Below are 72089 nucleotides of genomic sequence, written 5' to 3'. Positions count from 1 at the left end.
TTGCCTCAATAGACATCAATGATGCTTATCTCCACGTGCCAATTGCTACAGAACATCAACGTTTTCTACGTTTTGTGATAGGAGACGACCATTTTCAGTTCGTAGCTCTGCCATTTGGTCTGGCAACAGCCCCACGGGTCTTCACCAAGGTCATGGCGGCGGTGGTAGCAGTCTTGCACTCTCAGGGACACTCGGTGATCCCTTACCTAGACGATTTATTGGTCAAAGCTCCCTCTCAAGAGGCATGTCAGCACAGCCTGAATGCTACGCTGGAGACCCTACAGTCTTTCGGATGGATCATCAACTTTCCAAAGTCGATCCTATCACCGACTCAATCACTAACGTATCTTGGCATGGAGTTTCATACTCTAGCAGCGATAGTGAAGCTTCCGCTGAACAAGCAGCGGTCACTACAGACAGGGGTGCAATCTCTTCTGCAGGGCCAGTTGCATCCCTTGCGGCGCCTCATGCATTTCCTAGGGAAGATGGTGGCGGCCATGGAAGCAGTTCCCTTTGCGCAGTTTCATCTGCGCCCACTTCAATGGGACATTCTCCGCCAATGGGACGGGAAGTCAACGTCCCTGGACAGGAAAGTCTCGCTTTCCCAGACGGCCAAGGACTCCCTACAATGGTGGCTCCTTCCCACCTCATTGTCTCAGGGAAGATCCTTCCTGCCCCCATCCTGGGCAGTAGTCACGACAGATGCGAGTCTGTCAGGGTGGGGAGCAGTATTTCTCCACCACAGGGCTCAGGGGACGTGGACTCCGCAGGAGTCCACCCTTCAGATCAATGTTCTGGAGATCAGAGCAGTGTATCTTGCTCTACTGGCCTTCCAACAGTGGCTGGAAGGAAAGCAGATCCGAATCCAATCGGACAACTCCACAGCGGTGGCATACATCAACCACCAAGGAGGGACGCGCAGTCGGCAAGCCTTCCAAGAAGTCCGGCGCATTCTAATGTGGGTGGAGGACAGAGCATCCACCATATCCGCGGTTCACATCCCAGGCGTAGAAAACTGGGAAGCAGACTTCCTCAGTCGCCAGGGCATGGACGCAGGGGAATGGTCCCTTCACCCGGACGTGTTTCAGGAAATCTGTCGCCGCTGGGGAGTGCCGGACGTCGACCTAATGGCATCCCGGCACAACAACAAGGTCCCGGCATTCATGGCGAGGTCGCGCGATCAAAGAGCTCTGGCGGCAGACGCCTTGGTTCAAGATTGGTCGCAGTTTCAGCTCCCATACGTGTTTCCGCCTCTGGCGCTCTTGCCCAGAGTGCTACGCAAGATCAGATCCGAGTGCAGCCGCATCATACTCGTCGCTCCAGACTGGCCGAGGAGGTCGTGGTATCCGGATCTGTGGCATCTCACGATCGGTCGACCGTGGTCACTGCCAGACCGACCAGACTTACTGTCCCAAGGGCCGTTTTTCCATCAGAATTCTGCGGCCCTGAACCTGACTGTGTGGCCATTGAGTCCTGGATCCTAGCATCTGCAGGATTATCTCAAGGAGTCGTTGCCACAATGAGACAAGCTAGAAAGTCGAATTCGGCTAAGATCTACCACAGAACGTGGAAGATTTTCTTAGCCTGGTGCTCTGCTCAGGGAGTGTCTCCCTGGCCATTTGCATTGCCCAAGTTTCTTTCCTTCCTGCAATCGGGGTTAGAAAAGGGCTTGTCGCTCAGCTCCCTTAAAGGGCAAGTTTCGGCACTATCCGTGTTTTTTCAGAAGCGTCTAGCACGTCTTTCTAAGGTGCGCACGTTCCTGCAGGGGGTCTGTCATATTGTGCCCCCGTACAAGCGGCCGTTAGATCCATGGGATCTGAACAGGGTACTAGTTGCTCTCCAGAAGCCGCCCTTCGAGCCTCTGAAGGAAGTTTCCTTTTCTCGGCTGTCACAGAAAGTGGCGTTTCTTGTTGCGATCACATCGCTTCGGCGAGTGTCTGAGCTGGCAGCTCTGTCATCCAAGGCTCCCTTCCTGGTGTTCCACCAGGACAAGGTAGTGCTGCGCCCTATTCCGGAGTTTCTCCCTAAGGTCGTATCCTCTTTTCATCTTAATCAGGATATATCCTTGCCTTCGTTTTGTCCTCATCCGGTTCACCGGTATGAAAAGGACTTACGTTTGCTAGATCTGGTGAGAGCACTCAGAATCTACATTTCCCGCACGGCGCCCATGCGCCGTGCCGATGCGCTTTTTGTCCTTGTCGCTGGTCCGCGCAAGGGGTTGCAGGCTTCTAAAGCCACCCTGGCTCGATGGATCAAAGAACCAATTCTAGAGGCCTACCGTTCTGCGGGGCTTCCGGTTCCTTCAGGGCTAAAAGCCCACTCAACCAGAGCCGTGGGTGCGTCCTGGGCATTACGTCACCAGGCTTCGGCTCAACAGGTGTGCCAGGCAGCTACCTGGTCCAGTCTGCACACTTTCACCAAGCATTATCAGGTGCATACCTATGCTTCGGCGGATGCCAGCTTAGGTAGAAGAGTCCTGCAGGCGGCAGTGACACCCCCGTAGGGGAGGGCTGTTTTGCAGCTCTAACATGAGGTTTTTCTTTACCCACCCAGGGACAGCTTTTGGACGTCCCAATCGTCTGGGTCTCCCAATAGAGCGCTGAAGAAGAAGGGAATTTTGTTACTTACCGTAAATTCCTTTTCTTCTAGCTCTTATTGGGAGACCCAGCACCCGCCCTGTTGTCCTTCGGGATGTTTTTTTGTTGTTTGCGGGTACACATGTTGTTCATGTTGAACGGTTTTTCAGTTCTCCGATGTTATTCGGAGTTAATTTGTTTAAACCAGTTATTGGCTTCCTCCTTCTTGCTTTGGCACTAAAACTGGAGAACCCGTGATGCCACGGGGGGGGTATAGCCAGAGGGGGAGGGGCCTTGCACTTTTAATGTAGTGCTTTGTGTGGCCTCCAGAGGGCAGTAGCTATACCCCAATCGTCTGGGTCTCCCAATAAGAGCTAGAAGAAAAGGAATTTACGGTAAGTAACAAAATTCCCTTCTTTTCTTAGATAGATAGATAGATATATATATATATATATATATCTATCTCCATATCATTACATTACAGGTTGAGAGTATTCCAACGGTTTTTTAAGTAGTGTACATCTTTATATAATACAACTCGGGGCGCACCGCTTACCTTCATCATCTGATTCTGTTCCCGAATCGGACTCTTCTTTCTCTTCTACATCCTTGAGGAATGGAGCTGGAAACCAGGCCACTCGCTTATCTTTGTTTTCCACCAGCCACCATCCTAAAATGTAATAAGTCGTTAATGCAACTTCCATGACGCCTTTCCCATAACCTCTTACATGTATAATCGGCTGGTGACCTCTCACCTGAGTTTTCCTTGATCAGTACCCCCAGTTGCTCGTTGCGTTGGACTTTAAAGGGCCGGTTCTTGGTGTCCTTGGTTTCGTAGTCTTCGATACACACGTACATCTGGGATATGATGGGTTCGGAGGCTGGGGGTTGTGGTAGTGGTTTCAGCTGCTCCCTTTTTTGAGTTTCTCTCACTTCTGATGGCAATATCACGACGCTGTAACCAGATACACAAGGTATATTTTATTTTCAATTCTTGGACCAGCCACATTTGTACTTTTAAATCCCTAATTAAAGTGGACCTGGCACCAAGCTACAAAGGACCTTCTCTGGTACGGTATGGCGAATAAATACTCAATACCGGAAATAAAATTGTGCAAACTGCACCCCCACAAAGTTGGCATCTTTGGGCAGCCCAAAGGGGGATGCATTTAAATATCCGATTAGCCCCTGAAATTTTAATGCATAGTCATCAGACTCCTGGCTTTTTGCAATGGCTGCGCACACACCTGTTTTCGGGTAAGGTGGCGTTGAGGTCGCTGTCGGTGGGTGTGAAGAAGGACATCACCACGCTGCATTGTGAGATTTTGTTGTCGGTTTTCAGCAGCTCCTGAGAAAATCTTTCCAGTAATCGGAGCCTTTCTATGTAGCGGCTGCTGCTCCTGTTTTTCCTGAAGATCGGCACATCTATAGGGAGGAGGAAATTAGCATGTGAATCATTGAGACGGCTGTTAAAAGGAATGTCCCTAATGGTGATTGTACTTTTAGAGAGTTGCTCGGTCACCTCTTGGAGAAACACATTGCTAAGCCTAATATTTATTACAGATAATTATCTGCCCATGGGGCTATCCCTTCAAAAGAAGATTTTGGGTACTCACCAGAAAATCTCTTTCTTGGAGCCTTCATTGGGGGACACAGCTCCCATGGTTTCCTGTGTCCCCCAAAGAAGCGATAGAGAAAAGAAGATTTTGGGTACTCACCGTAAAATCCCTTTCTCGATGCCTTCATTGGGAGGACACAACTCACATGGTTTCCTGTGTTCCCCATTGAAACGAAAGAGAATAGAAGATTTTGGGTAAAATCCCTTTCTCGGAGCCCCCAATGAAGCGATAGAGAGCAAAAAATTTGGGGAAGGGGTTTTAAACTTTTGGGTACAATTGTTATTATTTAAATGATGGGTTACCCCTTCACAACCTCTGACGCACTGGTAAGTCATCGGTTGTGTCTTTCACTTTGATGCGGGCTCACACACTGAGCCCACATCTTTCCCTGATCTGATCAGCCAACGTACCTCTAAGGGGTACTTTGCACGCTGCAACATCGCTAGCCGATGCTTGCGATGCCGAGCGCGATAGTACCCGCCCCGTCACACATGCGATATCTTGTGATAGCTGCCGTAGCGAACATTATCGCTACGGAAGCTTCACACGCACTTATATGCCCTGCGACGTCGCTCTGGCCGGCGACCCGCCTCCTTCCTAAGGGGGTGGGTCGTGCGGCGTCACAGTGACGTCACACGGCAGGCGGCCAATAGAAGCGGAGGGGCGGAGATGAGCGTAACATCCCGCCCACCTCCTTCCTTCCGCATTGCCGTCGGGACACAGGTAAGGAGATGTTCCTCGCTCCTGCGGCTTCATACACAGCGATGTGCGCTGCCGCAGGAACGAGGAACTACATCGTATCTCCTATTGGTGCGACATTATGAAAATGTCCGGCGCTACACAGATCGCCGATATTAGACGCTTTTGCGATCGTTTATCGGCGCATCTAGGCTTTACACGTTGCGACGTCGTTACCGGCGCCGGATGTGCGTCACTTTCGATTTGACCCCGACGATATCACAGTAGCGATGTCGCAGCGTGCAAAGTATCCCTAAAAGCGGCGGGCAGATCGGAGATCCTCCCGCCACTGTTAACTAGTTAATTGCTGCTGTCAATCTCTGGCATTGAGATTCAATAAACTCCACAGCAATTCCCTGCTCACAATAGCGTCCCCGTGATGTGATCTCCTCCCCTTTTGCCCCATTGAAAATAAAATTAAAAAAATAATATATTTGGTATCGCCACGTTTGGAAATGTCCGATCTATCAAAATATAAATGAATCTGATCGGTAAGTTGTGTAATGAAAAAAAAAAATGAAAAACTCCAGTATTATGGTTGTTTTTGGCCGCCGCAACATTGCAATAAAATCCAATAAAAGGGGATCAAAACATCGTATCTACACAAAAATGGTATTTGTAATAACGTTATTACAAAGAAGAATCCATCTCTGTGCCCCAGATCTCGAAAAATGAAAATGTTACGGTTTTCAGAAAATGGTGAGAAAATCGCCTTTTTTTTTTTTTTTTTTTTTTTTTTTTTACAAATTTCTGAATTTTTTTTCACAAATAAAACTATACATGCTTGGTATCTATGAACTCGTACTGACCTGGGGAATCATATTCCCAGATAAGTTTTACCATATAGTGAACATGATAGTTTAGTTTTGGGTTTGGTTTTTTTTTTATTTATCTTGGAAGTGTACTATTTTTGCAATTTCACCGCACTTCAAATTTTTTTCTCCAGTACATTATATGTTAAAATTAATGGTCTCTTTGAAAAGTACAACTCGTTCCGCAAAAAACAAGCCCTCATATGGCTACATTGACGGAAAAATAAAAAAAGTTATTGCTCTTGGAAGAAAGGGAGGAAAAAAACGAAAACAGAAAATAACTAAAGGGTTAAAGGGGCTTCACCTGGTTGTGCCTGTGTTAGACTTTACAAAAGCAAGCATTGGGGTGGGAGATTGTCCCAAGGGTCTGGGAGAGAGCAAATCAAACACTGGGCCCTAAATTATGACGAACCCCCTTAGTTTCATTGTTGCTGTCCCTCGCCCCCCTTAGACATGAATGAGATCTGTCCAGGGGTCTCGGATATTGATGACCTGGATCATTACCTCTCAGTTTGGGGATCATATTCTCCGATTTTCTAAGCAGCCCGGATTCCAAGGGGAATTTTTTTCTTAATTCTCTCTATGAGCAAAAAATTGAAAATAAATTTATTTCATTTTTTTTTTTTTTTAAATTCTCATAAATCAAGTTTATAAAAATGGCGCAAAATTTTCTACAACTCATGATTGCATGTTAAAGAGTTTTCCTCATGACTTGCTCCAACATAGGGCACATTTTATTCCAAGTGTTGCGCCATTTGTTAAATTCGGCAGATTTTATCACCCCCTACCCACACCCCATTGTAAAGAGCATCTCTATAAAATGTCAAAGTGGGTCTAAATACTTTTTTAATGCAGTATCCAAAACATTTTGCCCCATCAATACATGGACTAAAACCAATTCTTGATCGCAGATAGAAATTAATGAGGCACTAGCACAATGTATTACTAAAAGAGAAAAGTATAGCAGTTTGCTATAGCGACCAATCACGTTGCCGCTTTTATTTTTTAAAGGCCCTGTGAAAAATAAAAGCTGAAAGCTGATTGGTTGCTATGGGCAATTCTGGTTGATGTGGGCAACTGCTGCACTTGTCCCTTGCACGAATTTTGAAGTCTTATTAATTATTTTTGGCATTGTTGCCTATAGCAACCAAAGAGTTCAGCCTTAATTATCAAAGCTAAGCTCTGGTTGCTATGGCCGGCCTCGCAAACAATCCTATAAAGAAAGAGGATGACACAAATAAAAAAAGGTACTAATATGACGCTCAGGTCACATGATATAACTTGGATACTGAAATATGACAACTGTAGTGCAATCTTGTGGCCTCACCTATGACCAGGCCTTGCCTAAGTGGTCTCCCCTATGACCGGGCCTTGCCTAAGTGGCCTCCCCTATGACCGAGCCTTGCCTAAGTGGCCTCCCCTATGATCGGGCCTTGCCTAAGTGGCCTCTCCTATGACCGGGCCTTGCCTAAGTGGTCTCCCCTATGACCGTGCCTTGCCTAGGTGGCCTTGCTCCCCTATGACTGGCCCCTGCCTAGGTGGTCTTGCTCTCCTATGACCCGGCCTTGCCTAGGTGGCCTTGCTCCCCTATGACGCGGCCTTGCCTAGGTGGCCTTGCTCCCCTATGACACGGCCTTGCCTAGGTGGCCTTGCTCCCCTATGACACGGCCTTGCCTAGGTGGCCTCGCTCCTCTATGACCCGGCCTAGCTTAATCAGAGTTCAGCTTTTATTATGAAAGCTGAGCTCTAGTTGCTGCGGCAGCCCCGCAAACAACCCTATAAAAAAAATGATGCAAATTAAAAAAATTGACTAAAATGGTGCATAAATCATATGATATAACTTGGATACTGAGATGTGGTGCAATCTTGTGGCCTCCTCTATGACCCGGCCTTGCCTAAGTGCTATCAGATACTGTGATATGCATTTCTATGTAAACAATGGTCTAAAGATGACAGCTGCGGGCGATGCACACACCTCATTAATTGACTTTATGGTGTACAAATCGACAATTAACATACATTTTTGTAAAAATTTACTTACGTGCATCTTTTTGAAGTCTTCAAACGTCCGGTAGATGACTATATCGTTGTGGTCAGACCACAGAATTGAAAAAATATTACTCTGCCAAAATAAAATGAAAAAATTACCTAAAATTCACTGATTTTTGTTTTATAGGTGAACTATAAGTCCCATCATGGACTAAAACAGAAAGCTAAATCCATACATAGCAGGCCATGCGTATGTGCCTAGGTGTGAGATGGGAAAATAATCAAAGAATTAACACTGTTAGTAGCAGTGTAACTTTAGGGGGTGCTCCGCACGTGGGTCACAACATGGCGTGCGAGGCCTTGTTACATTTTTTGCATTGAGGCCCAGAAACCGCAAAACCCTGAGAGTATTCCAACCCTTTAATAAAATCCATTTTATTCCTCGGTGAATTGGCCAAGAATTGATGTGTCTTTGAATGGCCAGAGGGGAGAAAACTGCTACCAGATTTGTCCCCTAAAACCTCACAGTTACATAGGTTGAAAAAAGATCTAGGTCCATCTAGTTCAACCTTCCTCCACCAATTATATATTTTGTCACTAAATCGTTTATAAACTTCATGATCCTTATCTCCCCTAAAACCTCCAAGATTTTCATCTCCCCAAAAACCTCCATGATCCTCATCTCCCCAAAAACCTCTATGATCCTCATCTCCCCTAAAACCTTCATGATCCTCATCTCCCCTAAAACCTTCATGATCCTCATCTCCTCTAAAACCTTCATGATCCTCATCTCCCCTAAAACCTTCATGATTGTGTGGAGGTCACCTGAGCTGTAGTATGTTTGTTTAAACGTAATAAGAATATCTGTGTATATAACTAATCCAAATGTAGTTGCATAATTATCTGTCTGTCTATGTAGCAATTGCACAGATCTATAGTATAATTCAAAGTTATATAGTCATGAAGGGGTTAACCAAAGATAATGAAGCCAAAATGTGAAGCTACAAACTCTTATCAGTAGTGTCCACACAGAAAGAATGTTTTAATGAACAGATGTATTGTACAATATGCTGGGAGAAATAAGGGAGTGACACTCCCATAAACTCTATGTATCATTTTCAAGGCCGAAGGTGCCTTCTGTAATAATTAAGTTTCTTTCAATACAGTTAGTTGATGACGCTGACTCAAGCAGAAAGGGTGTCTGTGTATTCATTGTCTGATACATACATTAATATATCGGCACTGGTATACAGCATTAATGGGGCACCGTCTCTGGATCCTAAACGAAGACTCCATTAGCAGTCTTCACCCAAAATTCCTTCCTTGACAATTGTTACCGTATATCCCCTAACACCTCCACGATCCTCATCTCTCCTAACACCTCCACGATCCTCATCTCTCCTAGGGGGTGCTTCACACATAGCGAGATCGCTACCGAAATCGCTGCTACGGCACGGTTTTGGTGACGCAACAGTGACCTCATTAGCGATCTCGCTGTGTGTGACACTGAGCAGCGATCTGGCCCCTGCTACGAGATCGCTGCTCGTTACACACAGCACTGGTTCGTTTTCTTCAAAGGCACTCTCCCGCTGTGACACACAGATCGCTGTGTGTGACAGCGAGAGAGCGACGAAATGAAGCGAGCAGAGAGCAGGAGCCGGCATCTGGCAGCTGCGGTAAGCTGTAACCAGGGTAAACATCGGGTAACCAAGGTGGTTACCCGATATTTACCTTAGTTACCAGCCTCCGCAGCTCTCACGCTGCCTGTGCTGCCGGCTCCGGCTCTCTGCACATGTAGCTGCAGTACACATCGGGTTAATTAACCCGATGTGTACTGTAGCTAGGAGAGCAAGGAGCCAGCGCTAAGCAATGTGCGCGGCTCCCTGCTCTCTGCACATGTAGCGACGTTATGATCGCTGCTGCGTCGCTGTGTTTGACAGCTAAGCAGCGATCATAACAGCGACTTACAAGGTCGCTGTTACATCACAGAAAATGGTGATGTAACAACGACCTCGTTGTCGCTGTCGCTTAGTGTGAACCAGCCCTAACACCTCCACGATCCTTATCTCCCCTAAAACCTTCATGATCCTCATCTCCCCTTATCTGTTGGAGAAGAGTCAGAAGGACCCCCCATGAACATCAAATAGTCAGGCGGTCCCTAGAAATGAGTGGGTTCAACCAAGTTTTATCCAACATGCTTGAGGTCCTATACTCAGGGTCATATAGGTCACTTCAAAGATCTAGGAGGCAACGGTCATGGCTCATTTTCATGCACCCTATTAGTGAGTCAATAGATTGGGGTCCATTGTTCATGGTCCTCATAGATGAGAGTAGTCTAAAAAGTGTCTCATGCTCTGGAGGACCTGTCCTGTCTTACCTTACACAGACAACCCTAGATTTGAGTAGATACTGTCTAATGGTTAATTTCCATGCGGTAGCACTGTTGCAAAATATTGAGATCTTTCCACCAAGTATTTCACATGGATGTGAAAACCTCAATGCTGGAGGTTGCGGTAGGGGCTTGTCAAAAGACCCTTCTAACAAACAGAGTTCTCACTTAAATAGAAGCCTTAGTGACTTTCCGAGACATAACAACCAAATGAATGAGGCTAAAAATCCCCAAAAATCAATATAAACCAAGAAACAAAATCAAGCATAATATATTCTTCCTGAAGAAGGTAATGGAACCCTATGAGGTAGTTTCCCAATGAGGACCATAGCTGAAAAAAGTCCAGAAATCAAGTGGCGTAACTTGTAGTCTCCAACAGAAGATGCCCAACAATCATGGTTCGTCTCATCGGAGCCCAAGTACGACTGCAACCCCTGCACCCACTATAGTTATACCTTCACTGGCACCAAATACCCTAATTAGAATAATTGTATCACTACAAATAGGGGTATCAACAATAATATCCAACCCCATTTTTCTTTTAAATATGTATCCCCCGATTCTTCTGCCATTCTTGGGCTTCCAGATGTTGGATTTCCAAGAGAGAAATTACAACCAGTACTTACAGGGAGGCACATGGCTAGCATGGACTAGTGCCATGAGGCCTAAGGGGTGCAGACAAGCTCATTATATTAAAAGCATGGCTGTGTTCTTCCAAAATCAGCACCCTAGCAGATAACGTGTGATAGTGCAGCTTTAAGGCTATGTTCACACGTTGCATTTTTGCTCATTTTTATGAGAAAACGCTGCAAAAAAATCTGCAGCATGTGAACATAGCCTAATAGAGCTAAGCTGCAATACCAGACATTACCTGTGGACAAGTGTGGCGCTGTTTCTGATGTTGGAATTGGTATAAACTATAAGGAACATATGGAAGCAATACCTTCCGTTTTCCATTCTGGAGAACTCCAACAGCTTTGACTTCCAATGGATGGCGCCCGGCCATGGTCTGCTGCTGCGGCATCTTGCAAACAAGCCTTTATGACTATGGACAGTGGTAGCCTCTCTTTATAATATTTTGCAATGCCGGGTTATAATTAAGCCACCAATCAGAAGTGAATGACTCAAAAAAGAAACATCTCGCCTCGGAGGAAGTCAGGTCGTTGGGTAATTCCTTGTTTTCCTCATCATGTGATTTCTTAAAGAGCAGACAAGACAATGTGATGTACCTAGTACCTACCCTATGTAAAAAATGCCTGGACTGACGTAATGACAGGAGGAGGCATTGTAAATCAGCCTAAATCAACCCTGAGGTCATATTGTATCAATCTGGTTTGGAAAAGCTTTGATCATATAGTGTACTAAAGGATTTCTGAAGAAGTGTCCTCATTATGATCTCCATCGTCAAAGTGGTACTTAAAAAAGAGCCCCCAGCTCTGGAGGACCCCACATATCCAAGCATTGCACAGATAGTCCATTGACTTCTATGAGGATTAGCACTGTCTTATACTTCTTTTCCCCTGCATGAGAGGAAAGAAGTCCATGATGGGGGGCATAAATACCTGGAAGGGGCCCATGATGGGGACATATATGTGTGACCCATTCTTCCTTATTAGGTTGTCACAGGGTATTGTGCAATCTGCCCTTCTGTACAATATCCACCTCCTCCTTGGTTACGGGTCCCTGACCTTTGATGTTGCCAAGAACAAGCTAATCAAAATCTTAGGAACACTCTGCACCACATCCACCAGACACACCAGTGGACGGCCTGAGTGGAATGGGGTCGCCCACTTGGGTTGGTTAAGGGAAGGTCAGGGGTGTTAGGAGACAGTCAGTTTAGCCGTGACTCTCAAGAGGAGAGGTCACAAGTCAGTTGAGTGGTGACTCTCAAGAGGAGAGGTTAGGAGCTGGGCTCCGTGAACTACTAGGTGGCAGACATTGGTCTGGGCCTGGTAGGAGCTGGACCCCGGTCGCAGAGGATCGTGACAAGGGGCACGGACTGTCGAGGAGGACAGCCGGCAGCCTTGTGCCATCACTGTGCAGGGGCCAGGGCATGACAGGGTACGTGGACCCTAGGTCAGGAAGGAGCTTCAGGCGTCCTGACAATTTACCCGACGAGGACGGAGCCTTCAAGATCCATTCTCCACCCGCTCCAAAATTGGGGTACTAGCGCAACGAGGGAGATAGGACTTTCCCACTACACGGTCCAGAAAATCCCAAGCGTGAACCCTGAGAGCAAGCTCACCCAGTTAGCCATACTGGTGAGCGGGACCCGATCAGTTTTATACTTAAGGGACCAATCAGAAAACTAGGTGCCAAGGCAAAGGTCACAGAATAACAGGCAACACCAACGGGCATGGGATCCAGGCGTGCTCCCTCTCAGCGGCAGCGGTGTTCAGAACTTTGGTTTACCATAGTTGTCGGTGTCAGCAATATTGAACTGAGTGAGTACACAAGTTACCCTTACCGTCCCAACGGGACACCTCCCCATTGCCCTCATTGAGTCCCGGGGCATTCCCCCTACCCGTGGAGGGATTAAACACCTGGCTGCCACTCCATCGCCACCGGGTACTACCAACTGCAGTGGTGGTACTCCACCTTACCACACACCACGGGAGGCGTCACGAACTTTCCACATCATTCCCTGTAAATACTCCCCCTTTTTTATCCGAGTGTCCGTGCAACCCTGACCCCCGGGTCCGGAGATCCCTCGAGCCACCGCAGATCCGGATCCGAGCAGCCCGGCTGCTGACGCGGGGGCGGCACATATGCCTGGAAGGGGCCCAGAATGGAAGGACATATATACCTGGAAGGGGCCCAGAATGGGGGGACATATATACCTGGAAGGGGCCCAGAAATGGGGGACATATATACCTTGAATGGGTCCATGATGGGGGGGGACATATATACCTAAAAGTGGCCCAGGATGTGGGGACATATATACCTGGAAGGGGCCCAAAAAGAGGGACATATATTACTGGAAGGGGCTCATGATGGGGAACATATGTACCTGGAAGGGGCTCATGATGGGGCACATATATACCTGCAAGGGGCCCATGATTGGAAACATATATACCTGGAAAAGGCCCAGGATGGGGGACATATATACTTGAAAGGGGTCCATGATGAGGGGATATATATAACTGGAAGGGGCCCATGATAAGGGATATATACCTTGAAGGAGCCCAGTACGGGGAACATATATACCTGGAAGGGGGCCCATGATGGCGGGCATATATACTTGGAAGGGGTCCAAAATGTGGGACAAATATACCTGGAATGGGCCCAGAATGGGGGACATATATACCTGGAAGGGGCCCATGATGGGGGAGATATATACTCGGAAGGGTCCCATGATGGGGGACATCTATACTTGGAAGGGGCCCAAATTGGGGGACAAATATACCTGGAATGGGCCCAGAATGGGGGACATATATACCTGGAAGGGGCCCAGGATGGGGGATGTTAGTACATTATTTGAGACACTACTACATAATGGGGGAGGGGGAGCAACACATATGTCCTTATAGGATTTAGAACAGAACAAGGGCCCATACATCTGACCAACATCCAGGGGGGGCAGATCCAAATCTTGCACCGGGGTCCATAGGACTTTAGTTATGTCACTGAGTGTCATCCTGTCATCCAATTATTTTTTTCCAGGTTCCATACAGGTGACCGTATGGATTTTTGGTCACCAATTAGTGTTTTTGGCACAGAAGAAGACAGCAATGTGTGTTATTGTGTTAATTTCAGTGGTTGGTTAATGGATAAAGCTGAAGTATATGGTTGTTTTATGCGATACTTTGATAAAACGATCATTTATTCCACATTTTTTGACTGATAGAGCCTTGGGTGGGTCTCATGATCGTGCCAGGAGACCTCCAGAGACCACAACAATAGTGACAGGAGAAAACTAGGAGGATCACAGCTAGGAGTCTAAAGTTCAATGGGTTGTATTAGATTACAAAAAAAAGTATTTATTTACAAATTGATCCACCCATGTATTTCCGGATACTGACGACTCCGCTGGAGCAGTAAGAATAACACGGGTTACATGCGGTGCCTTGTAATAGTCACGTCATGTGCACACACTTCTATATTTAGTACATGAATCATACAGGTAAAATATTCATGCAATATATAAATCCGACTTCCTCAATCCCTGAACATTAAACATCTCGCTGCTGCCAGAATATTGGCCATTATAGATTGTATATGATAAATAACAAGGAAATAATACACTCTCCAAATTCCCTGTTTAGGAGGAAATTGCAAAGTAATTACAATAGTATTTAATGGTTCATCGGAATTAAAATTTTGAAAGCGAGCGTGTTAAGCTGCAGTTTGTGCTCCAGAGCTGCTCATCATGCTGCAAATTAGCATAAGAAGTTCAAAACATATTCAGCTACTTCCAGTAAATTCCAGAAAATAAGCAAGAAATCTTGTTTTTTTCAGAAAGTCAAAAAGTTGCAGTCTCTAGAATAGTTATGATCAGGGATTGTCATCTGCACTCGCAACGGCATCGGACCCTGTTCACATTGCAGAACATGCAACCTGTTTTTTCTTAAATTGCTCAGCTTTGCTGGGCGTCGGCTGAGTTGTTTCCACTGCTCCCAGCCGTGCAGGGGTTAATCCTTTTGCTCTTCTTAGGCTATGTGCCCATGGGACAACGTACCTGCGGATTTTGCCACAGGTTTGTCCACAGATTTACCGCAGCAACTCCCCGGAATCCGCAGCTATCCATTGCTGCGGTATATCTGCGGAGTTGTTGCGGTAAACCTGCGGAAACAGTGACGATTTTGTGCAGAATTCCTGCGGAAGTCCCTGCCTCTATCTCCATAGGGGAGGAATGGGAATTCTGCAGATATTTCCACATGGATAATTAACACGCAGTTTCGTGTGGCTGCGGGAAATCCGCAGCATTTTCCGCAGCCACAGCACTCCCCAAATCCCATAGGGTAACATGGGGTGTGTCTGTACTTGCTAGAACCTGCGGATTTATCTAGAAAATCCAGATAAATCTGCGGGTTTTCCGTGGCAAAATTCGCAGGTATATTGTCCCGTGGGCACATAGCCTTAAGCGGGCTTTACACGCTGCAACATCGCTAATGCGGAGTCGTTGGGGTCACGGAATTTGTGACGCACATCCGGCCGCATTAGCGATGTTGCTGCGTGTGACACCGATAAGCGATTTTGCATCGTTGCAAAAACGTGCAAAATCGCTAATCGGCGACATGGGGGTCCATTCTTAAAAATCGTTACTGCAGCAATAACGAAGTTGTTCCTCGTTCCTGCGGCAGCACACATCGCTGCGTGTGACGTCGCAGGAACGAGGAAGCTCCCCTTACCTGCCTCCCGGCCGCTATGCGGAAGGAAGGAGGTGGCGGGATGTTACGTCCCGCTCAGCTCCGCCCCTCCGCTGCTATTGGGCGGCGGTTCAGTGACGCTTCAGTGACGTCGCTGTGACGCCGCACGGACCGCCCCCTTAGAAAGGAGGCGGTTCGCCCGTCACAGCGACGTCGCCGGACAGGTAAGTATGTGTGACGGCTGTTGTGCGACACAGGCAGCGATTTGCCCGTGTCGCGCAACAGATGGGGGCGGGTACCCACACTAGCGATATCGGGACCGATATCGCAGTGTGTAAAGTAGCCTTTAGGCTATGTGCCCACGGGACTCTGTATCCGCGGATTTTTCTGCAGCTAAATCCGCAGCATTCCCCCGGAAACCGCACCTTTGCATAGGTTCGGATTTGACGCGGATTTCGTTGCGGATTTTGCTTTTTTTTGACATTCACTTGCATGGGCAAAATCCGCAGGTAAATCCGCAGGAATAATTGACATGCTGCTGATTTTTCCGCAGGGAAATCCGCATTATTTCCGCTGCGGAAAAAAAACGCAGCGTGGGCATAGCAGTTCCCAAATGCCATAGAAATGGCTGGGGAGTAGCTGTGCTGCAGATTGTTGAAAAATCTGGGGAATCTCCGCGAAAAATCCGTGGCAAATTCCGCGCATTTTCCGCAGCGTGGGCACATAGCCGAAGAGTCAGGTTGCTGATTACCATATACAGCTGGTCTCTCCCTAAGGAGATCGCCGAAGATAGCATCTGCTCATGCAAAACTCTGGTGTCTTTGTCGATCCTCTTTTGGTGACCTGCAATCTGCTGCTTGTGTGGCGTGGAAGTGTTCCTTGGTGTGTCTTACTTCCTCCCTTTTATTTTATATCCTTTTGTGCCTTTATTGTCTTGCTTTATGGTTGTTTGCAGAATGAGTGAGATTCTGTTCTTCCCCCTGTCTAAGTATTGTGAGAGGGTGGTTATTTTGGGGCGTCCTGCCCTCCCCGGGTTGAAGGGTACAGCGGAGTATATTCAGAGTTTGGTGAGGAGACAGGGACATGCCGGGGGCCCAGACCTCACTACCCTTAAGTGTACCTCTGGGATAAGGGTCAGGGACGGGATCCCAATCTGAGGGTCAGTTCAGGTCCCCTCTGCAATGTAGCCTATCCATGACAGGGATGTCACATTGTAAACACCAATGCTGAGACTTTTTCTCTGACTCTGAAGATACCACAATCAGTTCTACTCTCGTTCTGGACGCTGTGGTTCGTTTTACAAATCCACAGCATGTCAATTTCTCAGTTTTCTGTGAGGATTTTCCCCATAGACTTGCATTGGGTTGTCTTTGAAAAAACAACTCCACCAGTTCATGGGAAAATCACATATGAGGAGATATAATCGCCCAGCTCTATTAGTGGATACAATTATTATTATTTCCTCATTCTATAACATGAATGCGAAAGTTGTAATAGCTCATTAGAATAACAAGGAGACAAGTTACCTTGTTCTAATCCATGGACGCAGGATAAAGAAGACAAGGAGCTTCACGAGATATACAGAGAAACCTCAGTAACTGATACATGTCTGGAATCAAGGTCTCTGTCCCTACATCATGCAGCTCTCAGATGTTAATATATTTGTAAAAGTGCTATTGACATGAATTTCTCACCAGATGTCGGTAACAGCCTATCCAATCCACACATGCAAAGAAATCAAACCATAAAAGCTGATAAACTTACTTGTGTGAAATAATGAGAAAGGACAAAGGGAAAAAATGTATTAAACACATGAAGAAAGAGCGGTGCGAAAAGCCATGGAAAGTCATGATACCAGCTGAAATCTATCAGTGATTAGAAAGCAATCCTGCCAGTTAGAAAAAAATTATATCAGCTGGCTCTACTATAAAAAGGTGTGTCATTACCGAGGTGCCACACAAAAAACATGTAATGATGGGTAAAACCAGTGAGCTGTCTCAAGACTTTTGCAACCTTATTGTTGCAAAACATACATATAGCATTGGTTACAAAAGAATTTCTAAACTACTGAAAGCTTCAGTGAGCACTGTTGGGGCTATAAACCAAAAGTAGAAAGAATATAATTTTACCATACACTGGCTCCCCGCAAGATTTCAGACAGAGGAGTGAAAATTATTATCAGAAGAGTTGTCCAAGAGCCAAGAACCACCTGTGGAAGCTACAGAAAGACCTGGAGTGATCAGGGTCAATTGTTTCAGATATAACAATAAGTAACGCACTCACCTGCACGCCCTGTTTGCACGCTCCTATATGCATGCTCCTGTATGCACGCTCACCACGCAAGACTGCATTTCTGAACAAAAAGGAGGTTCAAGAGCATTTAAAGTTTGCTCAACAACCTTTAGAGAAGTCTGTGAAACTTTGGGAGATTATAGTCTGGTCAGATGAGACCAAAAGTGAACGCTTTGGAGGCCATAATACACACCATGTTTGGAGGCCAAAAGGCAAATCATTCCCAAAACACCAACATCAGTGAAGTGTGGAGGTGGGGACATCATGGGGTGAGGCTGTTTTTGAGCAGACGGCAAAAGGATGAATGCACAAATGTACCGAGACATTCCTGCTAAAAATCTGCTGCCGTCTACCAGGAGGATGATGATGAAACGAGGGAGGACATTTCAGTAAGACAATAATCCCAAACACACGGCCAAGGAGAGAGAAGATAAATCTGCTATAATGGCCGAGCCGATCACCGGAGGCGAATCTAATAGAAAATGTCTGGAAGGAACTACAGCTCAGAGTTCATAGAAGGAGCCGAGACCTGCAGGATGTGAGGAGTGTGTGCGGAAGAATGGGCCAAAATCCCACCTGAGCAATGCAGGCAACTAGTGTCTCATTACAGGAGGCATCTTGAAGCTTCATCACTAATCAGTAACATGTTCAATACTTTTTCCCACTGTCATTTCTCATTATTACACATACTTTATGGACATTTATGGTTTGATGTCTTTGCCTGTGTGGATTGGATGGGTTGTTACCGACATCTGGTGAGAAATTCATATCAATACCACCTTTAAAAATATACTTAGTTAGAAAATACTTATTTCTCCTGCTGTACCTAATATATCAATTGTGTTTAATGTAAAATACAGCTCCAAGGGAAAAATCCACCAGCAGGTGGAGCAGCGGAGTTGAGGAAACCCTTCCCTGGCCTCATGCGCCTAAATCCTCTGCCAGGAAATCATCCTTGTGTCAGATAATTGGAAACTAATCTTCAAGGATATGGAGGCACAAACCAGACTGTCACCTGTTTCTCGGAAATGCTCCTGTCAACAAAGGTCTCTTAAGGTGGCTTTACACACTGCAACATCGCAAACGACATCGCTGTAACGTCACCGGTTTTGTGACGTTATAGGGACCTCCCCAGCGACATTGCAGTGTGTGAAACACATCAGCGACCCGGCCCCTGCTGTGAAGTTGTGATCGCTACAAATCGTTCAGGACCATTCTTTGGTCCTTTGTTTCCCGCTGTGCAGCATGATCGCTAGAAAGTCTCAGTGTGTAAAGGGGACTTAAAACACTGGAAACGAGTGATGTGTCACAATATCTGTCAATCACTATTCTCTGTCAGTCGGTGTCTCCCTCTCGGTCTCTATTCTCTCTCTGTCGGTCCGTCACTATCTCTGTCCCTCTCTCACAGTCTGTCGGTCATTTCCCCCCCCTCTCTCATACTCACCGATCTCCGATCCCCGATCCCCGGCTCTGCACGGCATTCACACTGCTGCGGCGGCTTTTACTATTTTGAAAAAGCCGGCCGCTCATTAAACAATCTCGTATTCCCTACTTTCCCCGCCCACAGGCGCCTATGATTGGTTGCAGTGAGACACGCCCCCACGCTGAGTGACAGGTGTCTCATTGCACCCAATCACAGCAGCCGGTGGGCGTGTCTATACTGTGCAGTGAAATAAATAATTAAATAATTAAAAAAAACGGCGTGCGGTCCCCCCCAATTTTAATACCAGCCAGATAAAGCCATACGGCTGAAGGCTGGTATTCTCAGGATGGGGAGCTCCACGTTATGGGGAGCCCCCCAGCCTAACAATATCAGTCAGCAGCCGCACAGAATTGCCGCATCCATTAGATGCGGCTGTTCTGGGACTGTACCCGGCTCTTCCCGATTTGCCCTGGTGCGTTGGCAAATCGGGGTAATAAGGAGTTATTGCCAGCCCATAGCTGCCAATAAATCCTAGATTAATCATGTCAGGCGTCTCCCGGAGAAACCTTCCATGATTAATCTGTAAATTACAGTAAATAAACACACACAACTGAAAAAATCATTTATTAGAAATAAAAAACACAAACACATTCCCTCATCACCAATTTAATCAGCCCCAAAAAGCCCTCCTTGTCCGGCGTAATCCACGGACCTCCAGCGTCGCTTCCAGCTGTGCTGCATGCAAGTGACAGGAGCAAGAGAATACACCGCCGCTCCGGTCACCTCCACGCAGCTAATGAAGACAGCCCGCGCGATCAGCTGAGCTGTCCCTGAGGTTACCCGCTGTCACTGGATCCAGCGGTGGATGCAGCGGTGGCCGCGGGTAACCTCAGTGACAGCTCAGCTGATCGCGCTACTCACCTCAGTTGCTGCCTGGAGCTGACCGGAGCGGCGGTGAGTAGCGCGATCAGCTGAGCTGTCACTGAGGTTACCTGCGGCCACCGCTGCATCCACCGCTGGATCCAGTGACAGCGGGTAACCTCAGGGACAGCTCAGCTGATCGCGCGGGCTGTCTTCATTAGCTGCGTGGAGGTGACCGGAGCGGCGGTGTATTCTCCTGCTCCTGTCACCTGCATGCAGCACAGCTGGAAGCGACGCTGGAGGTCCGTGGATTACGCCGGACAAGGAGGGCTTTTTGGGGCTGATTAAATTGGTAATGAGGGAATGTGTTTGTGTTTTTTATTTCTAATAAATGATTTTTTCAGTTGTGTGTGTTTATTTACTGTAATTTACAGATTAATCATGGAAGGTTTCTCCGGGAGACGCCTGACATGATTAATCTAGGACTTATTGGCAGCTATGGGCTGGCAATAACTTCTTATTACCCCGATTTACCAACGCACCAGGGCAAATCGGGAAGAGCCGGGTACTGTCCCAGAACAGCCGCATCTAATGGATGCGGCCATTCTGGGCGGCTGCTGACTGATATTGTTAGGCTGGGGGGCTCCCCATAACGTGGAGCTCCCCATCCTGAGAATACCAGCCTTCAGCCGTATGGCTTTATCTGGCTGGTATTAAAATTGGGGGGGACCGCACGCCGTTTTTTTAAATTATTTAATTATTTATTTCACTGCACAGTATAGACACGCCCACCGGCTGCTGTGATTGGGTGCAATGAGACACCTGTCACTCAGCGTGGGGGCGGGTCTCACTGCAACCAATCACATTTGCCGGTGGGCGGGGAAAGCAGGGAATACGAGATTGTTTAATGAGCGGCCGGCTTTTTCAAAAAAGGAAAAGCCGCCGGAGCAGTGTGAACGCCATGCAGCGCCGGTGATCGGGGATCGGTGAGTATGAGAGAGGGAGGGAAATCACCAGCAAATGAGGTGAGTAACGCGATCAGCTGCTGTCACTGAGGTTACCCGGTGGCCGCCACTGGATCCAGCGGTGGCCGCGATTAACCTCAGTGACAGCTCAGCTGATCGCGCTACTCACCTCATTGTGGAGCTGACAGGAGCGGCGGTGAGTAGCGCGATCAGCTGAACTGTCACTGAGGTTACCCGCGGCCAGCCGCTGCATCCACCGCTGGATCCAGGTAACCTCAGTGACAGCTCAGCCGATCACAAGGCTGTCTTCATTAGCTGCGTGGAGGTGACCGGAGCGGCGGTGTCTTCTGCTGCTCCTGTCACCTGCATGCAGCAGAGCTGGATGCCACGCTGGAGGACCGTGGATTACGCCGGACATGGAGGGCTTTGTTGTGGGTAATAAATTGGTAATGAGGGAATTTGTTAGTGTTTTTTATTTCTAATAAAGGATTTTTCGGGTGTGTGTGTTTATTTATTGTAATTTACAGATTAATCATGGAAGGAATCTCGGGGAGACGCCTGACATGATTAATCTAGGACTTATTGGCAGCTATGGGCTGCCAATAACTCCTTATTACCCCGATTTGCCAACGCACCAGGGCAAATCGGGAAGAGCCGGGTACAGTCCCAGAACTGTCGCATATAATGAATGCGGCAATTCTGGGCGGCTGCTGACTGATATTGTTAGGCTGGGGGCTCCGAATAACGTGGGGATCCCCATCCTGAGAATACCAGCCTGCAGCCGTATGGCTTTATCTGGCTGGTATTAAAATAGGGGGGGGACCGCACGCCGGATTTTTTAATTATTTATTTATTTACACGGCACACAGACAGAGCCGCGCGGCATTAAATGAAGTCGGGTGAAGTTCACCTGCTTTTTTGACACGTCCCCAACGACCAGCTAGTCGCTCTGCAGGTCCGGATCGCTGTTAGGTCGTTGGCCAGGTCTGCCTGTTTGACCGCTCACCAGAGACTTTGTAGCGATCCCGGCTAGGTTGAGATCGCAGGTTGGATCGCTAGAAAGTCTCAGTGTGTAAACCCAGCTTTAGGTCTGAGGGTAGGAGGTATCTGTGATGACATGGACTCTCATGGGATAAAGTTTCTTAAAATTCAGCCAGACGTATTGTTCTACTGTGTGGTAACTCATGTTTGCTTAACTATTGTTTGGGACCAGACCCTTTGGAGCATTCATTGTATTGTAGTTGTGAATTGATAATGTAATTACCTTAGTAGCCATTGTCTAGTCGGTGACTTGCCGACTCCATGTAGATATACTGAGTCTTTCTATGCACATCATTTAAATGAACATTATCCATGCAGCTTGAAATTCATCCAATGGGAGAAGCAATCTTGTCCAACCAATCGATGAGGACGCAGTGTATCCTAAGGGAAGGTTATGGCTATAAAAGGGACTTCTTTAAGCCACCAGGGGTGATGAAGGTTGATGGATGCTGATGGATCCAGTCTAAGCTCTTTGGAGCTGGCTAGAGGATCAGGATATCTTATGGCTTCAATCTAGGGACTCCGGTTCCGGTTGGAGACCATATCCACAGCCTAGGGATTTCGACTCCGGCTGCCAGGATTGTAACGTCATACCAGGACTACCTAAGGAGGACACTCAGGTTGGGACAGTTCAGTCTCCTGTTACAGACTTTGCAGACCTCACACAGCTTCCTAAATCTGGCATTATTCCTTTCTCGGTGGGTGCCCGCCAAAAGCGGGGTGCTGCTGGACTGGAGTAAGCGGCCCTGGAACCTCTGAGGCATGGACATTCTAAATCCCTGGTGAGCCAGCGGAAGGGTGAGACTCTGTTGCCTGTTACATTTGTGTGTTTTGCTGGTTATGTGTTATGTGCCGTTAATTGTTTGGGGATCCAATAAAGTCTAATTATTGTGGTTCCCTCACCCTGTGTTGCCTGAGTAGTGTTCCGCTACCGGTTAAGGAGGCCGGCGTTCAGTTGGGATGAGCCCTGAGCCACGCTGTCTTTCTAAAGGCGGCGGGTTTTAGTGGACGAGAGCACCCACTGAGCCCTGTGTCTCCACAGTATCTACCAGACGTTACTTCTCACACGTGGTGCAATACTTTGGTGAAGATGTATAGTACTGCGCAAATGTCTTGGACAGAAAATGATTAGTTTTCACACATAGAAGTTTTAATAGTTTATTTTAGTCAATTAACAAAATGAAAAGTGAATGAACAAAAGAGAAATCTAAATCCCATCAAAATTTGGTGACCACCCTTTGATTTCGAAACAGCAGTAATTCCTTTGTGTACAAAGGGATTTTGTAGGATTATAGTCAAGTGTATAAGTGACCAATTACACGTACACGTGATAACGATCATCATTTTCATATATAGGTGGATATAGCCGTGTAGGAGGCTTAAAATTGGGTGAGGAACAGCCAAACTGGGCTACAAAGGGCAAAACTGAGCACTGCAACTACACACAAGGTAGTTATACTGCATCAGCAAGGAGTCTCCCAGGCAAAAATTTCACAGCAGACTGGGATTTGAAGATATGATGTTCAGACTCTTTTGAAGAAGCACTAAAGGGTGCATTACACGAGATGATCTATCATGCGATAGATCGTCGGGGTCACAGTTTTTGTGATGCACATCCAGCATCGCTTGCGACGTCGGGCTGTGTGACACCTCCGAGCGACACAGTATCGCTCACAAATCGTGAGTCGTGTACTCGTCGCTCGGGTTCATAATCTCGTTTAATTAAAATGGCACCGGTTGCTCATCGTTCCCGGGGTAGCACACGCCGCTCCGTGTGACACCCCGGGAACGATGAACAGCAGCTTACCTGCGTCCCGCGGCACCCGCTGGCTATGCAGAAGGAAGGAGGTGGGCGGAATGTTTACGTCCCGCTCATCTCCGCCCCTCCGCTTCTATTGGCCGGCGGCTGTGTGACGTCGCAGTGACGCCGAACGTCCCTCCCACTTCAGGAAGTGGACGTTTGTCGCCTACAGCGAGGTCGTCCAGAAGGTAAGTGCGTGTGACGGGGGTTAAACGAGTTTGTGCGCTACGGGCAGCGATTTGCCCGTGACGCAAAAACGACGGGGGCGGGTACGATTGATTGTGAAATCGCACAATCGGTCGTCCCGTGTAAAGCAGGCTTAAGAAATGGGCAACATTGATGCAGTCAGGGGCATAACGATCACGACTGCGACCGGGACCCGATGGTGCAGGGGGCCTGCCTGCAAAAGCCCCTACTTCAGATGGATGTGTGTCCCAGAGCGCACATCCAGCTGAAGTACATTACAGCACACAGACCCGTCGGGTCCCTGCGCTGCGACGTGCTGGCCGCCAATGAAGGCCATGAATATTCATTGCTCCCCATGCACTTAGTCCTGGGCATGGGGAGCAGAGAATATGCTGATAGTTGTCGATGCTGTAAGTGGCTGCGCATGACACTGATGCAGTGGGGGGCTATTTACCAGGATGTGGGGCTATATACCAGGATGAAGGGCTATGTACCAGGATGAGGGGGCTATATACCAGGCAAGCTATATACCAGGGGGGCTATATACCAGGATGGAGGACTATATACCATGATGGAGAGCTATATATCAGTATGAGGGGCTATATACCAGGATGGGGGCTTTATACTAGGAAGGGGGCTATACACCAGAATGGAGGGCTATATACCAGGATGGGGGGCTATATACCAGGATGGGGATATATACCAGGATGAGGGGGCTATATACCAGGGGGGCTATATACCAGGATGGGGGGCTACATACCAGGATGGGGGGCTTTGTACTGTGATGGAGGGCTATATACCAGTATGGGGGGGGCTATATACCGGGATTGGGGCTATATACCATGATGGAGGGCTATATACCAGTATGAGAGGGCTACATACCAGAATGGAGGGGGTCATACACCAGGTTGGGGCCATATATACCAGGATGTAGGCATGATGGGAACATATACCATAATGGGGTCAAGATGGTGATAAATATACCAGGATGGGGCCATGATAGTGGACATATATACCAGGATGGGACCATATTTACCAGGATATAGCCATGATATGGACATATACCAGGATGGGGGACATATTTACCAAGGTGGGGGACATATTTACTAGGAAATAGTCCTGAATGGGGGACATTAGTACAGGATGGCGGACATTACTATAAAATGAAGTGAGAGAGGGTGGCAACTTGTATGTTTTTATAGTATTTAGAATGCTACAATGGCCCATACATCTGACGAACATATGGTGGGGTCCAGGCTTAAACTCTGCACCAAGGCACATCAGACTCTAGTTAGGCCACTGGATGCAGTGGTTGGTAAAGGAGATGACAGACACATCATACTTATGTCCTTTCTAAATCAAAAGATGTCCAGCAGTGCCATCAACTCAGAACTGGCAGCACCAAATGGAATCCAGCTGCACCCAGAGTCTGGCCAGAATTGGTCTTCATGGAAGAGTTGCTGCCAAAACCCCCTAACGGTCTACATGCAGACAAGGCCAGGTTACTCAACTATGTATGAAAACATTGGAACTGGGCTGCAAAAAAATGTCAGCACGTGCTCTGGACTGAAAAGTAAAATGTGTTGTATTTGGCTGTCATAAAAGGCAGTTTGTTCTCTGGAGGGCTGTAGAGCAGTACAATAATGAGGATCTTCAGGCAATAGTGAAGAATGATGGAGGGTCCTTCAAGTTTTTTTTATTTTCTAGTCCTTAGCATGGGTTCATCCACTCCCCTGCAGAGCAGCCTTCTTGGTTATGCTGGTACATGTAGACTGGATCTCCTGCATCGTAGGTCTTTCCGGCACAGCTGGGGTTTTGGGTACAGCATCGTCTGAAGAAACTGAAGTCTTTGGAGACAGATGCTCTACAAATCCAGAATCTTTTCTTTGTTTTTCCTCTACATGATCAACCATCTCCATATTATCCTTCCAGTCATGGATGGAGGCCACTGTTTGGGTGGATCTTGGCTTCCCAGTCATGGATGAAGATGCACTTTCAATGGAGTCTTGCACCTCCCATTCCACATATACATTTTTTCTTCTGCTTGACTTGACAAATACTTGGTCAGTTGGGTCTGATAAGTCTTCGAGGTCATTCAGTGATATTGATTGCATCCTTTCTAGTTTACCCTTATGGCCTCCAACCTCATTATTTCTATGTTGGGGGTTGGAGCCGGTATCTAGATTTCTTACGACCTCAGAGAGATTGGGAGAAGACTCTGACAGGTTACTGTGTAGGTTTACTTGCAGTTTCTGGTGAGGGTTTTGATAAGGCTTGAGGAACATGGACGGGGCATACCCAAATCTTCCATTGTAGCTACAAGAGGAAGAAACCAAGAAAGAAGGAGACTATTATGAATGTATAGTATATGATATAAATTCAGACTGCCAGACATTCTGACTTCTCCATTTACTTGGTTCGACACAGCTTCATCTTCTCTATGCTTTTTGAATGCCAACTGCCCTGACCAATGCTTTTCTTCCAATATTTTTGATTCTCCGCCAGCCCTGACCACAGAATTTTAAAGGAATAGCAACCTTGGGTTTCCTTAGCTGCCACCATGAGGATCTTTCTGGCTGAAGAATGGATACTCCCTTAGATTCTAGTCCCTTACTTAGCCCGATGCCAAATGCTTTAGCATCTACCTGTCTGACAGCTCATCTGGTATCGCAACTCAACTTTTAAGTGTACTCTCCTCTTCTAATTAATTATTGGCTGCAAAAAGAAAAATAATAACTCTCTTACCAAATAAGCCACCATCCAATTTCAGATTTCTCTATCACCTCTATCACAACGCCAACCGGAAGTGACATTTCATCTGTTTTCTGAGCCTTGTAGCCCTTCTCTGCATAGTAATATGTTCCTGGAGAAAGGAAATGCGATCAGCTGCATTACTAAATCATCTGGATTATACTTTGTATAAAAATATAGATATAACAGAAAAATGTCTTGTAAGGGACCCAAAAGCTTGAAAACAAACCTGTCCTGTCCTAGATGACCCAAGACAGTCATTGACTCCTTCACTGTTCTGAACTACTAGGATACTGAGGTGAAACTCTTCGTTGCCTTAGACCACCAGGAATACTTACACTAGACCCTATGTATTCTAGACCACCAGGAATAATTACCCTACCCCTACATATTCCTAGACCACAAGGCACTGCCCTAGACCACCAGTGATGTTTCATCCTATCATTGTTCCAACAGTCATCTTAGCTGACTCGCCTACACAAAAGAGGGCTCGTTCGGCCAAGTGCTCCTGTGTTTCCAATGTGAAGGCCGCCGTTTGACATGTTGGCCACCAGCTTATCTCCAGGAGAACGCGATCAGCAGTCCGAAATCAGACATGCACGATCAACTTCAGTCGGCCGGCACCTCCATATACATTAGTCAACCGAACTCATCGATATTGGCGGCTTCAGCCGACATTAGTCTAATGTGTATGGCGGCCTTAATCCTAGTCACAAATACGCAAGCCACCCATGCATAAAAGATGACTGTTGGCCAAACGATGGTCGGACTAATTGTAACCTTGAGAGAAGGTGTCAGACATCTCAGATCCTTCTCTCCACCAATTCTGTCAGTGAGATATCGGTGGGTTGGGAGGACGTTAGACTAATATATATGTGGACCTGTAGAAGGAGCAATAGTCATAAGCTCCGACTAGTGTTACCCTCTTACATCTCTATATGATTTTCCTGAAGTATTTATATGGAATTGTAGCTATTAAGATAAGAGGTTACACTTAGCTCTTGACCAACCTTTCCGGAATGATTTCCTCTTTGAGTTACTATCATCTAAAGACTCTGACTTTTTCAGATAAGGAGCCGGGAACCAGGACACTTGTTTTTCTTCATTCTCTACCAACCACCAGCCTAGAAGACAAGATCAGATGCTGTATTGTTTAGATTTATTGGGTGTTGACTCTTTATTTATCACAAGTGAAATCTAAAACCTACCAGAAGGATCTCTTATCAGGACATCAATGCATTGATTCTTCTGGACCTTGAATGGCCTGTTCTTGGTATCTTTGGTCTCAAAATTATCAAGGCAGATGTAGGATTCTGAAATAATGGGCTGTGTGGTGGTGAGTTTTGTTGACCTAGGTGGACAGGTTACTTCTTTTTGATTTTGGTCATTGTCTGATGGCATTATCACGACACTGTAATTAGGAGATAATCATGATAAAGGTACTTTTCATGCACAGGGAAATTAAAGATGAAATTTCAAGGACTAGTCAATGTCTTCATGATAGGTGGTGCTGACAGTAATATACAGTATCTGTCCATTCATGATCTCTAGATAGGATGTACAGACCTGTTTTCAGGGAAGGATGGAGTGAGGTCCTGCTTGTTAGGAGTGAAAAATTCAATAACGTCTTCACACTGGGAGATCTTGGAGTCAGTTTGAAGAAGTTCCTTGGAATAAATTTCTAAAAGTCGGAGTCTTTCCAGGTATCGATTAGAAAATTTACTGCGGAACAACAATGGGGCATCTGTAAGAGTAAAAAAAAAAGACTTAGTAGGCAATACAGTGACTGCCCGTGTGACTGACATGGATCAGGTGGGTAACCGGAGTCAGAACGGCTGTAAGTCGCACCAGCGGTGCAATATGTGCATCATTATGTCATAGATACAACTTTCAAATGACTTTTGAAGAAAAAGAACTTTAGAGGCCAAAGACCTTATCTAACTAAGGCTTTACAAACAAGTGTAAAGTATAGAAGCACGGTCTGATAGAGCGCTAAGGAGGCCACAGTATTAGATTAATTTTTTTAGAATTTATTGTTTTCTATCAGCCACAACGCGTTTCGATATACACAATATCTTCATCAGGTGGATATCCACAGCGGCCGGCCAATAGAAGCGGAGGGGAGGAGATGAGCGGAACGTAAACATCCCGCCCACCTCCTTCCTTCCGCATAGCCGGACACAGGTAAGCTGTGTTCATCGTTGTGATGTGTGCTGCCCCAGGTACGATGAACAATCTGCGCAAACAAGATTAAACAATTTTTTAAAAATGAGCGACGTGTACGACGATACACGATTTACAACCGATTAAGAGTCGCTCTTAGGTGTCACACAAGACGACGTCGTGAACGATGCCGGATGTGCGTCCCGAAAACCGTGACCCCGACGACATATCACACGATAGATCGTCTCGTGTGACGCCCGCATTAGTGTGCCAGTGTTGACCAAACTAAAGTATTGGACTGACAATGTTGACCAATCTCAAGCTTACAAAAACAATTGTTGATCAACCTCAAATATTACTGTGCCAGTGTTGACCACCCAAGTATTGGATCTCCAAGTTTGACCAGGTCCAAGTACTAGCAAGCTAATGTGGCACCCTGGACTAGCCAGGTAGGCACTGACAAAACCGCTCACACCGTGAGGATACACAGCCACCGCCACCGGCGGGCCAGCGCCTGCGGGCAAAACGGGCTCTTCCGGTATCTATACACCGGGAAGCGGACTACCATTGGGAAGCTATTGGAGTCAACACAGTACACAAAAAGGTGCAGGGAGAGACAGCCACCATCACCTGTCCGGGGAGAGACACTGCAGCCGGCTGCGGGACCCGTCCATCCAGCCGTTTGGTTTACCGGAGACTTTGTGCATCTATTGCTGAGTGAGTACACCAATGCCATCCGGCACCGTGCCGTGCCGTCCCTGCAACCCTGCACCTCACCGACCCTGCCTCCCCGTCACACCACCGGGCCCCGGGACCACCAACCTCTACCCACGGAGGGGAAAAACAACATCCCAGCTGCTCCCTACCATCGCTCCCGGGATCCCCGTCACCAGCAGCGGTGGTGCCCATCTTCACCACAACCCGTGGGTGGCATCACGGACTAAATCCCCAAACTAACCACCCCCCTTTTCACTCACGGGCGAGGAGCGCCGTTCGAGTCTCCGGATCCGGCCCACCGCTCGAGCCACTGAGCAGCAGCAGCAGCGCCGGACCCGAGCGTTAGCGAGCGCAGCGCCCCGCCGCAGGCGACACTAATGTTGACCAATACCAAGTATTTAAGTAGTAATATTTACCAACCTGAAATATTAGAGCACCAAAAGTGACCAGTTACACCTATTTGTGTGCCAATGCAGTATTGGGCCATTGTTGACCAATTGTGACAAACACTATGTACTTGTATGTGAGTTCTCACCAAATATTAGCGTTCCATTGTTGTACAAGTCTTGGTTATAGTGTGTATTGTACCCATGATCCACCAAAAAGTATAGTACAAAAAATATTTCAATGACCATTGATTGTGTAGCACCCGTTCCTGGTCCAAGCGCAGCACCTCCACATGCCTCCGCTCCCAGGCCTCAGTAGGGTCTCCGCTCTCCTCACCTGCCAAACAGTCCCATGATCTCCTCTCCTGTCTCAGGCTCTGCTGTGACCTCCTCCTGCTTCCAGGCCACCCACAGCCAATCTGTAAGTGCCCATAGGGTGCGCGACATCACGCCCCCCTTTCTTAGAGGGCTGGCGTCCCATTACCCGGAAGGGATCCCAGAAGGTGACCTATTACTTTAAGGTATTTGAAACTGCCTCCGCTTACAGGAGGCGCCTGTGCTACTAGCATTGCTAGTTCTCAGGTCCCTTTATTCTACTGTGTCTAGTACTGCTTACCTTGTCCTAGTTCTAGTTTGGTGTTGCTAACCTGTGTCTCGTCCTAGAGCCTGCTGTCTACCACCATCTCCATGCCCCCATGTCTGAGTCTCTACCTCTGTGCTGCCGTGTCTGAGGCATCATCTCCATGCAGCCACGTCTGAGCCACCATCCCCGTGGCTCCACATCTGAGTCTCCACCTCTGTGCTGCCCATGTCTGAGCCACCATCTCCGTGCTGCCAAGTCCGAGTTACCATCTCCATACTGCCACATCCGAGCACACCAGCATCGGACGCTAAGAGACTTTACCAGTCCATAAGAGCAGACCTCCCCTGGTTCCTGGCATTCGTGCATTTAGTCCCCCTGTGGCTGTGCCAGACAATCCCTGTATAGGGGTTCGCTACTGGTTAGCTCCCTCAGGGGAGTCCGGTGTACAGGCCAGTGGGTCCACTCCCGGACGCTTGCCGCCCCTTCGCGATGGTAACAGATTGATTCTAGATCCCAAATTATGATGTGCCGTTATTATGTCAGTTCTCGAAAAGATATTCTGGAACCTCTACTCTACTGAAGTCCTCAGCGCGTCACTTACTTAGTATTTTAGTTTTGATTGTTCTAAAAAGTTCTGGAACTTATTTTATTTCTATAGATGAGTGACTTTATATAAAGACCTCTTCCAATAAAACGTGATAGGTTTTATAACGTCAGCTTATCAGTTATGGGATAGAAAGACAAAAGTTCCTAACGTGCCCAATAAACCGCATCGTAAAGTCTTACTTAAGACGTTCTTAAACATTTTATCAGCAGATTGGATCTTATAAGTAAATTGCGCACATTACACAATTACCATTAAAAATTTAACGGTGATATTTCCTGTTCCTCGTAAAATTAAAGACTAATATTGACATGATACTTTAAAAGAAAACATCCATTGTCATACGAGCTCCGTGTAAAATCACAAGAAGTTGAGACTCCCATTGTGCCGACGACTTGTTCAACCTGAAAGGAAAATGCAAAACTTTGCTCATTCATTCGGTGTCTGCTCAGGGACAAAGAAGCTCCTTAACCCTTTTTTTTGTCTTTTCGGCATTTACCGATTTGATATACCAGACCTTTACAGATATCAAATACGTTTTTTCTTTTTATTATTATTATTATTTATTTTTACGGATGATTCAATTTTTTTTATATTTTTTTTTTTTTTAATAAACTTTATTTTTTAACTAACTTTAGGAGACTTGAATTCACATAGTGAAAATTCCATTTTTCTGTTAAGACAAGAGTACGAAGATGCCACCGATGAGGGTTTTCAGGAGGCCAAGCCATAAAAACCCAACTGTGTCCCTCAATTTAGTCACGGGGGGTGTGGAGGTGGAACTGGAAACCAGTATGCCCATGTACCGGTGGAAAAGGCCAGACTACCCCCCCGGCCCAGAATATACCCGGGGTTAAAGGGGCCTAGGCCAGATTATGCCCCGGGTATATTCTGGCCTAGGCCAAACCATACCACGGGGTATAAATTATCCTAGACCAGATTATACCCCTCTGTATACCCCAGCTGTTGTAGATCAGGGCCTCAGCCAGCGCATGGGACCCCAGGCAGCGCACGGGGCCCCAGGCACCACACACTGGGGCCAAAGGCAGTGTACGGGACCCCAGGCAGTGTACGGGACCCCAGGCTGCACACAGGGGCCCCAGGCAGCACACATGGGGCAGAGACAGCACACGGGGCCCCAGGCAGTGCATGGGACCCCAGGCAGCGTACGGGACCCCAGGCAGAACACAGGGGCCCCAGGCAGCACACATGGGGCAGAGACAGCACACGGGGCCCAAGGCAGTGCACGGGACCCCAGGCAGCGTACGGGACCCCAGGCAGCGTACGGGACCCCAGGCAGTGTACGGGACCCCAGGCAGTGTACGGGACCCCAGGCAGCACACAGGGGCCCCAGGCAGCACACATGGGGCAGAGACAGCACACGGGGCCCAAGGCAGTGCACGGGACCCCAGGCAGAACACAGGTGCCCCAGGAAGCACACATGGGGGCAGAGACAGCACACAGGGCCCCAGGCAGTGCACGGGACCCCAGGCAGCATACGGGACCTCAAGCAGCACATGGGACCCCAGGCAGCACACATGGGGGCAGAGACAGGACACGGGGCCCCAGACAGCGCACGACACCCCAGGCAGCGCATGGGACCTCAGCCAGCGCATGGACCCCAGGCAGCAGGGGGTTACTCTGGCCTGTTACACCGGCAACCGCTCCATTTATATGCCACCATTAGACATTTACCACCTATTAAAAATCTTCTCCGTTATCAAGAATGGTGTTATTTTTACATCTATAGTGTACAGCTTGTTTCCTAGGTTACCGACCACCTCTGCAAGGCAAACGTTTCCATACAGAATGAAAAAATCTGCAAAACGGGCTCATGGGGTAAGTCTAAATATAAATGTAACAAAACCCTCAGCCAGAGGAAGGATTTGTATGTTTCTGCCTATGAAAGTAAACATGAAAGTTCCCTTTCATTGACACCAAGCAAAAATCTTGAAAATGGTAAGAAACTTAAAAACAAGATTTTTTAAGTCAATTTTTTATGTCTTGTACTTGCTTAGTTGTTTTTTTTTTTTTGCTCCAACTCCTTCCAGATGGTGCATGAATTTTGCCCAAAATAAATTAAAAAAAATTTGTCTGCAACCGATTTTGGGACTTTTTAGCCCAAAACGTCGCATATTTTGCTAAAATATTGCAAAAAAACCCCAGGTATATATAAACGCACTGAAGCACAGGAAGATTGGGTGACATTTGCACCAAAACTTTATGACTTTTTAATTTCTGCAATGATGAATCGGATGCAAAAATATGGAAAAACCCCCATATTTCATTCATAAGGATGAACATAAAAAATGACAACATATAAAATACTAAAAAAAAATAAATTAAAATTAAAAGAAAAATGAAAAACAGTCAAAAAACACAAAATATTAAATTATAGTAAAAAGCGCAAATGTAATAATAAATTGGTCTCTGGAAATAATAAGTGCAGGACCTATTATTATTAACTCTTTGTAATTTCACGGATCACTTGTGTCCCTGGTGTCATCTGCGTGGAGTAAAGGCCGCACTTACCCCTGAGTACGGGGAGAGATCTCTCCGATTTATTCACAACGCCGGCCTCCAGGGGAAACTTCTTCGTAAGTGATTTCTAGATGATCAAAGCAGAGGATGAGGGTTATACTTACTATAGTCAGTAATTACTGGGGGCTTCAATGGCCGCCTTCTGAGGTAAGATAAGGATCAGACATAATGGAGTGTTGTATTACAGGGAGTGTGGGGGTATAACACACAGGACACAGGACCACAGTGCCCAGAAATGCCCTGATATCACAGGACCCCTAACATTCAGCTGGGGACCAGTCACTTTTTTTTAGTGAAGCAGACTATGGGGGCGCTGAGGCACTGTGGATGTCCTTGTGGTTCTGGTTCTGGGGTCACTGTGGCTGCACTGAGGGCAATGTGGCTCTTACCAAATCTTATTATGGGGACTCTAGTTAGGCTACTATGACTTTGGGACTATGACTGTTATTATAGGGCCCTCTGGATGTTATTTTTAGGGGGCTGTGGTTGTAATTATGGGGACTCTGGTTATTAATATTATGGTACTGTGGATTTGGGACTGTGGCTGATATTATGGGGCACTGTGGATATTATTTTTAGGGTACTGTGGTTATAATTATGGGGACTCTAGTTAGTATTATTACGGTACTGTGGCTTTGGGACTGTGACTGTTATTATGGGACTCTGTGGATATTATTATTAGGGTACTGTGGTTTTTAATATGGGGACTCTAGTTAGTATTATTAAGGTACTGTGGCTTTGAGACTGTGACTTATTATGGGGCACGATGGATGTTAGTTTTAGGGTACTGTAGTTTTTATTATGGGGACTCAGGTTTTTATTATTAGGGTACTGTGGCTTTGGGACTGTGGATGTTATTACGGGGCACTGTGGCTGTTATTGTTAGGGTACTGTGTTTTTCATTATGGGGACTCTAGTTAGTATAATTAGGGTACTGTGGTTTTTAATATGGGGACTCTAGTTAGTATTATTAAGGTACTGTGACTTTGAGACTGTGACTGTTATTATGGGGCATGATGGATGTTAGTTTTAGGGTACTGTGGTTTTTATTATGGGGACTCTGGTTTTTATTATTAGGGTACTGTGGCTTTGGGACTGTGCATGTTATTACGGGGCACTGTGGCTGTTATTGTTAGGGTACTGTGTTTTTCATTATGGGGACTCTAGTTAGTATAATTAGGGTACTGTGGCTTTGGGACTGGGACTGTTATAGGTCACTGTAGATGATATTTTTAGGGTACTGTGTTTATTTATTATGAGGAATCTGGTTAGTATTATTAGGGTACTGTGTTTATTTATTATGAGGAATCTGGTTAGTGTTATTAGGGTACTGTTGCTTTGGGAGTGTGGCTGATAATAGGGTGTACTGTGGACATTATTTTTAGGGTACTGTGTTTTTTATTGTGGGGATTCTGGTTAGTATTATTAGGGTACTGTGGCTTTGGGACCGTAGCAGTTATTATGGGGCACTATGGCTGTTATTTTTAGGTTACTGTGTTTTTTATTATGTGGACGGACTCTGGTTAGTATTATTAAGGTATTTGGGACTGTAACTATTCTTATGGGGCCCTTTGGATATTATTTTTAGGGTACTGTGATTTTTATTATGGTGACTCTGGTTAGTATTATTAGGGTACTGTGGCTTTTCAACTATGACTGTTATTATGGGGCACTGTGGATATTATTTTTAGGGTACTGTGATTTTTATTATGGAGACTCTAGTTAGTATTATTAGGATACTGTGGCTTTGGGACTGTGGCTGTTATTATGGGGCACTATGAATGTTATTTTTAGGGTACTGTGGTTATCATTATGGGGACTCTAGTTAGTATTATTTGGGTACTGTGGCTTTTCAACTATGACTGTTATTATGGGGCACTGTGGATATTATTTTTAGGGCACTGTGTTTTTTATTGTACGGAATCTGGTTGTTATTATTATTAGGGTGCTGTGGCTTTGGGACTGTGGCTGTTATTATGGGGCACTGTGGATATTATTTTTAGGGTACTGTGGTTATTATCATGGAGACTCTAGTTAGTATTATTAGGGTACTGTGACATTGTGACTGTGATTGCTATTATGGGGCCCTGTGGATGTTACTTTTAGGGTACTGGTGTAGCTGTTATTTGACTATATGGCTATTATTTTGAGGGCACTGTGATTGCTATTATGGGGACACTTAGGTGGTCATTAGGGGGGCTCGATGGCTGTTATTATGGGGTCACAGGGGATTTTTATTATGGCACTCCGTACTGTATTATTAGGCAGTGAGGCTGTTATTATTTCCACTTTGCTGCAGATTTTATTATGGGGCCTCTATGGCTCACATTATTGGAGCATTATTATTGGGCACCCTGTGGCCGTTATTTTGGAGGTTTTATGACTATTATATTTTCTGGCCTTATTTTCAATCACACGTTTCTGTGTCCTGTATGATGTTAAATGAAAATGAAAAGAACTTACGGAAAGATCCTTAAAGACGTCGTACGTCCTGTATATGAGAATGTTATTACAGTCCGACCAGAGAATGGAGAACATGTAGAGCTGCGAGAACACAAAGAATAGCAGAAATGACAACGTGAAACTTTAGACCCCATTCAGATACTGTTTTTCATGTGCTTGCTCTATATGTGATTTTCATGGTTATAATATATGCCCATTGTAGTCTATGGAGCTATTGACATGTATGTTTTAATCGGAGTCATGGATCAAAATTACCCATACAAGTCTATGGGTCCATAAAAATCATGGACATTCACTGACTGTCGGGTTCTGTTCAGACTACAGATTCTGACACTGCCTGATAACTCCTCTGGTGTCTGTGATCTATGCAGGCAGGCTCGGTCGTTGACCTGATGAGGCAGGATAGCAGGAGTTAATCTCTGCTAGTCTGCTTGTTAGTCTCCTTTGATCACCTGCTGTAGGGGAGCCAATAACATTCGCTCCCCTCCTATATATGCCGACTGGATCCTTCCACCTATGCCAGCTATAGTGTATCCCATTACAAGAAGCAATGGGATGAAACTTAAAGGAAGGAGAGTCGGATTAGACATTAGGAAAAACTTTCTGACAGTGAGGGCAGTCAGGGAGTGGAACAGGCGACCGTGGGAGGTAGTGAGCTCCCCATCAATGGAAATCTTCAAGCGGAAACTGGATAAACATATAGCTGGGATGATTTAGGAAAGCCTGCACTCGCAGGAGGTTGGACCCGATGGCCCTTGAGGTCCCTTCCAACTCTACCATTCTTTGAGTCTATCTTAGCTAGGTCCAGTCAGGTGTTGTAATCCAGACTATCTGGTGTGATAGCTGTTGCTGTGTTTAGTTGGTGAGTTTATCCATGTTGCTACCCTCCTGCTCTTGCTTTTCTCCTGAGTCTCTCTTTGTCTAGTCGTGTGTGTGTGTGTGTACACTGTGTCAGAGATTTTTTTTTTTCCCTTGTCTGTCCTTATTTGTTTACCATCTCGCTCCTGCCCCATCCCTTTCTGCAGGGAAGGAGGTATTAGTGTAATATTTCTCAGGAGTTTAGCAAGACACGGGACTATAGCATCTCCGCCATTAGGAGTAATCCAGAGGTGAGGGATAGCCTGTCCCTCGATAACCCAAACCCCCTGTTCCTCGATATCCCAAAGTAACATTGTGACACACGTATGGCATCAATGTATAGTCTATATTCTGTCCATTGATCAACATTACAATGTATAGAAGATTTCTAATGATTTTTTTTATACGACGTGAAAATCACTGATGGTAAAAACTGACTCATGGTCCAAACATGCGTCTGATGAACAACGGTCGTATTTTTACGGTAGAATAAAGATCAATAATATCTGAGTGAAGCCTTACCCATAATATTCAACTGTTCTCTGGAGGTCTCATCACCTCCATACAGTGTACAAAACTACCACATTCACTCTGCAGAGAAATGAAGCACCTGCTGCCAGGTTCCTCAAGGTTCCTCGAGGTTCCTCAAGGTTCCTCCATGAGATGCAACTTATCACTAGTGTCAAATCAAGAGGATCAACTAATTATCGGAGGATCCTTCTTCCAAAACAAGGGATTGTCCAATGTAGACAAGTTAAGGCCCTGTCACACACACAGATAAATCTTTGGCAGATCTGTGGTTGCAGTGAAATCATGGACATATTGTTCCATTTGTACACAGCCACTGATTGTCCACAATTTCACTGCAACCACAGATCTACCACAGATCTACCACAGATCTACCACAGATCTTCCACAGATCTTCCACAGATCTACCACAGATCTACCACAGATCTATCTGTGTGTGTGACAGGGCCTTTATTCTGGTTTATCCGATCAGCCCTGCATGGTTTGTGTTTAGTCTTCTTGAAAAATTCAAGAGGACAACTTGTGGGTAGAGCAGAAGAATCAGCGAAGGAAGCTCCTTACCTTCTGCTTCTCGTGCTGCACCAGTCCCACGGCCTTGGCTTCTACGGGATACCGGTTCATATTTCTCCTCTATTGTCATCTGCAGAGATACTGAGCTTTTCACCTCTGTAGACCTGGAATTCATAGACCGCAAAGGAGGGGGTGGAAGGCTGGACTCCCGTGAAACCAAAATTGCATGAAGCCAAATTGCACAGTCCCTTGTGTCTTTTGATCTTTCTACATCTCCGAGTATCACAACTACCAAATCAATAAGCCGGGTGCCAGCGCAAATATCTCACCTTTATCAAACACATCGTAAAAGACAACACCTGGGCCATAATGGAGGAAGAAATCCAAATTAATAGCGCCATTTCAGAGGTTTAGTCCAACGCCCAGAATTGTTGAAGTGTGATTGACACCTGGTTAGAAGTTTCTGAGGAGATCGAAAAGATTTAGGCTATGTGCGCACTACAAAGTGCCTTTGTCTTAAGAAAAAAACGGACCCTCTGAAAGAATCCGGTAAAAACCGCGGTAAAACCGCACCGGCTTTTTTGCTGCGATTTGCCGCGGTTTTGCTGCGGATTTACCGCAGATTTACAGCGGATTTTCCGCAAATTTTCCGCGCAGATTTTTACCATTATCTATGGCAATAACCGCAGGTACCTGCGGAAAAGAAGTGACATGCTCATTAATTCCGCAGCGGAAAATCTGCTGGTAAATCCGCGGGTATAAAAGAAACGCAGTGTGCGCACAGCATATTTTAAAACCCATAGGTTTTGCTGGGGAATGATTGCAGCAATGTTAGACACATTTTCTGCAGCAATTCTGCGGCAAAATCCACCATAAATCCGCAGCTTGTGCACAGAGCCTTACAAAGGAATGTGATTTCAGCATTTATTGCTTTTTTTGATGCGTTTTTTAGTGCTGTTTTGTCACAAAACTGCATGAAAATCCTTATGCATTCAAAGTCAATGAGATTCCTGAAGTTTACTGCACGTTACTTTTTTTTCCTTTGCAGATTTGGTGCAGAAATAAATCTGCAGCACGTCAATTCTTTCAGCATTTTTGCATCCCAAATGCATGAAACACACATGGAAAAAAAAAAGCATGCAAAAACAGCATCGAAAACTCTGCAAAAACGCGCTTTTTTTCTGCCAGATCCTTATCTCTTTATTCACCCTAGATTGTTGTCCAAATGTTCGAATCCCTCAGAAGACAATTAGATATTCAAAACATGAGCTTTACACTGCGGAAATCAGATTCCGACTGTTCTCTCCCATACTCCTTATCAAAGGACATTCTGTCATCGCTGACAGGACAGGTTTTGTTTTTTGTAAACTGAGCATGCTCACCTGTAGTGCACACTCACTTCTGGTCGAAAAATTGTCTCTCTCTCACTAGTATATTCCATTTTCTAACAGCAAGCAGAGATGCTGGGGAATGTTTCCTTTCACTGACAGCAAGCAGAGATGTTGGGGAACGTTTTTACTCAATGACATCAAGCAGACATATTGGTGAATGTTTCTAATCACTGACAACTAGCAGAAAAGTTGGGAAATAATTCAATTCCCTGACAGCAAGCAGAGATGGGGAATGTTTCTATTACTTGAAAACAAGCAGAAATGTTGAGGAATGTTTCTATTCACTGACAACAAGCAGAGATGTTGGTGAATGTTTCTGTTCACTGACAGCAAGCAGAGATGTTGGGGAATGGTTCTTTTCACTGACAGCAAGCAGAGATGTTGCGTCATGTTTGTTTTCACTGACAGCAAGCAGAGATGTTGGGGAATATTTCCACTCACCGACAGCAAGCAGACGTGTTGGGGAATATTTCCACTCACCGACAGCAAGCAGACGTGTTGGGGAATGTTTCCTTTCACTGACAGCATGCAGAGGTTGTGGGAAATGTTTCTATTCACTGACAGCACGCACAGATGGTGGGGAATGTTTCCACTCACTGACAGCAAGTAGACGTGTTGGGGAATGTTTCCACTCACTGACAGCAAGTAGAGATGTTGGGGAATATTTCCACTCACTGACAGCAAGCTGACGTGTTGGGGAATGTTTCCATTCACTGACAGCATGCAGAGAGATTGGGAAATGTTTCCATTCAATGACAGCAAGCAAAGATGTTGGGGAACGTTTTTACTCAATGACATCAAGCAGACGTATTGGTGAATGTTTCCAATCACTGACAACTAGCAAAGAGTTGGCAAATGATTCAATTCACTGACAGCAAGCAGAGATGGGGAATGTTTCTATTACTTGAAAACAAGCAGAGATGGGGAATGTTTCTATTACTTGAAAACAAGCAGAGATGGGGAATGTTTCTATTACTTGAAAACAAGCAGAAATGTTAGTGAATTTTTCTGTTCACTGACAGCAAGCAGAGATGTTGGGGAATGCTTCCTTTCACTGACAGCAAGCAGAGATGTTGGGGAATGCTTCCTGTCACTGACAGCAAGCAGACATGTTGGGGAATGTTTCTATTCACTGACAACAAGCACAGATGATGGGGAATGTCTACACTCAATGACAACAAGCAGACGTGTTGGGGAATGTTTCCACTCACTGACAGCAATTAGAGATGTTGGGGAATATTTCTACTTACTGACAGCAAGCTGACGTGTTGGGGAATGTTTCCATTCACTGACCGCACTCAGAGAGATTGGGAAATGTTTCCATTCAATGACAGCAAGCAGAGATGTTGGGGAACGTTTTTACTCAATGACATCAAGCAGACATATTGGTGAATGTTTCTAATCACTGACAACTAGCAGAAAAGTTGGGAAATGATTCAATTCACTGACAGCTAGCAGAGATGGGTAATGTTTCTATTACTTGAAAACAAGCAGAAATGTTGAAAAATGTTTCTATTCACTGACAACAAGCACAGATGGTGGGGAATATGTCCACTCACTGACAGCAAGCAGACATGTTGGGGAGTGTTTCCATTCACTGACAGCAAGCAAAGGTTGTGTGAAATGTTTCTATTCACTGACAACAAGCACAGATGATGGGGAATGTTTCCACTCACTGACAGCAAGCAGAGATGTTGGGGAATAACCAGATTGTGCCTGATGGCAAAAAAACTGATGTGTGAAAGAGGGATCACTCTGTGGCCACAACAAAATTGCTCCGCATTGTGATTCTAAATTTCATTCTCTCTTATCCTTCTGGAAAGACCCAGATTGGGAGGGGGGAGATGACATCACACACAGGAGAGCAGACTCCACCCACTTTTACTGCAGCTGTAATGTGAGATATTTCTACAGTAGCTCTGCAGTAGGATTTCAGCAGCTGCTCCCCCTAGTGTTTAAGAGTGGAAAATATCAAACTTTTAATTTTTTCTCAATTAAAAACAAATAATAATATGTATACATAACATTAAAACATTAATACTTTATATTTCTTCAGTTATTGAAAAAAAAAAATTTTAACGACACCTTCCCTTTAACCCCTTCAGCCCCCGGGCACTTTCCGTTTTTGCGTTTTTTGTTTTTTGCTCCCCTTCTTCCGAGAGCCGTAACTTTTTTATTTTTCCATCAATCTTGCCATGTAAGGGCTTGTTTTTTGCGGGACGAGTTGTACTTTTAAATGAAACCATAAGTTTTACCATATAGTGTACTGGAAAACGGAAAACAAATTCCAAGTACGGAAAAATAGCAAAAAAAATGTGATTGTGCAATAGTTTTTGGGATATTTTATTCACGGTGTTCACTATATGGTAAAACTGATGTATCTATGTGATGCCTCAGGTCAGTACGAGTTTGTAGACACCAAACATGTATAGGTTTACTTGTGTCTAAGGGGTTAAAAAAAATTCACAAACTTGTCCAAAAAAAAGTGGCGCACGTTTTGCGCCATTTTCCAAAACCCGTAGCGTTCTCATTTTTCGGGATCTGAGGCTCAGTGATGGCTTATTTTTTGCATCTCAAGCTGACGTTTTTAACGGTACCATTTTTGCGCAGATGCTACGTTTTGATCGCCTGTTATTGCATTTTGCGCAAAATTTGCGGCAACCAAAAAATGTAATTTTGGCGTTTGGAATTTTTTTGCCGCTACGCCATTTACTGATCAGATTAATTGATTTTATATTTTTATAGATCGGGCATTTCTGAACGCGGCAATACCAAATATGTGTATATTTTTTAATTTTTAACCCTTTAATTTTCAATGGGGGGAAATGGGGGTGATTTGAACTTTTAGGTTTTTTTTATTTTTTTTTAAATTTTTTAAAACTTTTTTTTTATTTTACTAGTCCCCCTAGGGGGCTATAGCGATCAGCAATCCGATCGCTCTGCACTATCTGCAGATCTCAGCTACAGAGCTGAGAACTGCAGAGACGGTGCTTTACTTTCAATGCCGGCTGTATTCCGGCATTGAGAGGAGGTGACTCATGTTAGCTACAGGCGTCATCACATGACCCTGAGCTACCATGGCAACCACCGAAAGTCACGTGATCATGTCACGTGACTTCCGGTGGGGGCGGGGTAAGTGACTCTCATGGCGGCGCGCATATACATATCGCTGCCAGATTTTGGCAGCGATATGTAAGGGGTTAATGGCCGCGGGTGGAAGCGAATCCACCCGCGGCTAGCAGGCACACATGTCAGCTGTTGAAAACAGCTATGTGCGCGGATCGCCGCCTGCCCGCATCAGTGGGCGGGGCTTAACGGCACACGATCCATGACGCACCCAGTACGTCATGGGTCGTTAAGGGGTTAAAGGAAATCCGTCAATTGGGTTTTGTTACCCTATATGAGAGGAGCATGATGTAAGGTCTGTCATGTCCCACAACTTGGGAATTGTTCACTGTTTTGCATTACTGTGTATTGTCTTTTCTTTAGCTGGGTAGAAGCTTTGACTTTCACTGTATTTTGTCCCTACTTTCTCCCTGTAGCTCTGTGATGTCAGTTTCTCCGGCCTTCTTCTCCATGTAGTCTGTAGTACCAGCCATCTTATGTACATGTTGTATGCTCTCCAAATAAGAATTACTCTTTGTACCTGCCGCATTGTCATCAATGCAAGATTTTCAGTTAAAAGCATCCCTCTTTTCCTGGAGTCTTCTTGCAATGAGTGTGGCCGAGTTACGCTATCTGGGGAACCGATATGAACGTGAGTACAGGTTAATATGAAGGGCCCATGACAAAGCGGTCTGTTCAGGCACCATCACATATCCATGAGTCAGAATAAGGTCAAAGACCTGGATTCCAGCAAGGTCCCACTTATTCAGTTGCTTGCTGTAGTTTGGCTAAAATCACAGTTTTATGTGCTGCAAATCTACCAGTTCTCTGAATACTGAGTTCTGCATAACCCCGCTCACACCACTGATTGGCAGCTTTCTGTATACACTGTGCATAGGTAGAACGCCTACAGTCAGTGATAGGGTCCAGTTATGCAGAACTCATGAATATGGAGGACCACATCGCATGGCAGCAGTCCTCTACTGATAATCTCTTGCTGATAAAACAGTTATTTTATCAAAAATACAAGTCCAAGAAGTGACACAGCGCTGGAATCAGGGTCTCTGTCTCTATTCTGTTCATAGATTAGGTGGCAAATATCTGGTGATAGATTCTCTTTAAAGGGAAACTGTCTTGAGGATTTTATGTCTCAAACTAACAACATGTATGTACAGGTGATTTGAGGATGATTAAATCCATACCTTGATTGTGGAACTTCGTTCTGGTGTTGAAATCTTATGCAAATGAGCTGCAAGTGCTTTGGGGGTGGAACATTGCACTTGCAGCTCTCCTGTCACCTCTCGTTATTTTCTCCTTAGTTAGACTGATAGGTCACATTTGTTTCAGTGATTTTACTCCCATTACCGAGGTCAGTGCTGGGGTGGTGCATGTGAAGAAAGGTTCTCATGACTTTACTTGACCCACAAAGTCGATCTGTGCCTTCACCGTAACAGCATTGATGCTTCTTACAAGAGGTCTCGGTCAAGAGACGTAGGCCATTGAAAGAAAAATGACCTGGCAGATTCACAGGCAGGTGGTGGGAAGGAAACACGGAGAGGTTTCACCAGAGCTGCAAGTGCACTGTCCCACCCTGAAGCACTTGCAGCTCATTTGCATAAGATTTCAATGTCGGAGTGCTGCAAAATGCCAAAAACGGATTTCTAAAATCAAGCTTTGGATTTAATCTACATCAAATCACCTGTACATTCCTGTCGAAAAGGTAAGAAGGTATGAAGTCCTCAAGACACATTCACTTTAAAAAAATCTTCAAAAACACAGCTGTAGATTATATAAAACCAGAAAGATAAAATATATTAAACCCCTTCGCTGTGTCGCCCAGAGCACCACACCCAACTGTAGTGTAAACAGGTTAAGTGGATGCAACAACGCAGAGGATGACTCAGTGGTAACTTAACAACCGGGGTTTAGAGGGATAGTGCCTTAAGTATGAGACAAATAAATTATATTGCAATAAGATAATCAGCAATAAAGATATACAGACCATGAACAGTGTTATTTCCAGGTTATTACTTCTACCGCTAAATAACAGTCACCATCAACGTTATCGTAACCCTTATTCCCTCTGTCAGGGTCACTGCTCTTTCCGTCACTGTCGTCATCTATCTAAAGTATACTAAACCGCACACATGCCCTAACAAGAGGTGTGTCACGTACTGCTAGGCCTCAAATCCAAACTAGGGTAATTTCCCTAACTTAGCAGGCAAGCCCCCTTCCGCCTCAGTCCCCATTTAGTACCGTACGACTGGCCAAGAAGTAACGGCCCAGCTCACTTGGATCTTCTTTTAAAGGCGATATGTGATCTGCTGCAATTCAGTAGTGAACGTTCAGTCTTCAGTGCTTGACCTTACCTTCGTTGTCTGGTCTTCAGTGCTTGACCTTACCTTCGTTGTCTGCTCTTCAGTGCTTCACCTTCGTTGTCTGGTCTTCAGTGCTTCACCTTCGTTGTCTGATCTTCAGTGCTTCACCTTCGTTGTCTGATCTTCAGTGCTTCACCTTCGTTGTCTGGTCTTTAGTGCTTCACCTTCGTTGTCTGGTCTTCAGTGCTTCAACTTCGTTCTCTGGTCTTTAGTGCTTCACCTTCGTTGTCTGGTCTTCAGTGCTTCACCTTCGTTGTCTGGTCTTCAGTGCTTCACCTTCGTTGTCTGGTCTTCAGTGCTTCACCTTCGTTGTCTGGTCTTCAGTGCTTCACCTTCGTTGTCTGGTCTTCAGTGCTTCACCTTCGTTGTCTGGTCTTTGGTGCTTCACCTTCGTTGTCTGGTCTTCAGTGCTTCACCTTCATTGTCTGGTCTTCAGTGCTTCACCTTCGTTGTCTGGTCTTCAGTGCTTCACCTTCGTTGTCTGGTCTTTAGTGCTTCACCTTCGTTGTCTGGTGTTCATTGCTTGACCTTCATTGTCTGGTGTTCAGTGCTTGACCTTCATTGTCTGGTCTTCAGTGCTTGACCTTCCGTGTCTGGTCTTTGGTGCTTGACTTTCGTTGTCTGGTTTCAGTGATTGACCTTCGTTGTCTGGTCTTCGGTGCTTTACCTGCAGAGTCTCATCTTCCTCTCAAATCAGTCACTTTCAGGACATGATCTTCCTCTTTGCTCAAGTCAAGGATGTACATCTTTGCTCAGGTCAGATTTTTGGCTGTAAGCCTCAAACGACTGCTCTCTTCCAAGTCTAGGTGCCAACACCTCCACTTATCTTCTGACCCAGGCTTTTATATTTTGTAACAGCGCCACAACAATCACATGACCCTGCATCTCATCTAATCTCTTCCCTTGATGAAACACCTATTTTGCTACTTGGTTCCTGATTGTTCTTCTTTACCAGCAGATGGTGATGTTCTCCTGCAGACACTACAAGATGTTAGCCGAGTGCGTCTTCTTCTGCTCCTACTCCCTTACATTCCTCCTCTCTGTAAACTCACTAGTTCTCAAGCATGAAGGGTTACTCTGTACCTTGATGTACTTCAGAGGTGGGCCCAATGTGACCAGCAGTTAAGCACATTCTCACGTCTTCTGTATTATATGCTGCCAGGTGAAGTCCTCTTCTGCATACCTCGTGGGTGGACAACAATATTGGCATGCTCAATTCTTCGAGGCACTTCTTGATTTGTCTCATGAGATCCTTCAGGTATTTCATTTGTGGGTTCAGCCTTTGACCTAACTTTTAGCTCAGCCCCGAATGGTTGTGGTCCCTCTCTTGGCACTGCAGGTACCACCCATCCTCAGTAGGCACACGCCTTCTTGGTCCAGCAATTCGCAGCTCCTTTGAAGGTGCAATTACCCTCTGCCCTTCAGACACACAGGGATGCAGCTTGCTGCAATGTAGTACTCTTCCCAGTGCATCTTCCTCCCTTTCAGGTTGGACTTTATTCACCGGATTGTCAAGGTTTACTTTTCTTGTCACTTGGTGGGGAGTTGCCTCCTGTCTGTAAGCTAACATGCCCCTAGGGTACTTTGCTCGAATCAGCAGGTTGTAATTCTGTCAACTGCATCGGGATCACATCTGGATGGCTCATCTCCTGGTACTTCTGTTCAACACCTCAGCATCTGCAGCCATTGCCGATGTTCTCGCAGCCAGGTGGACATGCTTATCCTGGCGCATCTTAATCTGGAATCTGGATCAATTTCTAGCTCGTTTCATGGCTTTTACGGCCAAACAAAAGGATGTACGGTGTGAACCCAGTTGCGGCGTGCACTCTGTTGCTATATACCCACACCAATTCTGGAACAAACTCGGGCCACCTCATCTTCCAATCGACTTCAAGTGTTCTCAGCATCTGCAGTAACATCCTGTTGAAGAATTCACAGGCTCCATTCCCCTGAGGGTGGTTGTGCGGGACTTCTCGAAGCTGTAGAGTTGATGTTATTCTTCCATGACTCTCCCCTGGAAGCATGCCTCCTGGTCCGAATGGATCCTCTTCCGGCACCCATACACATGGATGAAGTCTTGGCAGATGGCTCGGGCCACTGACTCAGTTGTCTGGTCCCGGGTTGGGATGATGACTGTGAACTTTGTGAAGAAGCCTGTCATCACCCATCAATATTCGCAACCGTTATGAGACAGGCCAATCATGAAATAGTTGACCATTAGCACATCCAGTGGTTCAGATGTTTTTATCACATGAGTGGGCGCTTTCTGTTCTGGAGGCTTAGTCAGCTCACACTTCCGGCACTTTCGACAGACATCTTCCACCACCCAAAGTAGTTGGGGAAAATACACAAGATGTTTCAACCACTGGAAGGTCCTTTCTGCCCCAAAGTTTGCACCCCTTTCATGACTTTCCTTCACCAGGCTCGACACCATTCCTTCTGGAATCACTACTTGCCATGTAGTGGGACTCAGAAATTATGTCTTCAGAGCCTTGAATCCAACTTACAAAGAGACCCAGCTCCATGGTGTGCTCCCTGACCATGAGGAGATTTAGTTTAACAGCCACCCTCACTGACTTGACTACCTCGCATGCAGAAACTTTGACATGTGTAATAGTCCTCCACAAGTCCAGCACTCAATACTGCTCTCGTTTGGTGGGCGCCTGGTTTTTCTCCAGGAGGAGGATACCCCCTTTCTGGTGGCCCTTCATACTGTGATCAAGGATTTGGTTCTGGGGTAGCTGCCAAGATTTTTCTCATGCTCCGCAGTTCCCCCCTGATCTCCCACATCTCTTGCCGTAAGTCATAGGCCCAGTCTGACTCAACGTTGGGTGGCCCTGGGGTATTTGCTTCATGGCTTCGAACCAAACCCGCCACAAATGAAACTTCTTGCTTCGGCTCCGACTTCAAGGAAGCTCGTGTTCAGATTATAATTCAGTCTTTGTTTCAGGGCCTATCTCAAGTAAGGGTCTCTCAGGCCCGCGATCAGCTGGTCTCTTATTACATCATCCAGGAGGCCTAGTCTCCTATGTTCACCGTCAGTCTTCTTATTAATGTGAGCTGTCACATCAAGCAGAACATTCACATATTGGGTGACTGTCTCTCCCTCTCTCTGAACCTGACGAAACAGGCGGATGCGCAAAGTACCTAAGTGAGTTTTATCACTGCGCATATCCTCTAAAATCTGAATCACCTTATCTATAGTATCACAGCCTCTGGGTTGTCTAAATGTGACCATCCGTCAGGCCTCTCCATCCAAAGTGAGTAAAGCTATCTCCACCTGCAAAGGCAGGTGTCATAGGGTGAATAAGTACCATAATTTTTAGTCATTCAACCCAGTTCCACAACATTAACTTATCACCCGTAAATTTTGGTAGGTTACTAAGCATGGCTCCAAGAGGGAAGCTGCCCCCTGTGGGCTCGGTTACTGGCCGATCCGTCATTTCTGTGGTTGAATGTTGCATCCTGTCGACTACACTAAGGCGGGCTTTGAACGTTGCGACATCGCAAGCCGATGCTGCTGTCGTGGGCGGAGGAGGGGACGCTGCGCTCTCCCACTGCTCGGGACCGGCCGCTGCTGCTGCGGCTGCTGCTGCTCGGTGGTGGCTCGAGCAGTGGGCCGGATCCCGGGGACTCGAGCGGCGTTCCTCGCCCGTGAGTGAAAAGGGAGATTGATTGGATTGTGGGGATTTGGATATTGTCCGTGACGCCACCCACGGTTGTGGTGATATTGGTGACACCACCGCTGCTCTGGACGGGGATCCCGGGAGCGATTACAGGGAGCAGCCTGGATGTTATTTCTCTCCTCCGTGGGTAGGGGGTTGGCTGTCCCGGGGCCCGGTGATGGGGTAAGGATGGATGGCAGGCGGGTTACAGGGCCTGGTGAGGTGCAGGGTCGCGGGGGCAGCACGGTGGTACTCACTCAGCCAATGATGAGGACACAGTTCTCGGTAAAACACACGGCTGGATGGACGGGTCCCACAGACGGCTGCGGTGTTGTTTCTCCCGGCAGGTTGATGGTGACTGCCTTTCCCTGCACCTATGTACTGTAAACGGTTCCAATGGGTTCCCACCGGTAACCCGCTCCCCAGCTTGGATATGGGCTGGAGGAGCCCCTTTTGCCCGCAGGCTCTGGCCCTGGGAACTTTAGCCTTGGCGGTGACTGTGTTTCCCTCTCTCGGTTGGACTGTTGCCTTCTGTCGGGACTTGGCTGCTGGGAAACCCAGGAGGTTCCCTTCGCTAACGAATTTGGCAAATTCACGGCGACTCCTAGCCTTGCCGGGGTCTGCAAGCCCCTGCCAGATGGTGCTGACTTCTCTTTGTGTACCGGTCCGGTACCGCCGGGCCACCGCCCGTCCACGGTCCTTACGGTAAACTCCGATAGGCCACTCCTGCAGACGGTCACCACCGTCTGCCAACCTTGCTGATCCGTCCGGGCCACACACCCGGACCAACTTTGGTCTGCTCAGCTGCCACTTTCCTTCCTTCCACTTTCACTTCCCTAGCTGAACTGCCTGGTTTTCCCGCCTCCAGGACTGTGAACTCCTCGGTGGGCGGGACCAACCGCCTGGCCCACCCCCTGGTGTGAACATCAGCCCCTGGAGGAAGGCAACAAGGGTTTTGTGTCTGACCTCGGTGTGCCTGCTGGGAGTGTGGGGTGTGTTGATGTTGTGCTCTGTGGCCCCTGGCTTGTCCAGGGCACCACACTGCGATGTCGCACGCGATAGTCCCCGCCCCCGTCGCAGGTACGATATCTTGTGATAGCTGGCGTAGCGAAAATTATCGCTACGCCAGCTTCACATGCACTCACCTGCCCTGCGACCGTCGCTCTGACCGGCGACCCGCCTCCTTCCTAAGGGGGCGGGTCGTGCGGCGTCATAGCGACGTCACACGGCAGGCGGCCAATAGCGGCGGAGGGGCGGAGATGAGCAGGATGTAAACATCCCGCCCACCTTCTTCCTTCCATATAGCCGCCGGCGGCAGGTAAGGTGAAGTTCCTCGCTCCTGCGGCTTCATACACAGCGATGTGTGCTGCCGCAGGAGCGAGGAACTACATCGTACCTGTCGCTGCAGCATAATTATGAAAAAGCCGGAGCCTGCAACGATGATACGATAATGACGCTTTTGCGCTCATTAATCGTATCATCTAGCATTTACACACTACGATCTCGAAAGTGACGCCGGAAGTGCATCACTTTCGATTTGACCCCACCGACATCGCTCGTGCGATGTTGCAACGTGCAAAGCCGCCCTAAGTGTAAACAGGTTACGCGGACGCAACAATGCAGAGAAGGATGACTCAGTGGTAACTTGACAACCTGTTTATTTTATACAAACAACGATAGTGCCTTAAGTATGAGACAAAGGAATAGCACAAGTGATGGCAAATAAACAAATTATATTACAATGAGAAATTTGGTAATACTATTTAGAGTATGAACAGAATGTTATGTACATGTTATAATGTCTACCGCTAAATAACAGTCACCATCAATGTTATATTAGCCTTTGTTTCCTCTATTAGGGGAGCATCATTGTCACTGCTCTTTCCATCACTGTCGGCAACTGTCTAAAGTATACTAAACTGCATACAGGCCCTAACGGGGGAGACATCACAGCCCGCTAGGCCGCAAGTCAAAATTAGGGTAACTTCCCTCACTTTGCACGCCAGCCACATTCACTCTCTGTGGCGAAGCCTCATCCCACACTTAGTATCATATGCCTGGACAAGAAGTAACTTAACACACCGGCCACCTTCAACCTCAGTCCCCATTTAGTACAGTATGCCTGGACAAAAAGTAACGGCCCAGCTCACTCGGACATTCTTTTAAAGGCAATATGTGATCTGCTGTATTTAGTTTTTGGTGCTTGACCTTCGGTGTCTGGTCTTCGGTGCTTTACCTTCAGTGTCTGGTCTATGGTGCTTGACCTTGGGTGTCTGATCTTCAGTGCTTGACCTTCGGCATCTGGTCTTTGGTGCTTGACCTTTGGTGTCTGTTCTTCGGTGCTTGACTTTTGGCATCTAGTCTTCGGTGCTTCACGTTCCGTGTCTGGTCTTTGGTGCTTGACCCTTGGTGTCTGATCTTCGGTGCTTGACCTGTGCAGTCTGATATTCCTCTAGGATCGGTCACTCTCAGGTCACAATCTTTCTCTCGGCTCAGACATAGATGTTCCTCTCTGCTCAGGTCACTGCTGATCAGCTGTAAGCCAGTTCCAGTGCTCACGAGACTGCTCTCTTCCAAGTCTAGGCGTCCACTCCTTCTTTTCTCTGCCGGCTTTTATATTTTGTAACTGGCCCCCAACTGTCACATGTCCCGGTGGCTCTTCTAATCTCTTCCCTTTAGAAAACACCTATTTTACTACCTGGTTCCTCATTGTTCTTCTTCGTCAGCAGATGACACGTCACGATATTAGCTGCGGGCATCTTCTTCTGCTCCAACATTACATATTAACCCACTTTCATTGTCCCAGTATAAACCACGATGTGAGGACTGTCCGAAGATCTCTTGACCAGCCTAATAAGTACACATGAGACTGTTCAGTTCAGGTCAGGAGACACATGGAGAGTGTGAACATCATGGTCCAAACTCGAACAATGTTGGAAGTTTCTCTAAATCTCATGATTTATAGGTGTATAATAGGTGTATATTAATCTGGAAGGTCATAAAGGAACCAAAGAAAACCTCTAAGCAACTAAAGGCCTCTCTCACATAAGCTAATGTTAATGTTCACGAGTCTACCATCAGTAGGACAGTGGACAACAATGGATTGCAAGAAGAAAGCCATTCCAAAACGAACATTTCTATGCATCTGCATTTTACTAAAGGTCACACAGACAAGCCAGGAGGCTTTTGGAACTATGTTTTTTTTTTTTTTACAGATGAGGTCAAAATAGAGCTTTTTGGCTTAAATAAGGTGTCAGTTTGGAGAATAAAAACGTGCATTACAGCATAAAACCTCATACTATCTGTGACACACTGGTGGAGGTATCATGGTTTGGGTCAATTCTGATGCATCTGGGTCAGGACTGTCATCATTGTTCAACCAGCAAATACTAAATTAAAATGTCCGGACAACTGTCCATGACAATGACCCAAAGAACTCAAGTCGTTCTATGAAAGAATTGGTAAAGAAGAATAAAGGTAAAGTGTTGGAATTGCGAAATCCCAGTCCTGACCATGATTCTATAGAAATGTGGTGAAAGGACCTGAAAGGAAAAGGTTCATAGGAGAAAACCTGTAGATGGTGGGCCTGCCCTGTTCCGGTTATGTTATATACTCTATCTGTTATATTAAGGACTGATGGCATATGTTAATATGTTATGTCACTAGCTGAGTGTGTCACGGGCGGAGGGGACGCGCTCGCCACGCTCGGGTCCGGGGCTTCTGCTGCTGCTGCTCGGTGGCTCGAGCGGTGGACCGGACCCGGGGACTCGAGCAGCGCTCCTCACCCGTAAGTGAAATGGGGATGGTATGTTTAGGGAGATTGTTCGTGACGCCAACCACGGGTCGTGGTGACAATGGCACCACCGCTGCTGGTAACGGGGATCCCGGGAGAGATGGTAGGGTGCAGCTGAGATGTTGTCCCCTCCGTGTGCAGGGGTTGGTGATCCCGGGGCCCGATGGTGTAACGGGGAGGCTGGATGGCTGGGGTGCAGGGACTGCGCGTCGCGGTGCCGAACGGCACTGGTGTACTCGCTCAGACAATCACTGACAGAGTCGTAGGTAAACCAAAACGGCCGGATGGACGGGTCCCGCAGCCGGCTGCAGTGTTGTTGTTGTGCTCTCCCCGGATGGCTGATGGTGGCTGTCTTTCCCTGCACCTTTGAGAATGTTCTTGACTCCTGTGGTTGCCCACCTCTAGTCCGCTCCCCGGCGTATAGGTGCCGTAGGAGCCCGTTTTGCCCGCAGGCGCTGGCCCTTGGATCTCTAGCCTGTGGCGGTGGCTGTATATCCTCTCTGGGTGGATGGTTGCCTTCAATCGGGACTTAGTAGTTGGAAAACCCCTGGGGTTCCTGTCACATTCGGATTTGACTATTGACGGCGGCTCCAAGCCTGGTCGGGGTCTGATGGCCCTGCCTGTGCTTAGCTTCACTCCGTTCCCCGGTCCAGTACCGGCGGGCCGACGCCCGACCCCGGTCCTTACGGCTCTGCGAAGTTCCACCAACTCCTGCAGACGGCCACCACCGTCTGCCAACCTTGCTGTCAGTGTCTGGGCTCCAACCCAGACACCTCATGTGTTCACTCCTCTCACTTTCACCTCCAAGACTAAACTGACACTTTTCCCGCCTCCAGGCCTGAGAACTCCTCGGTGGGTGTTGCCAACCGCCTGGCTCCGCCCCACCTGGTGTGGACATCAGACTCTGGAGGGAGGCAACAAGGGTTTTTGGTTGACTGTTGTAACTGCCTAGGGTGGGGGGGGGGTGTGTTGGTATGTATGTGACTACCTGGCTAGTCCAGGGCGTCACAAGTGCAGGTTCCATACAGTGGAGAGGGACTGTTACCAAACGCACCACCTAATAGTTGGGCTGAGAGAGTGGCAGAATGGAAGGAATAGGAGTGAAGGTGAAGTTACAGATGAGGGGAAAAAGGATGGTTGGGAGGTCTCGAGAGGAGCCAGTCTAGAATAGGGTTCAAGCGTAAGAAAATTTGGCCTCAGTGCTCAGGGAACCCTGAGGTAACCTCGAAAGGACCGGAACCTACAGCTCACCACAAAAGGCTTAGAGAGTTGTCCGGCTAGAGAGCTGCCGAGGCCTAGAATTGGACATAGGTGAGCTGTGTCAGGGGGAAGGAGACACAGACCCTGGAGCCTGAGAATGAGATCCTAGATAGCGGAGGGGGACAGGTTGAGAGGAAGGAAGCAAAGGAAGGCCATGTGTGAAGAATAAGTGAACCTTCTGGTTGGTTAAGTGAGCACCGGTGTCGCGTCTACGACGATGACCACCAGTGGGGTGATGGACACCGGCCTGAAGAAACCAGTATGTGTTGTGCACCCCACTTGAAGTCACATATACACACAGTGGCTCCTTAGTGAAGGAGTGTGGTGCCCAAGGCGGCCCGGGGCCGGCACCTTCGCTCAAACAAATCAACAATACAGAGGTGAAGCTGTTTTGTAAGGAGGAATGGGCTAAAATTCCTCCAAGCCGATGTGTAGGATATCAACAATATTTTTAGATGCAGTTTTTGCTGCACAAGGGGTCCCAGACACTGAGAGCAAAGGGTCACATACTTTTGCACGTCACTAGCAAGTGATATTGGATCACTTTCCTCAAAACAGAAAAGACAAAGTCTAACTTTGACTCATTAGTTTGATTTGGTTATTTATCTACTTATTGGACTTGTGTGAGAACATTCTGAAAAGTTCACGAACTTTCACACCCCGAAAGTATGAAGGGGGTGAAACTGCATCAGCCAGAGGTCCGCCACAAAATTATATGGCGCTGTTATTTGGAAATTGTTTTTTTTTGTCTCATTTGCACATTGTATGGGGATATTTGTTTTACAATTGTGTGGTATATTATTTTTTCGGTGGACGGTGATTGCAGCACTATATAGTATTGATATAGACAGCTGAATGATCTTGTCCAGTGGCATACCGCAATTGCTATGTGACCCATAAAAAGGGCGAGTCCCGGCATTCATTGTGTATTTACAGCAGACGTCTGGAGAACTGGAAGGAGTGATCTCATGATGAGCGGAGCCTGCACCATACCTGGCAGGTGCCAACTGTTTTACACAGCAAACACCCTTTGATCTCTGCTGTGATTAGGCCTAGATCTGATGAACTTAAAGGGGTATTCCCATCTCCAAGATCCTATCCCAATATGTAGTAGGTGTAATAACAATAATATTGGCAAATACCTCCATTTAGAAGAAGGGAATTTTGTTACTTACCGTAAATTCCTTTTCTTCTAGCTCCTATTGGGAGACCCAGACGATTGGGTGTATAGCTACTGCCTCCGGAGGCCACACAAAGCATTACACTAAAAAGTGTAAGGCCCCTCCCCTTCTGGCTATACACCCCCAGTGGGATCACTGGCTCACCAGTTTTAGTGCAAAAGCAAGAAGGAGGAAAGCCAATAACTTGGTTAAACAAATTCACTCCGAGTAACATCGGAGAACTGAAAAACCGTTCAACATGAACAACATGTGTACCCGAAAAAAACCAAAAATCCCGAAGGACAACAGGGCGGGTGCTGGGTCTCCCAATAGGAGCTAGAAGAAAAGGAATTTACGGTAAGTAACAAAATTCCCTTCTTCTTCGTCGCTCCATTGGGAGACCCAGACGATTGGGACGTCCAAAAGCTGTCCCTGGGTGGGTAAATTAATACCTCAAGTTAGAGCTGCAAAACAGCTCTCCCCTACGAGGAGGCAACCGTCGCCTGCAGGACTCTTCTACCTAGGCTGGCGTCCGCCGAAGCGTAGGTATGCACCTGATAATGTTTGGTGAAAGTGTGCAGACTCGACCAGGTAGCTGCCTGGCACACCTGTTGAGCCGTAGCCTGGTGTCGTAATGCCCAGGACGCACCCACGGCTCTGGTAGAATGGGCCTTCAGCCCTGATGGAACCGGAAGCCCAGCAGAACGGTAGGCTTCAAGAATTGGTTCTTTGATCCATCGAGCCAGGGTGGCTTTGGAAGCCTGCGACCCTTTGCGCTTACCAGCGACAAGGACAAAGAGTGCATCGGAGCGGCGCAGGGGCGCCGTGCGGGAAATGTAGATTCTGAGTGCTCTCACCAGATCTAACAAATGTAAATTCTTCTCATACCGATGAACTGCATGAGGACAAAAAGAAGGCAAAGAGATATCCTGATTAAGATGAAAAGAGGATACCACCTTCGGGAAAAACTCCTGAATGGGGCGCAGCACTACCTTGTCCTGGTGGAAGACCAGGAAAGGAGCCTTGGATGACAGCGCTGCTAGCTCAGACACTCTCCGAAGAGATGTGATCGCTACCAGAAAAGCCACTTTCTGTGATAGTCTAGAAAGTGAAACCTCCCTCAGAGGCTCGAAGGGCGGCTTCTGGAGGGCAACTAGTACCCTGTTCAGATCCCATGGATCTAACGGCCGCTTGTACGGGGGTACAATATGACAAACCCCCTGCAGGAACTTGCGCACCTTAGGAAGCCGTGCTAGACGCTTTTGAAAAAAGACGGATAGCGCCGAGACTTGCCCTTTAAGGGAGCCGAGCGACAAACCTTTTTCTAACCCAGATTGCAGGAAAGAAAGAAAGGTAGGCAATGCAAAAGGCCAGGGAGACACTCCCTGAGCGGAGCACCAGGATAAGAATATCTTCCACGTTCTGTGGTAGATCTTAGCGGACGTGGGCTTCCTAGCCTGTCTCATGGTGGCAACGACCCCTTGGGATAATCCTGAAGACCCTAGGATCCAGGACTCAATGGCCACACAGTCAGGTTCAGGGCCGCAGAATTCTGATGGAAAAACGGCCCTTGGGACAGTAAGTCTGGTCGGTCTGGTAGTGCCGACGGTTGGCCGACCGTGAGATGCCACAGATCCGGATACCACGCCCTCCTTGGCCAGTCTGGGGCGACGAGTATGACGCGGCTGCAGTCGGATCTGATCTTGCGTAGCACTCTGGGCAAGAGTGCCAGAGGTGGAAACACATAAGGGAGCCGGAACTGCGACCAATCTTGCACTAAGGCGTCTGCCGCCAGAGTTCTGTGATCGCGAGACCGTGCTATGAAGGTTGGGACCTTGTTGTTGTGCCTGGACGCCATTAGGTCGACGTCCGGCCTTCCCCAGCGGCTACAGATTTCCTGAAACACGTCCGGGTGAAGGGACCATTCCCCTGCGTCCATGCCCTGGCGGCTGAGGAAGTCTGCTTCCCAGTTTTCTACGCCGGGGATGTGAACTGCGGATACGGTGGAGGCCGTGGCTTCCACCCACGTCAGAATCCGCCGGACTTCCTGGAAGGCTTGCCGACTGCGTGTCCCTCCTTGGTGATTGATGTATGCCACCGCTGTGGAGTTGTCCGACTGAATTCGGATCTGCTTTCCTTCCAGCCACTGCTGGAAGGCTAGTAGGGCAAGATACACTGCTCTGATTTCCAGAACATGGATCTGAAGGGTGGACTCCTGCTGAGTCCACGTACCCTGAGCCCTGTGGTGGAGAAAAACTGCTCCCCACCCTGACAGACTCGCGTCTGTCGTGACTACCGCCCAAGACGGTGGTAGGAAGGATCTTCCCTGTGATAATGAGGTGGGAAGAAGCCACCATTGCAGAGAGTTCTTCCGAAAAGGATACTTTCCTGTTCAGGGATGTTGACTTCCCGTCCCATTGGCGGAGAATGTCCCAATAAGAGGACGCAGATGAAACTGCGCAAACGGAACCGCCTCCATTGCCGCCACCATCTTCCCGAGGAAGTGCATGAGGCGTCTTAAGGAGTGCAACTGACCTTGACGGAGAGTCTGCACCCCAGTCTGTAGTGACCGCTGCTTGTCCAGCGGAAGCTTCACTAGCGCTGACAGGGTATGAAACTCCATGCCAAGATACGTTAGTGATTGGGTCGGTGACAGGTTTGACTTTGAGAAGTCGATGATCCACCCGAACGTCTGGAGAGTCTCCAGCGCAACATTCAGGCTGAGTTGGCATGCCTCTTGAGAGGGTGCCTTGACAAGTAGATCGTCCAAGTAAGGGATCACAGAGTGTCCCTGTGAGTGCAAGACTGCTACCACTGCCGCCATGACCTTGGTGAACACCCGTGGGGTTGTCGCCAGACCGAATGGCAGAGCTACGAACTGAAGATGGTCGTCTCCCATCACGAAACGTAGAAAACATTGGTGCTCTGTAGCAATCGGCACGTGGAGATAAGCATCTTTGATGTCTATTGATGCTAGGAAATATCCTTGAGACATTGAGGCAATAACGGAGCGGAGGGTTTCATCCGGAACCGCCTGGCCTCCACGTGCTTGTTGAGCAGTTTTAGGTCCAGAACGGAACGGAAAGAGCCATCCTTTTTTGGCACCACAACCAGATTGGAGGAAAACCGTGTCTTGTTCCTGAAGAGGAACAGGGATTACCACTCCTTCTGCCTGCAGAAGAGCATCGGCTCGGTGGGGAGGTGGGGACGTTCTGAAGAATCGAGTCGGAGGACGAGAACAGAACTCTGTCCTGTGCACGTGGGCACAATGTCCCTCACCCACCGGTCTGTGACCTGTGGCAGCTAAATGTCGCCAAAGGCGAGCGAGTCTGCCATCAACCGCGGATGCGGAGAGATGAGAGAGCTGAGAGTCATGAGGAGACCGCCTTGGTAGCGGTTCCTCCGGCTGCTTTCCTTGGGCGTGATTGAGCCCCCGGAAACTGAGCCCCTCTGAGGCTTTTCAGCACTTCTGGACGAGGACAATTGGGACCTGCCCGAGCATGGGAAGGACCGAAACCTCGACTGTCCTTCCAGGACAGCATTAATAGGGTAAGTCGCAATGCAGACATTGCGAGGTTACGGACGCCCCTGCGGCACAAATGTACATATGCTCAAGACCAGCTGTGCAAGAACAGCTGAAAAGCTTAGGGTGCCCATACGGCTGTAAATGCCGGAGCAACCGACACGCCGATAGCCTCATAGACAGATTTCAACCAGAGTCCATCTGTCTGGCATCTTTAAGTGAAGTCCCATCTCCACTGCAACTATAGCTCTAGCCGCAAGCCTGGAGATTGGAGAATCCACCTTTGGACCCTGGGTCCCGCGCTTGACCACGTCAGGGGGAAAAGGATAACGTGTATCCTTAATACGTTTGGAGAAAACGCTTATCTGGTAAGCGTGGTGTTCCTGGACTGCTTCTCTGAAGTCAGCGTGGCCAGAAAAATACTCAATATACGTTTGAGCTACTGAAATGGGACTTCTCCTGCTGTGAAGCTGACTCCTCCGCTGGGGGAGCTGAGGGAGAAAGATCCAACATTCCATTGATGGACGCTATAGGATCATTCCTTATGGCGTCACCATCCGGTGTATCCGGATTGAGAGCGTTGTCAGGATCAAAGTCCTGATGAGCTACGTCTGCCTCATCATACAGAGAGCCTCCTGGGACCCCCCCCCGGGGAACCGATTTTATTCCCAATGAGGGTGGCCAGGGAGCAATGATTTGCCCATGGCCTGTCCGGACTGCAAGTCTCTATCCCATTGCAACTCCATCCCTGTCCTTGGACAGGGTTGACAGGTGGTTCCTTTGGCCACGTCTAGTAGAGACCCCGGCTGACCAAGTGCTCCAGGGGAGCATTGCACACAATGGGGTTCAGTGCCGTGGAACAGTAAAAACAGCATCGAAAGCCTGTGTTGCTTATATGTTGCTGCCGACTAGCCATCTAGGACATAGAGCCAATAATGGCGACCGTACAATGCAATGTATAGCATACAAGCATAAAGTACAATGAACACTGCAGCACATGCAATACAAGCAGCATAGAAAGCCTGTGCCTTGGCACCCTTGCTTTTCTGCCGCTGTAGACTAGCCATCTAGGGGAATATAGCCCAGAATATCGACCATACAGTGGAATGTATAGCATACAAGCATAAGTACAAATGAACACTGCAACCCCTGCAATACAAGCAGCATAGAAACAACCTGTGCCTCAGCACCCCTGCTTTTCTGCTGCTGTAGTCTAGTCATTCTAGGCGAAAATAGCCAAGACTAGCGACCGTACAGTGCAGTGTATAGCATACAAGCATAAATACACATGAACACTTCAGTACATGCAATACAAGCAGCATAGAAAGCCTGTGCCTTAGCACCCTTGCTTTCCTGCTGCTGATGTGTCGCCATCTAAGAGGGCATATAGCCAAAGATAGCGACCTATGCAGTGTAAGCATAAAAATACAAATGGACAACTGCGGTATTTAGTGGGGTCAGCACTTCAGGTGCCGCTTACCGCCCGCCTATAAGCGGGTGTGTGGTCGCCCTAGTCCTGTGCCTGGTTGCCCAGAGTCCGATCTCTCAGCTCGGACTGCAGGAATGGCTGCCGGCGTCTTCTCCAGCTCGTGTGAGTAGGGGCGGGCCGTGGGCGTGCCCCCAAGTCAGAGCGGGAAACCGGCGTCCCACAGTGTCCAGTGAGAGGGCTGGAGCATGTAAATAAGGCTCCAGCCCTCGGCGCTGCTGATTGTACAGCGTCTCTCCCCTACCCTGATTGACAGGGTGGGGGCGGGAACGAAGCGGAGCTAGGCCGCAAAAGCCGGGGACTGGATTTATAAGCGCCGCCGCCGTAAAAGCGCGGTCGGCGCTAAGTCCCCGGCGCACTACAAGTCCCAGCCGCGCCGCCGCTCCCGGAGCGTCCGGCGCGGTAGTTCCCCATACATAAAGTCACTCAGCTAGGCTGCAGTGACTGTAACCCTTTACTGTCCCCGGCGCACTAGCACACCCAGCAAGTCTGGAGTGTGCTGTGCCTGTGTGTACGGGGACACAGAGTACCTGAATGGTGCAGGGCCATGTCCCTGAACGGTACCCAGCTCCGTATCCAGCAGGTTCAATGGGTCTGTGGATGGAGCCCGGCCTCAGGGCTTTGGGGCCGGTAAGATCCCACTTCCTCAGAGCCCCTCAGGGGGATGTGGAAGGAAAACAGCATGTGGGCTCCAGCCTCCGTACCAGCAATAGGTACCTCAACCTTACAACACCATCCAGGGGTGAGAAGGGAGCATGCTGGGGGCCCCATATGGGCCCTCTTTTCTTCCATCCGATATAGTCAGCAGCTACTGCTGACTAAACAGTGGAGCTATGCGTGGATGTCTGACCTCCTTCGCACAAAGCAGAAAACTGGTGAGCCAGTGATCCCACTGGGGGTGTATAGCCAGAAGGGGAGGGGCCTTACACTTTTTAGTGTAATGCTTTGTGTGGCCTCCGGAGGCAGTAGCTATACACCCAATCGTCTGGGTCTCCCAATGGAGCGACGAAGAAATGTAGTTGTCACGTGTCATGTGGTTTCAGGCCATAGAAGATCACAGTGTTTGACTGACTTTCCATTGTTCCTGCTGACAGTATTCATTAGTATAGGTAGCTTTCCTGCTGGATTTTCATCTCTCTCCCCTTTGGACCCAGCATGAGCTCGTCTTCCACCCAGCTGCTGATCATCAGTATTCCCTTGGTGCTTAAATACCCCTTCATTCCTTGGACTGGTGTTGGTGATATTTTCAGTTCCTCCAAGCTCTGGTTGCAACCACGTGGCTTGCACTCATCTGAGTTATCGTTTCTGAAAACTTTGCTGAACTTCTACCTGAGTCATCTGTGGATAAGTAATTCCTGCATTTTCCCCTGTGTGTCCTCCTTGTGTCTTTTATAGTGTTTAGTGGGGTTGATGAAGAGCTCATAGCATCTGTTCCTTATTTAGGGCCCGGCATTAGGGATACCTCGGGTCAGGTATCCTGCTCGGCGCTTCTATAGTGTTTAGTGGGGTTGATGAAGAGCTCATACCATCTATCCCTATTAAGGGCCCAGCATTAGGGATACCTAGGGTCAGGTATCCTGCTCGGCGCATAGGTGCGGAACCTTTCTAGGGTGGTGAGGGACCCCAGAGACCAGCACTAGGGATACCTAGGGTCAGGTATCTGGCTTGGCGCATAGGTGCGGAACCTTTCTAGGGTGGTGAGGGACCTCAGGGATCAGCACTAGGGATACCTAGGGTCAGGTATCCTGCTCGGCGCATAGGTGCGGAACCTTTCCAGAGTAGTGAGGGACCCCAGGGAAAACGGGGTTCCTAGACACGGGGTTTCCCTTCCCTTCCCTTTCGCCGTGTGCTTGGTACTTCCCCATTCCTAGTATGACAGTAGTATGGTTCTTTTGATTCACTATGTCACTTACCTCATGTGCAGGGCATTGCAGAACCTTAGGGATTCATGGTTACGACCACGCATATACTCACAGATAGTTAATTAGTTGCTTGTGATCATAACCATGGATACCTAAGGTCCTGCAATGCCCTGAACATGAGGCAAGCGACATAGTGAACAAGTAGAACTATACTACATTTCTAATTGGAGGTATTTGCTAATATTATTATTCTTACACCTATTACATATTGGGATAGGCTCTTGATTTTGGGATCACCCCTTGATTTTGGGATAGGCTTTTGGATGTGGGAATAACCCTTTAACACCTTAGATGCCATGGTGAACAGTGATAAAGCATCTACAGTGCTGGCCAAAAGTATTGGCACCCCTGCAATTCTGTCAGATAATAGTTTCTTCCTGAAAATGATTGCAATCACAAATTCTATGGTATAATTATCTTCATTTAATTTGTCGTCAATGAAAAAAAAAAAAAATTGTCATAAAGCCAAATTGGATATAATTCCACACCAAACATAAAAAAGGGGGTGGACAAAAGTATTGGCGCGGTTTGAAAAATCCTGTGCTGCTTCTCTAATTTGTGTAATTAACAGCCCCTGTAACTTACCTGTGGCACCTAACAGGTGCTGGCAATGATAAATCACACTTGCAGCCGGTGACATGGATTAAAGTTGACTCAACCTCTGTCCTGTGTCCTTGTGTGCACCACATTGAGCATGGAGAAAAGAAAGAAGACCAAAGAACTGTCTGAGGACCTGAGAATCCAAATTGTGAGGAAGCATGAGCAATCTCAAGGCTACAAGTCCATCTCCAAAGACCTGAAAGTTCCTGTGTCTACGGTGCGCAGTGTCATCAAGAAGTGTAAAGCCCATGGCACTGTGGCTAACCTCCCTAGATGTGGAAGGAAAAGGAAAACTGCCGAGAGATTTCAACGCAAGATTGTGCGGATGGTGGATAAAGAGCCTCGACTAACATCCAAACAAGGTCAAGCTGCCCTGCAGTCTGAGGGTACAACAGTGTCAACCCCTACTATCTGTCAGCATCTGAATGAAAAGGGACCGTATGGTAGGATACCCAGGAAGACCCCACTTCTTACCCTGAGACATAAAAAGACAAAACTGGAGTTTGCCAAAACTTACCTGAGAAAGCCTAAAACGTTTTGGGAGAATGTTCTCTGGTCAGATGAGACGAAAGTAGAGGTTTTTGGGAAAAGCCATCAACATAGAATTTACAGGAAAAAAAAAGAGGCATTCAAAGAAAAGAACACGGTCCCTACAGTCAAACATGGCGGAGGTTCCCTGATGTTTTGGGGTTGCTTTGCTGCCTCTGGCACTGGACTGCTTGACCGTGTGCATGGCATTATGAAGTCTGAAGACTACCAACAAATTTTGCAGCATAATGTAGGGCCCAGTGTGAGAAAGCTGGGTCTCCCTCAGAGGTCATGGGTCTTCCAGCAGGACAATGATCCAAAACACACTTCAAAAAGCACTAGAAAATGGTTTGATAGAAAGCACTGGAGACTACTAAACTGGCCAGCAATGAGTCCAGACCTGAACCCCATAGAAGACCTGTGGAGAGATCTCACATTGGCAGTTTGGAGAAGGCGCCCTTCAAATTTCAGTGACCTGCAGCAGTTTGCCAAAGAAGAATGGTCTAAAATTCCAGCAGAGCATTGTAAGAAACTCATTGATGGTTACCGGAAGCGGTTGTGCGCAGTTATTTTGGCTAAAGGTTGTGCAACCAAGTATTAGGCTGAGGGTGCCAATACTTTTGTCTGGCCCATTTTTTGAGTTTTGTGTGAAATGATCAATGATTTGATTTTTGTTTCATTCTCTTTTGTGTTTTTTCATTGCAAGCAAAATAAATGAAGATAATAACACCAAAGAATTTGTGATTGCAATCATTTTCAGGAAGAAACTGAGTATTCTCTGACAGAATTGCAGGGGTGCCAATACTTTTGGCCAGCACTGTAAGTGGCCAGACATGGAAGAAAACCCTGGAGATCGGAGGATCCTATGGCTTGTGTAGTGACAGCCAGGACCCCGTGAGGGTGCTCCATTTCTATGTATATCTCTGATTTTGTTATTTAGGTCCCATACTGTATGGTTATTTCTGCACTGTATGTCTCATTCCAGCTCTGTCCTGAGGTATTGGTTAATACTTAGATATCAGCCTCCCCAAGAAGTCCCAGCAGAGACCGGTGGTGAGCGACGCTGATGACGGTGCATGCAAATCTCGTGCAGGAATTCTGCATTGTTAAGTCCCCCCCGGACAGAAATTCAGCTAAACTGGTTTTTCATGTCCATGTGCAATGAAGCATCTACTGCTAAAATCACAAATAGTTGTTTTTTTCTTAATGGATTTCCTTCCCATTTCACAGCAAATGTACTCAGCTGCAGGTGGGGTCTCTGTACTATAATTGAGGGGTACATCATTTTAAAAGGGTTTTCCATAATAACAAAGGTGATTTTAATCAATAGATCTTGGAAAAATAATAATTTCCACAATTGGATGTGTGGCGCCCTGGACAAACCAGGGGCCACAGAGAACAACACCCACACACCCCACACTCCCGGTCAGGCACACCGAAGTCAGACACAAACCCTTGTTGCCTTCCTCCAGAGGCTGATGTTTACACCAGGGGGTGGGCCAGGTGGTTGGCCCCGCCCACCGAGGAGTTCACAGTCCTGGAGGCGGGAAGAGTTGTGAGATCAGCTAGGGAAGTGAAAGTGGAAGGAAGGAAAGTGGCAGCTGAGCAGACTAAAGTTGGTCCGGGTGTGTGGCCCGGACGGATCAGCAAGGTTGGCAGACGGTGGTGACCGTCTGCAGGAGTGGCCTATCGGAGTTTACCGTAAGGACCGTGGACGGCGGTGGCCCGGCGGTACCGGACCAATACGCAAAGAGAAGTCAGCACCATCTGGCAGGGGCTTACGGACCCCGGCAAGGCTAGGAGTCGCCGTGAATTTGCCAAATCCGCTAGTGAAGGGGACCTCCTGGGTTTCCCAACGACCAAGTCCCGACAGAAGGCAACAGTCCAACCAAGTGAGGGAGACACTGCCACCGCCAAGGAAACCGTTTCTCAGGGCCAGCGCCTGCGGGCAAAAGGGGCTCCTCCAGCCCATATCCAAGCTGGGGAGCGGGTTACCGGTGGGAACCCATTGGAACCATCTACCGTACACAGGTGCAGGGAAAGGTAGTCACCATCAACCTGCCGGGAGAAACAACACCGCAGCCGTCTGTGGGACCCATCCATCCAGCCGAGTGTTTTACCGAGAACTGTGTCCTCATCATTGGCTGAGTGAGTACCACCGTGCCGTGTGGCACAGCGCTGCCCCCGCGACCCTGCACCTCACCAGGCTCCGCAACCCGCCTGCCATTCATCCCTACCCTATCACCGGGCCCCGGGACAACCAACCCCCTACCCACGGAGGGGAGGATTAACAACAAAGCTGCTCCCTGTCACCGCTCCCGGGATCCCCGTCCAGAGCAGCGGTGGTGTCACCAATATCACCACAACCGTGGGTGGCGTCACGGACAATAATCAAATCCCCACAATCAATCCCCACCCTTTTCACTCACGGGCGAGGAGCGCCGCTCGAGTCCCCGGGATCCGGCCCACCGCTCGAGCCACCACCGAGCAGCAGCAGCAGCGGCCGGACCCGAGCAGTGGGAGAGCGCAGCGTCCCCTCCTCCGCCCGCGACAGATGTGTTTAAAAAAAATGTCCTGTGCTGAGATAATCTTATATATGTGCTCCTGCTGTGTACTGTGTAATGGCCGTGTCTGACTGTAGAGGGACATGGTCTGATCTTACCACAGCTCCTGGGCAGGGGAGGACGCAAAAGAGTTTACAGATAGAGTCATTTATGATCCCGTGCTGTACTATCTATATACTCTTTTGCCTCCTCCCCTGACCAGGAGCTGTGGTATGATCAGACCATGTCCCTGTACGGTCAGACATGGCCATTACACAGCACACGGTAGGTTCATATATATATATATATATATATATATATATATATATAAGATTATCTCAACACAGAAAGTATTCTTTCTTTGAGGTAAAACATTTTTTTAAAAAACAGGCAGAGAAACATTTTACCTCACAGAAAGAGTGAATTATGATCCCGTGCTGTGCTTTCTGTAAGGTAAAATGTTTCTCTGCCTGTTTTATAAAAAAATGTTTTACCTCAAAGAAAGAAAATGTTCCTGTGCGGAGATAATCTTATATATGTGTCCCTGCTATGTGCTGTGTATTGGCCGTGTCTGACCATACAGGAACATGGTTACCACACCTCCTGGGCCGGGGAGGACACAAAAGAGTATACAGCTAGCGTAGCATGGGATCATAGATGACTCTTTCTGTGAGGTAAAACGTTTCCCTGCCTGTTTTTTAAAAAATGTTTTACCACAAAGAAAGAATAATTCCTGTGCTTAGATAATCTTATATATGTGCCACTGTTATGTGCTGTGTAATGACCGTGTCTGCCAAGGACATGGTCTGATCATACCACATCTCGTAGGCCATGGAGGTAAAAAATAGAGTATACAGATATCACAGCACAGGATCACAGTTGATTCTTTCTGTGAGGTAAAACATTTCCCTGTCTTTTTTTTTTTTAAATGTTTTACCTCAGAGAAAGAATAATTTGCAATCCCATGCTGTAACGTCTGTATACTCTTTTGCATCCTCCCCGACCCAGGAGATGTGGTATGATCAGACCATGTGCCTGTATGGTCCGACACGGCCATTACACAGTACACAGCAGGGACACATTTATAAGATTATCTCAGCACAGGAGCATTTTTGTTAAACACATCCAATTGTGGAAATTATTATTATTACAAGATCTATTGATTAAAATAAACTTAAAACCCCTTTAAGTTTGCATAAATTTTACTTGATAGGTGTCAGAGATGAGAAACTCTATTTGCAATACTGTAAACGTGTTACGTCGATGCAACAGCACAGGGAAGAATGACTCAGTGGTAACTTAAACAACAGACATTTATCTGGCTAATACAGTTAGATGTGATGTATTACGGTTTGTACAAAGCAAAGTGCTTATCCCTGTGGCCAGATTATCATGTATTCTCAATATCATGATATTTGTAAATGTTTCCTTGGATTTTTAATTTTTTAGCTAAGGTTTTAGAGCTCCTTTAAAGGGAATCTGTCAACAGATTTTTGCTACATAATATGAGAGCATTATGAGGTAGGGGCAGAGACCCTGATTTCAGTGATGTGTCACTTACTAGACTGTGTGCTGCAGTTTCAATAAAATCAATGTTTTATCAGCAGGAGATTATCACTACAGGACTAGATGTCTTGTACTTCTTTGTCAACTGCTGTGTGTAATCACACCCCCACCACTGATTGGCAGTTTTCTGTATACACTGTATATTGAGAGAAAGCTGCCAATCAGTGGTGTGGGTAGGATTATACACAGCACAGCATTCAGAGCTCTACTAGATCTACAGCAGAGAAAACTGTGATTGTATCAAAATGACAGCATCTCTGGAATCAGGCTCTCAGTGTGATGCTACTCACTGCTTACAGGTAGTACAAATGGTAGACTAGTCAGGAAAGCCAGGGTCTTATAATAGGAGGACACGTATGGACACAGGGAGTACACAGAGGCGTAGTCAGGTCACGATACGAGGGTCAGAATTCCAGGAAAGCACGTAGTGGATTCAGGGAGAAAACTGAGACGTGGTCAGGTAGCGGTCCGAGGTCAAAAGCCAGGAGGTCACGACAGGAACAGGGAGCGGGCAGAGAGGAGTCAAGCAACAGTCCGGGGTCAAAAGCCAGGAGGTCACGACAGGAACAGGGAGAGGGCAGAGAGGAGTCAAACAACAGTCCGGGGTCAGGAATCAAAGATCAGAACACATGCAGAAACACAGGCCAACAGCACAACAACTGAACCAGAATGTACGACTGGCAAAGTTCAGAGAGAGCATGCTCAGTAAAGAAGCAGAGAAATTACCAGAAAGATGGAACACCTGAATAATCAGCACCTCCCAGAACCTGCACTGTTAATCAACCTGCCAGCTCAGTAGCCCAGGAAAACACAGCAGAGCATCTCCTGTGTGCAAGATGCACAGAGGAAATGTGACACTCAGCCTCTACATCTAGCTACTCTCAGATTACATAGCAAAAACCTGTTGATAGAATCTCTTTAAAAACCTTGATATGGAATTAATGTGAAGATGTCTATAATCTGGGCTCATCTGTTGACATTATTGGTCAAATCCAGCCTTTTTTTAACATGGCGAATGAAGTAACACTACCACTAGACTGTCAACAACAGCGCCAAAGAGTGCACAAATAGCACCGCCACATAGAGCTTAATATGTCTCATACACTGCTCTATAATACAGTCGCATAGGACCTGTGGTCCCTCAACTTTACAAAACATAAGAAAAAAACATATTCATGGAACTATGTGGCGAAACCTCTTGTATCGGTATGAGGGTTGCTGACCTAAAATTTATGAGTGAGGCCAAATATGACTTTTTGTATGGAACCTCCTTTCCAGCGAAACTGAAAATGTAAGACATCCTGGCATTGGATTGCTTATAGACAAGTTTGTCATAGTAGAATATATGCAAAATTAGGAGTGTCAGCGGCAAAGAAAAAAAAATAAGAGTGTAAGGTGGTTAGTATCTGAAAGGACTGTCATGGCGGCATTGGGCTCTGTTCACATTGCAGATTCTGACATTCCACCCGATGGTCACCCTGGTGTCTGGAATCAACATAGGCAGGCTCAGGCATCGACCTGCTGTGTGCTAATTTCATAGGCAGGCTAGCAAGAGTTAATCTCTGCTGGTGTGACGCCCTGGATTAGCCAGGGGGTCACAGATAGGCCCTTACACTACACCTGTCCCCCAAAAAGGTACCATCAGTCACCCAAAATCCCTGAGTCACCCCCATCTGTGCCAGATGTCCACACCCGGGGGCGGAGTCAGGTGGTTGGCCACGCCCACCGAAGAGGATTGATGGTCAGGGGCGGGGAAAACCAGACAGTTAGAGGACAGTGACAGTAGGAGTCGAGGTTAGGGAGAGGAAAGGAGAGGAGGTAGAGGTGCTGAGCTAAGGAAGGAGAAGTCTGTCAGGGCCTAGGTTGGAGCCTAGGGACCCTGTGGCCAGGAGACAGGCGGTGGTGGCCGTCTTCAGGAGGCCGGGAGTAGAACCGGCGGAACCGTCAAGGCAACAGGGCAGGGTAGCAGCCCGCCGGTACCAAATCGGGGAGTCAAACCGAAACCAGAGCACCAGGAAAGGGTACTCAGACCCCGTACAAGGCCCAGAAGCAACTGGACCGAGTCAAATTAACTGATTGCGGTCTTGACTATAGGTCCATTCCCACCCCAAGTCCCGAGAGAAGGCAACAGCCCACCGAGGGGGATAGGAAGCCACCGCCCAGGCACCAAGATCCCACAGGCCAGCGCCTGCGGGAAAAAGGGCTCCTCCGGCATCTACAAGTCGGGGAGCGGACTACCGGTGTTCAGGCATAGTAGTCACAGTTTACAGAGGTGCAGGAGAAAGACGGACACCATCATCCCGAGTAGGGGGAACAACGCAGCCGGCTGCGGGCACCGACCACGATCCCATTTTTGGTTTACCAGTGACTCCAGTGTGTTTCCTCAGAGTGAGTACACCAGTGCCCTCAGGCACCGCGCCGCGCTATGCCGCCCTGCCCTGCACCCCTCTGGCAGCTTCATCACCCCAGCGGGCCCTGGGACCCACACCCCCCTACCTACGGAGGGGGTTCAACACCTAGCTGTGCCACGACACCGCACCCGGGAGCCCCCACCATCACCAGCAGCGGTGGTGCCCATAATCAGCACAACCCGTGGGTGGCGTCACGAACAATCTCCATCACAGCCCCGGCCGCGCACCCACCCGATCACCCAAAACCACCACTTCACAGAGCGACGTGACCCCCGGTTCAGAGGTGCTCGAGCCACCGACACACACTCGAGCGGCTCGGCAGCAGCAGCCGAGCGCGAGGCGGTACACTGGTATGCTTGCTCCTTTAATCACATGGTGTGGGGAGACCTATCACATCTGCTTACCTCCTATTTATGCTGGTAGAATCCTTCTACCCATGTCAGCTACAGTTTATTCTATGTTGGTCTAGTGAAAGTTGTGTTTAAGTTGTGCTTATTGCTTGGTGCACTTGTGGAGTTTACCCCTGTTGTTTTTTACTTCCTTCCTGCTTTTGTTTTTACTCCTGAATCTCTTATTGTCTTTAACTTTATTTGTGTGCTGTGTGACAGAGTTTTAGTTTTCCCTTGCCTGTCAATATTTGTGACTTTCATTACACTCCTGTCCCATCCATCCCTGGGAAGGAGGGTTAGGGTGAAACAGATCAGAACTGGTCAAGAGCAGGGCTAGGAAGGAGACTCAGGCATCTCCACCATAAGGAGTATCCCTGAGAATAGGGATAGCAAGGGGACAGCTTAGGAGCCCCGGTTCCCCGCTATCCCAAAGTCACCATGACAGATACACAAGCCTTGGATTTATAGACATCTTGGTGCTAGTTAATGTCATCTAAATGTACCTTTACAGAACATTCAGACAGTGGAAAAGAGACTAACACATAACTGCAGGATCTGACTACATAACTGTTGTTCGTAGTCTGTTGCCATAGAGACACATAAGTGGGCATAGGAGCTGCAAACATCAAATGTATCTTAATTTCTGGAGGGAGCATCTTTGGAATGAAGGGGTACAGAAGAAAATGAAAACCTGCAATTGGAGGAGGGAAAGGTTCACTTTACAAGACTAATACCAAGGTAATTGGGCAACAAGGTCCTGGCCCCTCTATTTGGGTAGTGAGGGGTGTGCTGCTTTGAACCAACGTTTGTTTTGCGCAATGTACGGTCGTTTATAATTCGTATTGTGTTTACTCCTTCCTTGTTCCCGGATTGAATTCTCCGGCGGTCCTGACTGCAGCCATAATTGCTTTATAGTAAATCACTAATACCATGCCACAACTAAAGTTATTGTATCATGGTGAACAAAACCACCACCACAGGATGCAGACAAACCTCTCAACAAGATGGACACTTCACAGGTGCAAAGTAAATTGCACATTAGTGACGTGCATAGGGCGCTGTTCACACTCGTATGCGCATGGTGTCCAGCCAGCAACCTATTATCACGCCCTTACTATTAGGTTAGGCGGGTTACCCGGACACTACTCACTGCAGCACGCAAGGGACAGAGACTCCACTACGCACGGCCTGTATTAAGAGGCCCGGCTGCACCCCGTACCAGGTCACCATTAACCCGAGTCAGGACGTCACTTTGCTTCCACCTTCACCTCTCGCCTGTCTCACAGTCTCTCTCTCTCTCCACAGTCTGCCCCTCCCACCTTGTCAACTAGTGGACTGGATTGGCTCCACCTCTAGGCGGCCATCCATTGGTCCCACCCTAGCCCTGTACCATTGGGAGATTTGTTGGGGAAAAACTGGGATTACCTGTTTTTTTTGTTGGTACCGGCACTGGGGTTCTGGGTCCCTAAGAGGGTAGGCCCTCCCTTGTGGGGAGGCAGAACCTTGTAACACGCTGATGACTTCAGGGGCGCTACATTGCTAATGTGACGCCCTGGACTAGCCAGTTAGTCACAGGTAGGCCCTTGCACAAACACCCGTCCCCTAAAAAGGGTAACAGCAGCCACCCTTAAAACCCTAGTCACCTCCCTCAGGATTTGATGTCCACACCAGGGGGCGGAGCCAGGCGGTTGACCACACCCACCGAGGAGTTCACAGGTCCTGAGGTAGGAAAAACCAGTTAGTCTAAGTCGGAGTTCAGAGTGTGAGGAGTGGAGGAGTAAAGTTCAAGTGCAGAGGCAGACCTGTGCCAAGGTCTGCCGCAGTCTAACTCCGGGTGTCACCTCTGGCTAGGAGGCAGACGGTGGCCTCAGCCTGCAGGAGCCGGCTCGGTGGAACCGTAAGGGACCGGGACAGGGTAGTGGCCCGCCAGAACCGAACCGGGGAACCGACCGGAAGCCGGAGCACAAGTAGGGGTACTCAGACCCTGAAACGCGGTCCCGAAACTACCGGACCCCGTTAATTAACTGATTGAGGTCTGGACTATAGGTCCTTTCCTACCCAAGTCCCGAAAGAAGACAATAGCCCACCGAGAGGGGTAAACGCCACCGCCCAGGCTTAGAGATTCCACGGGCCAGCGTCTGCGGGCAAACGGGCTCTACCAACACACAATGCCGGGGAGCGGGACTCCTGTAGCTGAAGCACAGGTGTCCAAACACTAAGGAGGTGCAGGAGAAAGGCGGAGACCACCAACCCGACTGGGGGAC

At 47.5% G+C, this 72089-nt stretch overlaps 2 protein-coding genes across 2 annotated transcripts in view; both read right to left on the bottom strand.

Moving 5' to 3' along the window:
- LOC142245533 (NADPH oxidase organizer 1-like) overlaps positions 1–11147 on the bottom strand; it is a 17618-nt gene extending 6471 nt beyond the window's left edge. The window contains exons 1-6 of the mRNA XM_075318312.1: positions 11067–11147; positions 7787–7867; positions 6250–6325; positions 3824–4001; positions 3332–3531; positions 3133–3246 (exon numbers count right to left, since the gene is read on the bottom strand). Of these exons, the coding sequence (XP_075174427.1) occupies positions 3133–3246; positions 3332–3531; positions 3824–4001; positions 6250–6325; positions 7787–7867; positions 11067–11147 (730 nt within the window). The remainder of the gene's footprint in view (positions 1–3132; positions 3247–3331; positions 3532–3823; positions 4002–6249; positions 6326–7786; positions 7868–11066) is intronic.
- Positions 11148–25722: 14575 nt separating this feature from the next.
- LOC142246740 (NADPH oxidase organizer 1-like) lies at positions 25723–38216 on the bottom strand. The gene is made up of 8 exons (XM_075319792.1): positions 38157–38216; positions 36210–36290; positions 33738–33813; positions 28319–28496; positions 27961–28163; positions 27763–27876; positions 26747–26864; positions 25723–26317 (listed from the first exon to the last, which is right to left on the bottom strand). The coding sequence occupies exons 1-8, from the start codon at positions 38214–38216 to the stop codon at positions 25723–25725; spliced, it is 1425 nt and encodes a 474-aa protein (XP_075175907.1).
- Positions 38217–72089: the final 33873 nt, after the last annotated feature.

This window comes from Anomaloglossus baeobatrachus, chromosome 7 (genome assembly GCF_048569485.1).
Source record: "Anomaloglossus baeobatrachus isolate aAnoBae1 chromosome 7, aAnoBae1.hap1, whole genome shotgun sequence".
Lineage (NCBI taxonomy): Eukaryota > Metazoa > Chordata > Amphibia > Anura > Aromobatidae > Anomaloglossus > Anomaloglossus baeobatrachus.
Note: the sequence above shows the minus strand (reverse complement) of the source record. Positions and strands in the feature narration are given on the sequence as shown.

Excerpts from the sequence above, each read along its gene's own strand:
- LOC142246740 (XM_075319792.1), bottom strand. The coding sequence starts at position 38,216 with ATGAACCGGTATCCCGTAGAAGCCAAGGCCGTGGGACTGGTGCAGCAC. Across the intron at positions 28,497-33,737 it reads ATCTCTCCCCGTACTCAGGG|ATGCCCCATTGTTGTTCCGC; the intron begins GTAAGTGCGGCC and ends TTACTCTTACAG. Across the intron at positions 26,318-26,746 it reads ATTGGATGGTGGCTTATTTG|CTACAATGGAAGATTTGGGT; the intron begins GTAAGAGAGTTA and ends TTCCTCTTGTAG.